The 65,000-nt window shown below is 38.9% G+C and overlaps 1 protein-coding gene and 1 long non-coding RNA gene across 2 annotated transcripts; both read right to left on the bottom strand.

Annotated features, from left to right (window-relative positions):
• Nucleotides 1–14,063: 14,063 nt before the first annotated feature.
• Nucleotides 14,064–51,826, bottom strand: LOC135209221 (uncharacterized). Its single transcript, XM_064241919.1, has 3 exons — nt 51,818–51,826; nt 50,994–51,182; nt 14,064–14,846 (listed from the first exon to the last, which is right to left on the bottom strand). The coding sequence occupies exons 1-3, from the start codon at nt 51,824–51,826 to the stop codon at nt 14,064–14,066; spliced, it is 981 nt and encodes a 326-aa protein (XP_064097989.1).
• A 1,671-nt stretch (nt 51,827–53,497) lies between these two features.
• On the bottom strand, nt 53,498–54,271 carry LOC135207260 (uncharacterized). The gene is made up of 3 exons (XR_010312946.1): nt 53,865–54,271; nt 53,634–53,695; nt 53,498–53,525 (listed from the first exon to the last, which is right to left on the bottom strand). It is a non-coding gene; the product is annotated as an uncharacterized LOC135207260 (long non-coding RNA).
• Between the last annotated feature and the right edge of the window lie 10,729 nt (nt 54,272–65,000).

Raw genomic sequence — 65,000 nt, 5'->3', positions numbered from 1 at the left:
TTTGTGACAACTTTGCCAGAGATAGGAAACTTGGCTAAGTTTTCTAGTGGCCTATGTCGTAGTACATATAGAGAAGTCTTTGCTTAGACACTGTGAATTTGGAGTTCTGTTATAATGAGTTGTGGCACATTAGTGATTTTTTCTAGAATTTTCTAGACAATTTTATTTGCCGAGTTTTTGACCTTTTTCAGCAAGTATGCTAAGGAGAGAGTTTTATAGTTTTTGACTATAATACTGAGTTATTCTCTGGAGAATCGGAGATACATTATTTTGGAGATATAATTGGAGGTATATTATTTTGGAGTTATAATTTGAGATATAATATATTGGAGATATATTTTGGCCATTTGATATTTGCCAATGGTGGTGAGAACTATGTTTAGTTCAATTAATTTGCAGCCATCTTTGTTGCAAATGGAGACACATTTTTGGAGATATATGGGGCAATATTTGTGAGTGTGTGAGCTAAATTCTTTGAGCGCACATTTTTTTGGAGATGGGATTTCCTTTTTTTGATATTCCTTTTTGGAGATATATTTTTTTTGGAGCCTTGTTTTATTCCACATGGAGTTATTGGCGAAATAGAGGTAAATATTTTTTATTTGCCGAAATAGAGGTGACTATTTTTTATTCCTGGAGTGGTGGTTTTTTTTATTAACATGTGGCTATCGGAGAAATAAGAGTGAATATGGTGGGTGTGGTTACTAATTACATGGAGGAATATTTTTATAACCGGAGAGGTGTTATTATTAATATGGTGTCACATATTTATGTATGGAGGTGGAATTAATCTTTGGCAGGTGACCTTTTTTGTGGTTATGGAGTTTTTCTCGAGCCAAGAGAAGATTTCTGTGGTTCTTTCTTTTTGGTTTCGTGACTATTTGGAGGCGAGTGGCATTACTGCATTGTGGTCCTATGGAGATGTGTGCATTTTTTATGTTCACAGGTGTATTATTTTTGGAGGCATATAATTGGGCAGTGTCACGTGAGAGAATACGTCTTTAAGACAAATTTTTGAACACATTAGTCATATCCATGAGTTAATTTTGTGAAATGTGCTTACTTCGTGTCAGTTAGACGTTTTTTTTGAGAATCATGAGTTTCCAAACTTGTGTGTCTGACTAGACATTTTTTTATGCCGCAGTTTGAGCACACGTCCGCAGGTGGATCTTTTTGCTGACAAGCGCTGTGCTGGTTCATTTTCCTCTGGTGGTGATTGCTCAGAGTTTTTGCAATATCTGGAAATGTTGACAATTGCATTTCACGAAAGCGCATGGGTAAGAGTTTGCTTTCTGTCCGTGTCGGTCGATGAAAGTTGCGATGGCGAATTCCGTAGCTATTCATGGGGCATTTCTTTGGAAAAATGCGGGGGTTATGCATATTATGCATATATTATGCGTTTTGTGATGGGGGAAATTTACTTGTGATTATCCTTTTTTTTTTTTTCTTCCTTTTCCTACGAGAGATGTAATTGGGGATTGAGCTTAAATAGCATTTCTTTTTGGACGGGTGATGTAATTTATCAGGAGATGTTATTTATCGGGGTTGAGATTTATATAAATGGGAGTTTGACATTAAGTCTCATTGTAATTAATTATATGAGCAGTAAGGGGTTTTTGCTGTTAACATTGGAGATTTTTACTGATTTTGTGAATTGCTGTAATATCAGAGCTTGAGAGAACATTTTTGGGTCTGGGCGTGTTACGTGATTTTTTTTTTTTTCCTTGGGTTCATTGTTTTTTTTTTCTTTTTTTTTACTTGTGATAACATTCGAGTTTGAAATGTGAGTGCAGAAGTCCGTGGAGTTGCTGTGAGTTCTGGATTGTGTGTGCTGATGTGTGATTTTGGAGAATTGAGTTAGAGAACTTGAGGTTTTTTTTTCCTTTGCGAGTTGTGATGATGACTTGTGATTTAGTAGTCATATTAAGTGGAGTTAGTCGGGAGACGTTCAGTTAGTATTTCTGACTTTTTGAGGTCATTGTTTGATAGAAGTAGTATGTCTGGGGTTAATTCTCTTGGATTGACTGATGACTTGACTGACATACTAACACACCATAAAAGTCGTTCCCCAGAGAGATTGCTGTCGTTTGTCCATGGTGATTACGAGAGTTCTACAGAGTTCAACAGCACTTTTGGGGATCTGCAGAAGCCGTTAGAAGCCTTCTACAATGAGGGAGGCATTCCGTCTTCCTACAGCATGTTTCAGTCTGTTCAGGAAGTTGCAGACAAAGAGGGATATTCAAGAATCCAAGACGAGAGAAAATTCTAGTGTTATTTGGAAATAAAGCATGATAGACTTTAATTTGTGCTGCCAGAGACGTGCAGTTATTATTTATATTTTATTTTAAGCCTGCCAATGTTTTTTATGTTATGTAAGCTGTTTTGTTCGACCATTTGCTAGGCAGGAGCTAGCAAGTGTGCGTGGCCGAGCTATGTAAGTCCTAGGGTTATAATTAATGATATATTTAATAGCATAATGTGATGTGCTGTGACCTTTTTGGAATGCAGAGAACAGAGCCGAAGCAACGACCCGAGAAAAGCTGATAAATGATTTCTGTGGTGGCGTGATATGAAACTGCATAGTTAGGCGAGTCAATGTTCGTCAGTTCATGAGTCTTTGTTCAAAGTGCCTTTGGGAAACTGGTTGTAGCCAGTAATATGAGGCGTTGTCGAAGTGTGCATTCGTATGTGCGTGTGCGCCTCTTCTATTCTTAATGTATCAGCAGCCAAGTCTATGGGGAGACTTGCATAGAGAATCTATGCAAGTCTCCCCATAGACTTGGCTGCTGATACATTAAGAATAGAAGAGGCGCCACACGCACATACGAATGCACACTTCGACAACGCCTCATATTACTGGCTACAACCAGTTTCCCAAAGGCACTTTGAACAAAGACTCATGAACTGACGAACATTGACTCGCCTAACTATGCAGTTTCATATCACGCCACCACAGAAATCATTTATCAGCTTTTCTCGGGTCGTTGCTTCGGCTCTGTTCTCTGCATTCCAAAAAGCGTCACAGCACATCACATTATGCTAAGTAGTTTATTATTAGTGATGAAAATATTCCGGCTGCATGGGTGAGTTGAATTACTTTAGCCAAAGGAATGGCTTGTCTGATATCTTGTAAAATGTTCCATTTTATTAACTTTGTCTTTAAACTTATGTGTACTTACGAGTGTGTTTCTCGTGTCTTTGAAACAGACAATTCTGGCGAGGAACTATGTGTTCTGGCAAAGGGGGGACCTAGAGTCTTAGGGGGACTGAGGGTCCCGATGGGAGAATAGACAATTGGTGTGACAATTACTGTTTTAGACATTTTAATGTTGGGGGTTTAACTGAGTTAAGTTAGTCAGTAAGACTTGGATCATTATCTTTCCGTTGTTAAATAAATGTATTTTTGTAATGCAACTCTCTCATTTGATTACCTGTTAGAATAGAGAGAAAGAGGTGGAGAGAGAGAGAGAGAGAGGGATCGCTTAGAGAGAGAGAGAGAGAGGGAGAGAGAGAGAGAGAGAGAGAGAGAGAGAGAGAGAGAGAGATTGTGTGTCGGTATGCCTGATGCTCGAGTTACACGTTTACCAAATAAATAACGAGATTAATATCCCGTTAACACACACACACACACACATATATATATATATTATATATATATATATATATATATATATATATATATATATATATATATATATATATATATATATATATAATATATATATATATATAAATTCCTTGGCTAAAACAGGATACGTCTCGAGTAAAATGGCCCATTAAAACACCCTGTTTTAAAGCTAAGAACTATATTTCGGTGGTCTGACAACCACCCTTATTAAGCAGTGAATGATAGAAAGAGGTTGTTGTTGTTTTTGATTAAGCTGACCTCGTGTCAGCACGGGCTCTTGCTCACAGAGCAGCCCGTAAGAGAAAGAGGATACATTGGCGAAATATATAGTGGGAGAAATACCCTTAGGTGATGCCTGGGGCCGTCACTGAGCCGCCATAGGTTCTGTTAATTGTTCTGTTAATCCCAGCCTCCATGGGAAAGGTTGATCCTAACATTTTGTTGTTTTATCAGTGAGGATTCCACCATTTGAGATTTGTATCGACAGCTGGTCTTGTATAAAATTCGGGATGAGTTCCAATCCATGTATGATGGAAAATTTTCGAACTATTTTCTCCATTCTAACTGACTGTTTATGATGAGTTAATCTCTCCGAGAGAGATTTATGTGTGTATCCATAATATGACTTATCACATTCTTTACAGGGAATTTCATGAACTACGTTTTTACAAACTGGTTACTGCTGGACATTAATGATTTTTCTAGTGTATTTGGATGAGTGAAGATGAAAGGGTTAGAGCGGCCTAAGGTTTTGTGATCTCTCGTAAATTGTCCCTTTCTGAGGGTTTGTAAAAAAAATGCCCTTTACTTTACGTATGTCTTTTCCCCAAAAAACTCACAAAGATAACATTCCCTTCTGTCCCGCAATCTCATGTGCTAGAGCTTTTAACTACAGAATCTCTGAATAGTTAGCCGAGTTACTATCCCCCTTTTTAGGAACCTTTTCCCGTAGTCTTATAAAGCATACAAAAGACATTTGCAGCATACTTAGGTCGGCAAATATCCCCGTACAAACGTAAAACTTCTCAGCCTAGACGTAGACTCCCTTTTTATGAAAGTACCCATAAAAGATGTATTAACGTTTCCCAAAGCCATTCGCTGACCATTTCCCCATAGAAGTCAATAAAAAATGCAACTTATAGAGCTCTGCGTCACTAATAACGTCTTTTCCTTTGATAATAAATTTTACCGTAAAAATTCGCTTAGTCCTGTTATCGAACTTCTATATGGAGTATTTTGAAACAGTAATTATAAACCCTATCAAACCTGCAGATATTATTTGGTTTCGTTGTGTAGACGACATCTTAACATATTGGAAAAGCGAGTGGGGCGATTTTGATGTCTTTCTACAAAAATTAAATTCCTTGGTCCCGAGCATGAAATATAAAGTAGAATGGGAAAACAATAACCAAATCTCCTTTATAGATGTCTTAATCATCAGAACTTGAAATTCACTGTCTATAGGAAAGCGACATTCTCACTTTCATACATACATTTTTACAGCTGGTTAAACTTGGCATAGCAAGTAACCGATTTCCTAGAGCCCTGAGAAATTGCTCCCCAGAATGTCTTAACAAAGAACTTGAAACAATCAGAAATCAACTTATCTGGTTAAAATACCCCACGCACATAATAGAAAAAGCTATACATAAAGCAAAGAACATTTTTTTTTACAAAATCACAGAAAAAACAGTAATCGTAATCCCTCACGTGGACAATTAACGAAAGATCACAAAAAACGTTAGGCCACTCCAACCCATTCATCTTCACTTATCCGAATACACTAGGGAAATCATTAATTAACGTCCACCAGAGACTAGTTTGTAAAAACGTAGAAGTTTATGATATTTCCTGTAGGGACTGTGATAAGTCATATTATGAATACACATGTAAATATCTCTCGGAAAGATTAACTCAACATAAAGATATGGACAACATAGTTCGAAAATTTTCCATACATGGATTGGAACTCATCCCGAATCTTATAAAAGAACAGCTGTAGATACAAATGTCAAATGGTAGAATCTTCACTGATAAAACAACAAAATAATAGGATCAACCTTTCCAACGGAGGCTGGGATTCTGACCACATAGACAAGGTCTTCCTTAAGGCAATGATGAAGGGGATTAAGGCAATTAACAGAACCTATGGCGGCTCAGAGATGGTCCCAGGCATCACCTAAGGGTATTTCCCCCCACTATATATTTCGCCAATGTAACTTCTTCTGTTTGTATTAATCGCCAAAAGCACTGTTTTTGTTTCTTTACAGATAATCCAGTTGCGATCCGCTCTAGGAGCAAAAGCCCGTGCCAGCACAAGGCTGGCTTAATCTTCAACAACAACAACAACTTCTTCTGTCATTCACTGCTTGATAAGGGTGGTAGTCAGACCACTGAAATATAGTCCTTAGCTTTAAAACAGGGTGTTTTAATGGGCTTTTTATACTTGATATATATATATATATATATATATATATATATATATATATACTATATATATATATATATATATATAGATATATATATATATATAATATATATATAATATATATATAATATATATATAATATATATATATATATGTATATATATATATATATATATATATATATATATATATATATATATATATATATATACATATATACAAACGCATACATATATACGAATTTACCTGGGGAATCTTCGTTGATAAATATGATATACTGAAGACCCACATAACTTACCTGGACACCACGAGATTATCAGCCTCTGGCCTTGAGATTAAGCAAAAACATATTAAATTAAATATGGCTGAAAGCCTGCTTCAAAAGGGGGTTGATTAGGTAAACTCTGAGATTTTGACTTAACTATAGTGCGTTTACTTTTCTAAGATCGCTGTGGTGTGGCTTGTACAGATATCATACGTTGCCAATTTTCATGTTATGGTAATCATATTAGCTTCATGGAGTCTATTGAAATAGTTTTCATTTCTTGAAATGTGGTTCTTTGTTTGCATCAGATATTTTGAATATATATTATTTCGTATATTCTTCGTTAAAACCTCAGTTTCATTAATGAAAATGAAGATTTGGCTATTTTTTCCCGGGCGATGCCAGATCTGAGTTTAGGGGACCTATGATTTTTAAGAGGATTTAAAAGGTCATGGTCAATATCATTAAAGGATACTCGCACTCGATCACCCACTGTGTAAAGTATGGACAGCCCAGCCCAAGGGATCCCCGTAAACTTCTTCACCCACCACCTGATGCCAAGGAAATAGTCTATAATTTCCTGAAATACTTCATTTTATAAAAACATCATGAAGGTCCTGTAACTGATGTTTCGAAGGCTATCCAGAGAACATCTGAAGCAACAAAAGTGTCAGAAATGACTATTCATAAACTCAAGAAGCAAGAGAGGCGGGAAATATGGTGGAATCTCCAGTGTTTCAAAAAAGAAAAGAGATAGTGAGTCCTGTGACTGACTGGATGATTTTGATAAAAATGTTATGCAAAGAAGGAATCAGTGGTTGTCTTTTCTAAGGGCATAATAGATCGATTGACTTATGAATTTATGTTTCAAGTCCAAACACCGGACCCAACAGGCCATTCAGCGCATCTATAATTATAGAAAGAGAAAGAAGGCATAGCTAATTAGAATCGGGAACGTAAATAGAAAAAGATAAAAAAGTTAACAGGGAAGAAGCAAACCCTTTCCCTCGACTCCCAAGGTCTAAAGCAAATCCTCCTAAAAAGGATTATATCTGCGGGAAGCATTGAATAGGACTTACATACCCGTAGATATGACCATTCTGCCTTTTCTACCTGGCCCCACCAGAGCGATCTTAGAAAAGTAAACGCACTATAATTATATTTACAATAGAAACTATTATAAGGCTATTTTGTGTAACTGGGACAAAAATACAGTAGTCCCACACTACACATGAAGAAGCAATGTGGTATATGCTTCAAAGAAAACACAATAGAAGCCCGCTTCAGAGGGTGCCGCAAGGTAGTGGAGAAAGCCAATATTAAACTCAAGTTGATGCACAGAAAGCCCAGCTGACTAACTCCTAATCTGTAATCGAAAACATACATGATTACTTCTCTTTAATGAGGCGTCTGATTAAGGAATCAAGGAGTTGCACAGAAGGTGCCTAGATTCCGGTAATTCACAATTGAACAATTTACGTTACACTTCATTTAAATGCTTGCAATTTGAGGCAGTACAAATAAAAAGGGCATTACAGGTCTCACTGCAGATATATCTTATAAACAAAGGAAACCGAAAATCCTTAAGACTTTGGCACTTTGCGTGTCAGGAGGGTTACTCTTGGTAATTCCGGGGCGGGGTGTGGGTTGGGTGGCAGAGATGGGGTGGGGGCCAAGAGAAAGCACTTCCAAGAATACTGGGCCCACAGCCATGTGCTCAAGGTGAGGCAGCTCAAGAGAGCAGAGTGGAAGGACAGGTGTCCTGGACGGGCGTCCGACGATTTCTCAAAGAAAGCCTGTTGTTGTCTGAGATTAAGCTGGCCTTATGCCAGCACGGGCTTTTGCTCCTAGAGCAGCCCGTAGGGCAAGCCTGCTGATTCAAGGCCTTTTATAAACTCCCCAAATAACCAGGATTCTTGCATCCAGATGGCGGCAGTGGGCATCTCGCCCAGGCCTGGGTACCTCGTGGCATAAATTCAAGATGGCGGCGCCCACTTGATCGATCCTGTGTCGCCCTTCCAGATGACTTGACTTGGGCAGTTCACTCAAACAAGGAAAGAGGATTAAAGTAGTCTCCCTAGAGAAGAGAGAGAGAGAGAGAGGGTTGGTGGAAGGGGTGAAACATGCCCGCCATACTTAATTAACATGAGAGGAATGAATTTCTAGTAAATTGGTTACTAAAGGCTGGAGGGCTTGCTTGGGAAAAGGGTTTACTCTTAGCAATATATATATATATATATATATATATATATATATATATATATATATAAATATATATATGTGTGTGTGTGTGTGTGTGTGTGTATAATATCGTGTCTAAAATATCTGGTTGAAAATCAACAGTTATATAATAAATGCATAAATTATGCTACTCTTGACAAGAGGTCTTCTTCATCTGAACATCTTGAGCTGAAGAGGTTCTTTGTAAAATGCGAAAAAAGTTGTCGTTGAGATTTAATGAACATATTCTGCATTATATAAATAAGAATTCTAAACTGTATATATATATATATATATATATATATATATATATATATATATATATATATATATATATATATATATTGTGGTCGGCCCAATGTGGGTTTGAGTGATACGCGACTGTCTTACTTTCCTTTATTACAATCAGTCACTGAAAAAATGAACAAACATAAATATTCACAGTGGTGACAATTTTGCCATTTTAGTTAAATGATAACTCCTTAACACTAGGACAGGTAAATCCCTTAACTCACATTAGAATCAATTTCTCAGTGATCACAATGGTTAAAATAACAATAATTGCATATAGAATCTTTAAGAAATATACCTAGGCATTACCATGCACTTCGAGGAACAAAAATTTCATGAGCGATCTATTAACAAAATAATACTCTTTTACTTACCAAATTGTTTGCTTTCCCACCGTAAGGACCGTCCGTCTTAATCCCCTCGTGGTCCACTGCCTACATTCCTGAAGGGGAACGGCATCGTAATTTGTGCACATGACCCCTAACGACACTTGTTAAACGAGCCTATATTTAGTGCCCACAAAAAGGGAACTTGTTCACTCGTAAATAAAATTTTTTTTTTTTTTTTTTTATGGGACAAGAGTATACGCTTATGTCTTATATTGAGTGGCCCGAAATTCAATTACCAAACTTTTCTTTACCACAAAAACGGCTGTTTTTCATCGCGCAGCGGACATATTGTTAACAGTCGCGCAGAGAAGATGCCCAAACTTTCCCGCGTCGACACCCGCCCCCTTTGAAACCTCTTGACCGCAAGAGGGTTCAACACCTATTGCCTAGCATTGTCCACTAGGTCCTGCTCTTCCTCCAGAATTAAAACAAGTTTCGACAGTGGTCTATCATAATCCTTGCCCTCCCTTCTGACAGTCACCGTCCTAACCAGTCCATCTTTCCCTGCTTTAGTCTGTACTACTCGAGCCAGTGGCCAATGGCAGCGTGCTACACTTTCATTGACCATAAGGACTATGTCTCCCACCCTGACGTTTCGTCGTTCCTTAAACCTCTTCTGTCGCTGTTGTAACCCCGACAGGTATTCGCGTTTCCAACGTGCCCAGAACTGCTCGGCCATGTGCTGCACTTGCTTCCATCTCTGCTTAGAGTAGCTACCTGTTGCAACATGGCACCCTGCGGGTGACTCTCCCATGTTTAAAAGCTTGTTTGGTGTGAGTGGAGCTGGGTCTCTACTGTCTGAGGTGACAATGGTAAGGGGCCTACTATTAACTGTTGCTTCCACCTCACAAAAGAGTGTACACAATCCCTCATAATCCAATTGCTGTGTCCCCAAGACTACATACAGGACCCTCCTCCACAAATACCTATCAATCGTTCCCATGCTTCTCCAAAATGTGAGGCTCCCGGGGGATTGAAAACAAATTCCACCCCACACTGGAGCAACTCATTTCGCACCTTGTTTTCTCCCAAGAACTCATAACTGGAGTCTAGAACCTTCCGTGATCCCACAAAATTAGTGCCGCAGTCGCATCTAATCGTCCTAACCTGTCCACGACGAGCCAAAAACCTTCTGAAGGCACTAATGAATGAGTCTGATGTGAGATTTGACGCTACTTCCAAGTGTATGGCCCTCATGTTCAAGCAGGTGAATATAACTCCCCAGTGCTTTATCTGCGCTCTGCCCCTTTTCACGAAGAATGGTCCAAAAAGGTCCACCCCGGTGCGATAGAAGGGTGGTTTCCCTGACTCCACGCGATCAGGTGGTAGATCGGCCATTTGCTGTTCAATTACCCTTCCATGTACCCTGCGACACTTGATGCATTTCCCTAGCACGCGCCTCACCGCTGCATTGCCCTTAACCACCCAAAATTTCTCCCTCATTAGACCCAGAACATACATTATGCCCATATGGTTGGAACGCTCATGATAATACTGGATAACTATGTCAGTCAAGTGGCCCTTATATGGCAGAATAATTGGATTCCTTTCGCTCGGGGCAATATTCGCCAGTGATAACCTCCCTCCAACGCACAATAGCCCATTTCTCAGGATTGGTTTCAATTTTCTTAAGGAGCTGGAAACCTGATGGTGATGCCCTTCTCAAGACTTGCTATTTCTACCTCATAAGTCATTCGCTGTGCTACCTGCACAACCACAGTCTCTTGCCAAGCTCAAACTTGTGTAGACAAATGCATGTTTAGTTCACTAAGCTGCTGCCTATGTTTGCACATTAAATACCTGGTAAACAATATGACCCAACCTACGGCTCTGAGTAGCCGGATCCACTTTGAGTAGTGGTGGATGATTTTATGCCACCCTGTCTGCCTACAATCCAAACCCAACCCTGAAGCTAATTGTTTGGCAGACTTGCGCCCTTTTGGGACCTATCTCACGCCTAACTTCTAGCCTTCCACACTGTTGGACATGTGGGCTGGCTCTGCTGGCCAAAAACACTCCTCCTTCAGCAAAAAAACCCGGCCCTGTTCTCCACCTTTCAGACTGCTTGGAGCGTGATGCATCGTCTGCCGGGTTCCATTCAGAGTTAACGTACCTCCACCCATTCTGATCACTTCCTTCCCTTATCATAGAGAGACTGTTTGCTATGAATGTTTGGTACCGAGCTTGATCATTCCGAATATAACGCAAGACCGTTGTTGAATCTGTCCAATAATAGACCTCGTCACCTGAAATCTATCATGGCAAGAATTGTGGTTCCAAGTCTTACGGCTAGTACAGCTGCACTAAGCTCTAGGCGGGGTACTGAAACGTCCTTCAAGGGCGCTACCCTTGCCTTTCCCATAATGAATCTACAGGATACATTTCCCCACCGATCTGTGACCCGCAAGTATGCCATTACTCCTAAAGCCATGATGCTCGCATCCGAGAGATTGCAGCTGTATTAGGGTAGCTGACTCCCACATCCAATAACCTTTAGGCATCTTGGCACACTTATCCCTCTGGTCTGATTCAACTTGTTCACCCACACCCTGATGCGGTCAGTGGTGTTGGAGTCCAATCCCCTGTCCCAGCCTATCTTCAATCTACACAAGTCCTGCACAATTATCCGTCCCTCAATTAAAACTGGTGCCAATATGCCAAGGGGGTCGTAAATCGAGGCTATGGCTGACAACAAGCTGCGTTTAGTCCTTGGAACTGAAACCAGATCTGCCTGGACACCCAATTCATCAGTGGCCAAGTCCCACTGTACTCCCAATGCCTTTGTCTTATTTGGCCCTGATCCATCTATGAACCTGAAATGCCCTTACCGTAACCACTCCTTGGGATGGATGACAAAACCTCCTTGCATGAGCTACTGAACTTCGTCAATGTAAATCCCCCTTTTTCGCAAAGCTCCTTAACCTCTAACAAATTACTTAACAAGGCATCTTGACGATCCTCGGCTCTCAAACAGTCGTCTACATAGAAATTGTTAGCAACGGTGTCCCGTGCTCCCTTGAAAGACCCATTCCCAAAGTCGCTTGCTGTCTGTTTCAGCACAAAATTCGCAATGCTGAGTGACGAAACAGGCCCAACAGATGTACAGCCATTCTAAACTCAGTTGGCTCCTCATTAAAACTATTTTCCCACCAAAAGAACCTGAGGTAGTCCCGCTGATGTTCTGGTACCCGTACCTGGTAAAACATTGTATTTATATCCCCTGAATAGGCAAACAGACCTCCCCTAAACTTAACCAACACACCCAGCAAAGAATTCATCATATCGGGTCCCTGCAATATTAGGTCATTCAATGACGTGCCCTCCACCCTGCTCGCACAGTCAAATACAACACGGACCTTGTCTGGCTTGTCTGGATGTTGCACACCAAAATGAGGGATATACCATACATTTTCCTGGCTGGCCGAGGTCACTAGCTCAGCATATCCTTTCTGTAGCATCTCGGTCATGAAGGCACTGTATTGCTTAGCGTAGGTACCATCCTTCATTAGCTTCTTACGAAGACTGTGCATACGGAGTAATGCAATGTCTCTTGTTTCTGGCAAGGGTCCAAGATTGTTGCGCAGAGGCAGTGGCACCTCATAACCCCCCTCTACAGTTCTAACCCCCCTTTGAATTAGATCTAGCCATTTCTTATCTTCTGCAGACATTTCCCTTTTGGGAGATGCCATGTCCTGGAAATCTCTATTATAATCTTCCACCAGCATGCGGTCCAACTCCAAACACCTGCTAGTTACTTGGATCCTATTGATGTGCTCTTGACACCTCTTGTCCTTTGCCCCACAGACTGCCCAGCCCAATAATGTTCGTATGGCATGTGGCTCATGGAGGTGGGTGAGTAATGACTTCCCTCGGCTCAAGTAAGTGAGGAACATTGTTCCCAATTAACAAACCCACTTCGGCATCCACATCTGGGATATCTATTTCTCGCAGATGTGGCCAGCGTTCCAGATCTCCGGCCCTGATCACATCACACTCATCGAGAGGTATGCGGGAGGTGCTCAACACTGGGGGGGAGTGTAATGCAATTCTTACCCTCATAGTCTAATACTGACAATCCTGAGACTAGGCTACATGCAATTTCCCCTGTTCCATTGATGGTTTCAACATTCACCTTTACGTCTTGCATCTCAGTGCAACCTAATGTCTTCATTAATGCCTCTGAACAAAAGCATGTAGAACTCCCATTGTCCAAAAATGCCCTCGTCACAACCTCCCTTCCTTCCCTTGACCTAACCCTTATGGGCACAACTGACATCCCTGTGCCAGCACTACCCCCCTTAACTGCTCTGAACATAGCAATTTTGTCATGCGTACCTTCCCCCTGAACCACTAAGGCCCTATTTGCGCTCTCTGGTTCCACCACTTCTGCTTCCTGGTGTCGGTGCAACAGAGTTGGATGGTTTTGTTACACACATTGCACCTTTTCCTGTACCTGCAATACTGGGACATATGACCATTTCTCAAACAACTAAAACAAAGCCTCAATTCCTTCATGGTGTTTAGTTTGTCCTCATGTCCCATTTTAGCTATTTGGTCGCATTCATCTATTGTATGTGGTCCTTTACAGTGCCAACATGAAAGTGGAGCCTCCCCAATTTTGTTACATGAAACTTTCCTTGCACTCGTTAAACCCTGTGATTTGCTTGGTGCTGAACCCTCTCCTAACCCAAGGGTGGCCCCCTTTTTACCACTCTCGAACAGGTGGCGTCCAAACAAGGGATTTTTTAAGACCCTAGCCTCCCCTTCAATGAAACTAACTAAATCATCAAACTGTATGGTCTGCTTCTTCTCACTAATTATCTTGTCGGCAACTCTACACCATCAGTCCCGCACACTAGATGGGAATTTGCTCAGGATCAACCTCATCGTTTTTGGGTTCTGCAATTCGGCGACACCATAAGGGACGCACGAAATTGCATTTCTGCAGGTTTTTAGCATCACCGCATACTCATCAAAGTCCTCTGCATTATTCTCCCCCATGTCCTTCCATTTGATTACCTTATCCACGTATGCGGTGGCTATTTGCTCAAGGTTGCCGTATCGCTCCTCCAGCAATTTTCTTGCCTGCCTATAGCCCTCTGAAGCATCTAAGTGGAGGCAAACTGCCACTATCTCATTAGGCCTACCTGTTGTGTATAAATCCAGATACCTCAGCCTTTCCTTATCATTTGTCAGCTGGCTGCTAAATATGTCGTCGAATGAGCGGATGAACCTAAAGTACTTTGTATAATCTCCATCAAACTTAGCCATATCCTGCTTGGGCATCAAGCCTTTGAGGCTGCAAGAGATTAATGTCTGCAAGATTTCCTTATTACTTAAGTCACCTTGGTTATTCCCACCTGAGCTAACTTCAGGCGCTACTGCACCTAAGCCCATGGGTTGTTCACTCCTGTCTATGTCAGGGTCTATGTGTTCCCTTATCCTAGTGACGGGAGCTATTTCTCTATTATTTTCGTCAAATTGTTGTAAAACCTTCTCCTCTGCCACCACCTCAGCTATCTCTGCCTCCAACCTAAGCTTCTCCCTCCTCTGTCTTAAGGCTTCTTCCTCTCGCTCTATGGCTTGCAGCTCTTCCAACTTCTGTAATTTGCTTCCAACCTGGCTCTAGAAGCAGCTGCCAACACACGCCTACTACTCCCCAGCAGAACTCACGCTTGACTGTTTAGAGCCCCCTGAAGCAACAGATTGCCTACCCATAACTGATGCGCTATCCCCCACATTTAAATGTTCCTCCTCCTCTGGGATTGGCCCAATGTCCTCTCCTGCCTCTTGGTCCTGATTGATCTCACTGTTCTGCCTGACCTCGAGTTCCTTCAAAAATTCCTGAACACTCCTGCCCTCCTTCTCTAGTGACTCGCTCAGACGCTGATACAATGCAGATTTGTTCCCCCCATTGGGAGGCTTCTAGCTCTCAAACCCTCCCTCAATTGCACAAATTTAAGGGTCTCCATTTTCCTGGATTCAGCTCTGGCCACTCCCTATGAACTAACGAAATTCCCTAGTCGAACTGTAGCTGACTAAACCAATGAGTTGCCAAAACCCACACCAACTCCGTGAAGACAAACTACCAGTACCTTACTCAGTTGCGACGTCACAAAGATCCTTCAAGTCTAGGGAGCAACCCTGAATGCAACAATGTATCGTGTCCCAGCCTTATTTACTTAAGCCTTATGCAAGCGGCAAAGAGACTGTGGGGAAATCATCCTACGAACCTGAATTAATACACCATGAGGCTTAAACATGTTGCACTGCTCTCCCGACTCGAGCACGCCTGCCCCTCTAATTGCTATTAACCCTCTACCGTGGTTCATCAGGGTCCCTAGCTAGGACACCACGATCCTACCAAATTTCGTTACCAACCCACGAACACGATCTTGAGCCCCTCAAATTTGCCAATCAGCCCTTGCCCTGGAAACTCACCCAGATGTAGTTTGCATGCCCCACAAAATTACGCCCCTCCCTGAAGAAATGGCACAAATCCGGGCACCATCACAACCTATAGCTATATATATATATATATATATATATATATATATATATATATATATATATATATATATTTTTTTTTTCTTTTACAAAAGGTAAGATTGTAAGAACCTTAGTTAACCCTTTAACGCCGAATGGACGTATTAAACGTCGAGTCAAAATCTCCCCCGATTGCCGAATGGACGTACCATACGTCGTCTCAAAAAAGTTTTTTTAAAAATTTCGCGGAAAAATACTTATAGGCCTACCAGCCGAAAACTTTTGAATCACCCGCCTTGGGGGATGCTGGGAGTTCACGGATCAAGGTGTTGTTTTGTTTTGATGCGTGACCCAAGTGCGCAGGCGCGAAATGCCTTCTTCTCACCCCAGCCAGCATCAGCGACGCACCGTTCGAGAGCGATCTTTTATCGGAACCGCGTTTTTCTGAGCTTGTGCGAGACTTTGAACATTTGTGTTGATACAGGACGTTCATAGAGATGTCTGGACGTCGTACGAAATGCGAAAGGCACGTTAATACCCGTCGGAAGGGAAACGTGTTAGGAGAGTTTTGGACCTGGATGCTGGGGAAGGAACAAGCACCCAACCTGACCTTGCTCCTCAACGCCGTTCTGTGCGACCACGTGTCGATGAAAGTGCTTCTCAAGTGTCTCATTTGCCGTTAGTAACCCCAAGGAAGCATCAGGCCGTCCTTAGGGGCATTCGTAAGAATTTGGGAGGGCTCCAACAAAGGGACATTGATGAATATTTATCAGAGCTCGATCGAGAGTATGTGGCAAGTCCTCATTTTGATGGCGGATGGTCGTCAAGTGATGAGGACATAACTCTCGATGAAAGTGATGACGACGAATATTTGCCCCCAATGTCCGTTCGAGGGTCACATCCCGAAAGTGAATTAGAGTTCAGTAGTTTCAGTGCGTATGAGGGGGAATCTGAGGAGGGGGATGATGAAGAGTTTAGTTCAAGTTTTCGCGCTGATGAGGATGATACAGAAAGCGAAGGCTTGAGTGAGGGAGATGGGCCAGTGAGGGGGTCTCGTGTTCGTAGTCGTACCCGCGCTCGTGCGCGTGCGCGTGCACGGGCACGCAGAAGGTCGGATAGTCGAGTGAGCAGCCAAGGTGAATCTCGGTCGTCCGAAAGCGAGGATGGGTGGACAGAGGACCCCACACCACCTACCATGCATCCATTCGCGGCAAATCCTGGCCTCACCGTACCTGTTCCCCTGACTCCTCTGGGTTTCGTTCAGCTTTTCCTTACGCGGGAATTGCTGGAGTACCTGGTAGCAGAGACGGCGGACTACACCAGGTACTGCCGTGATGAATTGCGCACGACATTGTCGTATTATTGGCGGGGTTGCAACCTCCCTGACATGGCGCATTTTTTGGGGCTCCACGTTTTTTTTGGATTGTTGCCTGCTTCCGACGTCAGGATATATTGGAGGCGTAATTTTTTCTTGGGTACGCCCAATGTGCCCAGCGTTATGCCCCGTGATACTTTCCTGGCGTTGGACAGATATTTCAACGCCTTCAACCGAAGGGCCATACCCCGGAATAAACTCTGATCGCCTCATTTTAGTGCGCCAGTGTTGGATTATATCCGTGAACGCTGTGTAACTCTCGTGATTCCTGGAAAGAACCTTTCATTGGATGAGGGGATGATGCCTTACAAAGGACGTCTAAGCATCAAAGTGTATAACCCCAAGAAGCCGAAGAAATATGGTGTGAAATTTTTTTTTATTACCGAGGCCAACACTGGCTATGTCGTGGACTTTTCGGTGTATTCCGGGGTCTTCTCCACGTTGCGTGACACTGTTTTCGGGCTTGTGGATCGTTTCCGTAACCAGGGATACCACCTGTTTATGGATAATTATTATAACTCGGTATCCCTGGCCCAGGAACTGTATGAAGCAGGTATTCACGTCAGTGGTACCCTTCGGTTGGTGCATGGGGCCCCGAATTCCCTCAAGCGGTTCGCTAGCCATCCACAACATCTGGCAAGAGGAGAGACACAGTGGCGGCGGAAGGGAGCTGTCTTTGTCATCTGTTGGAAGGGTGTCCGACTCGTCCCCATGATTTCGACGAGCCATGAACCTCGTCCAAGAGGAGATCGTTGGCAGCGGAAGGACAAGGGACACGTCGACAGGGCCGAGTTGTGTATGAGGAGTTTCGTTTAGACCGCCCTACCGTCATTGGGCACTACAACAGGCACATGGGAGGAGTTGATCTCTTTGATCAGCTCATCCAATATTATCCCTTCGCCAGGAGAACCAGGAGGTGGACACAAAAGCTCCTCAAATACATCCTTCAGTTGGCCCTCCAAAAATGCCTACATACTGTACTGTGGGTACCGTGGTAACAATCTTCCGAGGTTGTCCCACATACAGTTCCTAGAGGTAGCCGGGAATGCCCTCATCAACTTTAATCCCGAGGAGTGGCCTTCCATCACTGCCCCCCCGAGCTGTAGATCTCCCCGTACAGGAAAGGGCAGACCTAAGGGGTGCCTACTTCGGTCATAGAGGTGCCAACGCCCCTGCTGCCGCCGCCACTGCTGCCGACGCCCCTGCTGCCGACGCCCCTGCTGCCGACGCCCCTGCTGCCGACGCCCCTGCTGCCGCCGCCCCTGCTGCCCCGCCCCCGCCCGCACCACCCCTTCTCGTCGGGTAGTGGACCCTCCGTGTCGGCTGATGCCAGGGGATCACACAAACTGGATCTCTTGAAGGGCGCAGGTAGAAACGGTGCCGGGTGTGCCATAGAATGGCGGGAAAGGAGAGACACCCGGTTCTTCTGTCGCACCTGCAAGATAGCTCTATGCAGGGTTCGGGGTGGGGGAGTGTGACCGCAAATACCACAGTGCGGTCTTCTATTGGAGTGCGACTCAGCGGCAGTCAGGGGAGGGCTCACGGGACCGCGCCCTATCCCAGCAGCCGTAAGGGCGCGCGTCTCCTCCTCCACCTGTACCTCGTCATGTCGAGAGGAAAAAAATGCAAGACTCTTCAATGGAGGAGGGAGGAAAAAACAAGAATAGAACGAAGAGTCAGGATTAGGAGTGAGTATTCTGCATTTGTTTTATATTTATTTTTTCATTTATTATTTCAAAGTTTTTATATCTCCATATCTATGCATGAATACGATATTTCATTGTATACAAAAAGAAAAGTGCACCTGCATTCCTTTTTATTTATGTATTCGTACCAGAATCGGAAAATGTAATAAATAAAGAAACACGCACATTATATATTTATATATATATATATATATATATATATATATATATATATCTATATCTATATCATATCTATATCTATATCTATATCATATCTATATCTATCTATATATATCTATCACATCTATATAGATATAGATATAGAGCTAGATATAGATAGATATAGATAAGATATAGATATATATATATATATATAGATATATTATAGATATATAGATAGATATAGATATATATAGATAGATATAGATAGAGATATATATATATATATATAGATATAATATATATATAGATATATAGATATAGATAAATATAGATATATATAGATATATATATAGAGATATATATAAATATATATAGTATATATTAGATATATATATATATATATATATATAGATATATATGATATATATATATATATATATATATGATATATATATATCTATATATCTATATATATATATAATATATATATCTATATATATATATATATATATATATTATATATATATATATCTATATATATATATATATATATATATAGATATATATATATAGATATATATATATATATATATATATATATATATATATATATATATATATATATATATATATATATATATTCTTTTTTTTTATGTTGGTATTTTTGGGTAAGCAAAATACATAATAGTCTAGTAATCTTCAGTCATTTATCTTCATTTTGGAAACAAATCCGAAGGCTCTAGAAACAATATTGTGATTTATGTGAAATTTTGAAAAAAACATATTTTTCTTCCCTCCGCGCGCCCGCTTCGCGGTCCGAAAAACTCCGAAATGTATCGCGTTATCCTAATATTTTTGCTCGTTTCCATATTTAGCCGTTTTAGTACACGCGTATCCTATATGTCCTTTCATATTACGTATAGAGTCATATATTAAAATGTGCGCAAATTCATGAAGAATAAAATAAAAATAATTGAATGTTGTAGCTTTTTTCATTTCTGAAATATGGGCATATAAATCACGATGATTGGGAAAAAACTACGTACGTGGTCAACTTTGACCGCAACCGAAATGATCAAAAAAAACGTAATGGAAGCTAAAAATCTTACAACCTCGTAATATCCAGTCATTTATCTTCATTTGAAACAAATTCGAAGTCTCTAGAATAATATTGTGATTTATGGTGAATTTTTGAAAAAAATATTTTCTTCCCTCCGCGCGCCGCTTCGCGGCCGAAAATCTCCGAAATTTGTACATCGCGTTATCCTAATATTTGCTCCTTACCATATTTAGCCGTTTTATAGAGTTTCATATCAAACAAAATGTGCGCAAATTCATGAAAAATACAATAAAATTAATTGAATGTTGTAGCTTTTCTCATTTCGGAAATATGGGCATATAAATCACGATGATTGGGAAAAAAACACGGATGTCAACTTTTGACGCAAACCGAAATGGTCAAAAAACGTAATTGTAAACTAAAACTCTTACGACCTCGTAATATCCAGTCATTTATCTTTCATTTTGAAACAAATTTGAAGTCTCTAGAATAATATTGTGATTTATGGTGAATATTTGAAAAAAATATCTTCCCTCCGCGCGCCGCTTCGCGTTCCGAAAAAACTCCGAAATGTGTACATCGCGTTATCCTAATATTTGCTCCTTTCCATATTAGCCGTTTTATAAAGTTTTATATATCAAAATGTGCGCAAATTTATGAAAATACAATAAAAAATAATTGAATGTTGTAGCTTTTCTCATCTCTAAAATACGTGCATATAAAAAAATATATATATAAAAATTTCGACATTTGGTCAACTTTAACTCGTCCGAAATGGTCAAAATTTGCAATTATAATCTAAAACTCTTACAGTATCGTAATATTCAATCATTTTTATTCATTTTGAAACAAATTGGAAGTCTCTAGAACAATATTTAAATTTACGGTGAATTTTTGAAAAAAATATTTTTTACATCCGCGCGTTACGAATTCGTTCATCATTTTGTGATAATATTTTTTCCGGTGTTGCTTTTATTGTTTTACAATGTATTATATATTAAAATGATTGCAATTTAGTGTACAATACAACGAAAAAAAAAATAAACTCGTTAGCTTTCACCGTTTTTTGCACAGCGGGATTTTAATACAATTATGTATGAACACTTTTTTTTTTTTTTTTTTTTTTTTTTTGCTACCATATATCGCATTATTTACATATGATAATGATATTATTTTCATTTCTGATGATTGCATACTAAACTTCAGGGCAATGACAAAAAAAGGAGCCAAAAATGAACTCTTAATCTTTAAAAATAAGCGTGCTGTGATTTTTTGAAAAAAGTATTTTTTCCGCTTTCCGCGCTCATTCAAAACCGGCTCCTCTGGCATTCGGGGAGTTTTTTATTTTAACCATACCTTTCGGCGTTAAGGGTTAAATACACCCTACATACACAAACCACTGCCCAGCAATCAACAATTCCCATATTAAATGACCCAAATGTTTTTACGCATGGTTACCAATGTGCAAGATTATCTGCTGAATAATTCTCCAAACCAAAATTAATTGCCCAACCCTGAATAATTCTCCAAACAAATTATTTACCCAACTTGAATATTATCCAAAACAAACATAGTTGCTCTACTTAACCAGTCCCTCTTACGACGCCAGTAGAATAAACTTTGAGCGGCCATCAGAATCTTAAACTTAAGGTCTCCCCTCCTCCATAACTGTTAAATATTAGTGACGTACGCCAAATTTGTTAAGATTCGCTCATGAACACTTTAATCCCTTCGTTGCAGAACCACCATATGCCTGATAAAACTTGACTCATGTGACACCTTTAACAATCGCGCCCAAACTTTCGGCGGTACACAACAACGTTAAACACGAACTCTTAGCATTCGTTGCGGAACCACCATGGCCCCCTGACAAATAATTGCATTGGTGACGGCACTACCACTAAATACGCCTAACAATGCCTTAAAGAAATGGATCCAACAATGGCTTCTTATTTGTGTAGACTTAGCTTTCCCTCGACCCATCCTGGTCTTCTTCTTTGGGCGCAGCGTGGTAGCGGACGTCCTTTGAAAACCAGCCTCATTTCCTCGTCTTCTCCGCACAGCTTCGCCAGAGGGGTGGTAGCCGATTTGTGACTGTGGGCGGCCCAACGTGGGTTTGAGTGATACGCGACTGTCTTAGTTTCCTTTATTACAATCAGTCACTGAAAAAATGAACAAACATAAATATTCACAGTGGTGACAATTTTGCCATTTTAGTTAAATGATAACTCCTTAACACTAGGACAGGTAAATCCCTTAACTCACATTAGAATCAATTTCTCAGTGATCACAATGGTTAAAATAACAATAATTGCACATAGAATCTTTAAGAAATATACCTAGGCATTACCATGCACTTCGAGGAACCAAAAATGTCATGAGCGATCTCTTAACAAACTAATACTCTTTTACTTACCAAATCGTTTGCTTTCCCACCGTAAGGACCGTCCGTCTTAATCCCCTCGTGGTCCACTGCCTACATTCCTGAAGGGGAACGGCATCGTAATTTGTGCACATGACCCCTAACGACACTTGTTAAACGAGCCTATATTTCCATCATATTCACTTCTCTATTTAGCTATCAACTGTTATTCATCAGCAACAACCCTCTCTTAGCTCTTAGTTATAGAATCTCAGTACACTGCAATGCTTACCTCCTAAATCGCTTAATTTCCTCAAGGCCATGCACATCCGTCTGCTTCTAGGTCTAAAACACAAAGCCGAGCTTCCCTCCCACGCACTTGACCAGGCGGCGGGAAACCGAGCCGATGGTTCCTTTTTCTTGCTCGTCATGAAGGGAGAGAGGAAGTAGGGAAAGCGTCCAAAATCACCCTTAGTGCCCACAAAAAGGGAACTTGTTCACTCGTAAATAAATTTTTTTTTTTTTAATTTTTTTTATGGGACAAGAGTATACGCTTATGTCTTATATCGAGTGGCCCGAAATTCAATTACCAAACTTTTCTTTACCACAAAAACAGCTGTTTTTTTCATCGCGCAGCGGACATATTGTTAACAGTCGCGCAGAGAAGATGCCCAAACTTTCCCGGGTCGGCACAAATAATAATATACATATATATATATATAAATATATATATATATATATAGTTAATAATATATATATATTATATTATTATATATATATATATGAGTTTAGAATTCTTATTTATATAGTGCAGAATATGTTCATTAAATCTCAATGACAACTTTTTCGCATTTTACAAAGAACCTCTTCAGCTCAAGATGTTCAGATGAAGAGGACCTCTTGTCAAGAGTAGCATAATTTATGCATTTATTATATAATTTGATTTTCAACCAGATATTTTAGACACGATATTATACACACACACACGCACACACACACACACAGTTATTAACAATGAAAGTTATTAACAATAAATGAAACACTCATTCGTGGATGCCACAGGAAATTGTTTGGACTTTCCTGGCCAATCACTTTTCTCATCTCATTAGATTAGAGCTCTGATGTTCATTACATCCTGTTTCCCTCCTTGCAAACTGTTAAGCTTTATTTATTTGCGTGCGTGAATATATTTGTAGTTGTGTATGTGATATAAATATATATATGCATACATATATATATATATATATATATATATATATATATATATATATATATATATATATATTATATTATATATATACATATATATATATATATATATATATATATATATATATATATATATATATATATATATATAATTTATATCACATACACAACTACAAATATATTCACGCGCGCAATTAAAGCTTAACAGTTTGCAAGGAGGGAAACAGGATGTAATGAACATCAAAGCTCTAATCTAATGAGAAAAGTGATTGGCCAGGAAAGTCCAAACAATTTCCTGTGGCATCCACGAATGAGTGTTTCATTTATTGTTAATAACTTTCATTGTTGTTCTTTATTTTCGCTTAAGAACAAAGGCACACATGGCCTCCTCCCAAGGGATACGACCATCATTGAATTCTTTCTGTATCATTTTTGCTGGTACATTTCATTTGCACGACTTTTTCGGGCGTGGGCTAGAAAAGGGCATCAGACTGTTCATCTCAGTGGGCACTGCTCTTTAAAACTAAGAAAAAAAAAGGTGTCGTGCTGAAGAACAAGGTTTTAATGTGTATACTTTGCTTACATATGGCCATAGGTCATGGGTATATATGTTTTGATATCGTACGCCTGTTGACCTTCCAAGACAAGACAATAAAGCGTTCAAAACTGTAGACAATGACTTGTCACTGTAGTTTTACTTTCAAGCCAGTCTTACTCCCAGATAAAAGACGGGGCTGCCTTCTGAAAAAAAAAAATCTTTGGAAACAGGAATTATACGAATACATCGATCCAAAACTGGGATGGGGTGGCGATCCACAAATGAAAATGCTCCTCCACAATCGCACACCATCAGCATCTATATGAAGCCATAATTTCTTCAGCGGTGATGGTAAAGGAGTCTGGGAGAAGTGAGTTGATAAGAAAATTGGGAGATGAATGGACGTCAACTCTATAACATGAAAATCAAATAGGCCTCTTAAAAGGTGGTCATAATGAAGATTTTGCAGAAACAATCCCAAGTTATCTTCTCGACAAGAAGAGATTACAGATAGGTAATATACGTCTCAAAATCCTTAAACTTTGCGCCATTATACTCCTTATATAATTTATAAAGCCAGATGACTGTAAACGAAAAATGGACAGAAGTATGTAAAAACAAAAAAGTTTCTTGGTCCTAGAATTAGCCTTTAATACATTTTGCTTTGAACAGAGTCTGTGAAATCATAATGTGCATCTGTAAATTCCGAGCCAATGTATCATTTGACATTTAAATGCCAAGAAAAATCACTGAAAAATGCCTTTAATTAGAATAATTACATCCACGGAACCAATATCAATCAAGCATATTGCACTGAGGTCCCGCTAATATAGATTTTCACTGTATCTTTCTTTTTTTTTTATTGGAGAATCTGATTAATTTTTTTTGTTCCATCTCTGCAAGTGTGATGGTATAGTAGGAATCAGATCTCTCTCTGTCTCTGTCTCTGTCTCTCTCTCTATAATATATATACATATAAATCTATGTTTAAAACTTGCACTACTTTGCCGATTATTTTCATGATCCCCCAGCAGAAATGAATGACATATCGGGAGCATATTAAAGAGACAAAGAGGAAACAATAGTGAAACACTATCACTCTGCTTCACTGTGCATATCACAGGTAAAGATATTCCCATATTACCACTGTCTACTCTAGACCAAGATTATACGAGTCCCACAGGGAAGATTTTCGCGTGGTGCTAAATCCGCGTCGCTAACATTAACCACAGACGGAATTTCGTCCCGTCGAGAGGACGAGTGCTGTTGAGGCAGCTTGTTATGGCAATTACGACGCGACACTTAATATTTACTTTACCAAGGAGCATTTTTCTCTTTTTATTGCTGCAATTTCGCCGGAGTTAGCAAACTGGGTCTTTGACCGCGTAGCTGAAAGAGGCTCGTTAACTCGCATACGGATGAATCTGTAGAGAAGGAAACCGACTTAAAAGACTTTGATCTCTCTTTGATAAAAACAGGAAAATGAGGTAGGGTAGGTTGGCAAAGAGCTTCGTGTTTTTATGACAAATACAGCAATGCGATTACGCATCTATTCACCACCTGTCTCTCTGCCTTTACTTGCGTATTTATTCATAACCATTCTTTTTTATAATATTTCTAACATCACATCACTTCTATTATTACAAATTTAAAATAATGTGAAGTGAAGTTCAACATTACTTTTGAAAAAAAATTGGAACCACTACAAACAGACTTAACAACGAATTAATATTAACCGAAATTTTCCCATTTACAAATGTCTGTACGTTAGATAGGTACTCAAGATAAAATTGAAATGAGATGAAAGAATTTCATTTCTATTGTTCCAGTGGGACTGGGCTATTTCAATGTACGCTTTCATGGAAGTTATAATCTGGCGTACGATGATAAAAACAAAAAGTTACCTACAAGCACACACGCAAATATATATACATGCAAATGCAAATAAATTCTTCTGTTAAAACAGGACGTCTCAAGTATAAAAGGCCCATTCAAACACTGGTTTAAAACTAAGGACTACATTTTGGTGGACTAACTTCCACCCTTATCAAGTAGTGAATGACAAAAGAAGTTACATTTGCAAAATATATAGTGGGATATGCCCTTAGGTGATGCCTGGGGTCACCGCTAAGCCGACGTTGGTTCCGTTAATTGTCTTAATCCGCTACGTCGTTGCCTTAAGGAAGCTATTGTCTATATGGTCAGAGTCCCAGGCTCCATTGGAAAAGTTGATCCTATTATCTTGTTGTTTTATTAGTGAAGATTTACCATCTGAGATTCGTATCGAAAGCTGCTTTTGTATAAAATTTGTTATGAGTTTCAATCCATGGTATGGTTCGTGTTATTCATATGATGGAATATTGCTGAACTATGTTGTCCATATCTATCTGAGTGTTTACGCTGAGTTAATCTTTCCGAAAGAAATTTTCTGGTGAAACCATAGTATGACTTGTTACAATCCGCACATGGGATTTCGTAAACCCCTATGTCTTTAGAAACTGGTTTCTGCCGAACGTTAATAAAGGATTTCCCCAGTGTATTCAGATAAGTGAGTATGAAAGCGTTGAAGGGGCCTAAGGTTTGTGTGATCTCTTGTAAATTATCCACGTTATGGATTATGATTTTGTTTGTGTATTTTCCTTTTCTTTGTTCTCTGTGGGTTTGTATAAAATGCCCTTTCCTTATGTATGGCTTTTTTTTTTTATTATTTATGTGCTTGGGGTATTTTAACAAGATAAGTTGATTTCAATTTGTTTTAAGTTCTTTGTTAAGAAAATCTGAGGAGCAAATTCTCTGGGCTCTAAGAAATAAGTTACTTGCTATACTGAGTTTAACTGAAATGTCATGATAGCTGTAAAAATGTATGTATGAAAGTGAGAATGTCGCTTTCCTGAAGACAGTGAATTTGTAGTTGTTATTAGTTCTGATTATTAAGACATCTAAAAAGGGGATTTGGTTATTGTTTTCCCATTCTACTTTAAATTTTATGCTCGGGACCACGGAATTTAATTTTTGTAGAAAGACATCAAAATCGCCCCTCTCGCTTTTCCAGTATGTAAGATGTCGTCTACATAATGAAGCCGAATATATCTGCAGGTTCGATAGGGTTTATAATTACTGTTTCGAAATACTCCATAAAGAAGTTCGCTAACACAGGACTAAGCGGGGTCCTCATACTACAACCGAATTTTTCACGGTAAAATTCATTACCAAAGGAAAAGACGTTACTAGTGCCAAGAGCTCTAGAAGTTGCATTATTCTACTTAATTCTATATGGAAGTGGTCAGCAAATGGCTCAAGTTTATTTTTGTGGAATGTTAATACATCTTTAATGGGTACTTTTGTGAAAAGGAAGTCAACGTCTAGGCTGAGAAGTTTTACGTTATGTACAGGGATATTAGCCGAGTTACTATCTCCCCTTTTAGAGACTTTTCCCCTTAGTCATATCATATATAACATACAGAGGACTTTTGCAACAAGTTTAGGTTGGCAAATATCCCCGTACAAACATAAAACTTCTCAGCCAAGACATAGACTCCCTTTTCACAAAAGTACCCATAAAAGGTGTATTAACGTCCCTAAAAAAAAAAAAAATAAACTTGAGTCATTTGCTGACCACTTCCTCATTGAATTGAATAAAATACTGCAACTTCTAGAGCTTTGCGTCACTAATAACATCTTTTCCTTTGGGGATAATTTTTAGCGTCAGAAATTCGGTTGCAGTATGGGAATCCTCTTAGTCCTGTATTACCGAACTTATATATGGAGTATTTCGAAACAGTAATTATACACCCTGTCAAACCTGTAGATATGATCTGGCTTCGTTATGTAGACATCTTACCTTACTGGAAAAGCGAGTGGGGCGATTTTGATGTCTTTCTACAAAAATTATATTCCTTAGCCCCGAGCATAAAGTTTAAAAGTAGAATGGGAAAACAATAACCAAATCTTTTTAGATGCCTTAATCATCAGAACTAATAACAACTACAAATTCACTGTCTTCAGGAAAGGGACATTCTCACTTTCATACATACATTTTTACAGCTATCATGACATTTCAGTTAAACTCAGTATAGTAACTTATTTCTTAGAGCCCAGAGAATTTGCTCCCAGATTTTCTTAACAAAGAACTTGAAACAATCAGAAATCAACTCATCTTCGTAAAATACCCCAAACACATAATAGCCATACATAAAGACAAAGAGCATTTTTTACAAACCCACAGAAAACAAAGAAAAGGAAAAATACTCTAACAAAATCATAATCCCTAACGTGGATAATTTACGATAGATCACACATACCTTAGGGCCCTCCAACACTTTCATCTTCACTTATCTGAATACTCTGGGGAAATCCTTAATTAACGTTCAGCAAAAACCAGTTTCTAACAACATAAGGGTTTACGAAATCCTGTGCACGGATTGTGATAAGTCATACTATGGTTTCACAAGTCATACTATGGTTTCACAAGAAAATATCAGTTAGATGGAGACCATAGTTCAGCAGTTTTTCATCATATAAATAACACGAACCTTTATATGGATTGGAACTCATCCTGAATTTTATTCAAGAACAGCTGTTGATACAAATCTTAGATGATAGAATGTACACTGATAAAACAAGATAATAGCATCAACCTCTCCAATGGAGCCTGGGACTCTGACCATATAGACAACAGCTTCCTTAAGGCAACGATAAAGCGGATTAAGACAATTAAAAGAACCAACGTCGGCTTAGCGGTGACCCCAGGCATCACATAAGGGCATATCCCACTATACATTTCGCAAATGTAACTTCTTTTGTCATTCACTACTTGATAAGGGTGGAAGTTAGTCCACCAAAATATAGTCCTTGGTTTTAAACCAGAGTTTGAATGGGCCTTGTATACTTCGAATACATACATCATATTTAAATATACATATACATTGTTATATATTATTACTAGTTTATTATAATGAAATAATATATATAATATTATATAGATATTAATATATATATTCATATAAAGTATCGATATTATATATATAATTATAATATATAGATAATATCTATATATTATATTCTATATATATATCTATTATAATATTATTATAAACTATATATATATTCAGTATTATTATATATATATATATATATATATACAATGTATATGTATATTTAAATATATGTATGTATTCAAGTATAAAAGGCCCATTCAAACTCTGGTTTAAAACCAAGGACTATATTTTGGTGGACTAACTTCCACCCTTATCAAGTAGTGAATGACAAAAGAAGTTACATTTGCGAAATGTATAGTGGGATATGCCCTTATGTGATGCCTGGGGTCACCGCTAAGCCGACGTTGGTTCTTTTAATTGTCTTAATCCGCTTTATCGTTGCCTTAAGGAAGCTGTTGTCTATATGGTCAGAGTCCCAGGCTCCATTGGAGAGGTTGATGCTATTATCTTTTTTTTATATATAGTATATATATATATATATATATTCTATAATATATATAATATATATATATTATATATATATATCTATATATATATATTATAGATATATATATATATAGATATATATATATAGATATATATATATATAGATATATATATATATAGATATATATAGATATATATTAGATTATATATAGATATATATATAGATATATATAGATATATATATAGATATATAGATATATATATATATATATTATCTATATCTATATATATATATTATATATATATATATATAAGATATATAAGATATCTATATTATATACATCTATATAATAGTACATCTATATCTATATCTATATATATATATATATTATATATATATATATCTATATATATATATATATATTATATATATATACTATATCGATATCTATAATAGATATATATATATCTATATATATATATCTATATATATACATCTATATATATACATCTATATATATATTATATAGATATATAGATATTATATAGATATATATATATATATATATATATATAGATATATATATATATATATATATATATATATATATATATATATATATATATATGGATTATTTTCATGATTACTGACGTTGTGATCATCAGAATATATATATTCTTAATAAAGTATAACTCACAGAAAATAACGATAGGAAGTCACCATCTCAGGCTTTACCACCAAGTCGTTGCGGTAACAGTGGGTCCGTTTTTTTTTCTGAGAATGATCAGCTCAAAATACTTTGAAGTTGCTTCTTCACCTTGGGAGACCGAATAGGTCATTTGTAACCGAGGCTAGAAGGCTGAAGATTGGTATGTTTGATGATTGGAAGGTGGATGATCAACATCCTAATTTGCAGCTCTCTAGCCTCGGTAGTTTTTAAGATCTGAGAGAGGACAGAATAAGTGGGGACCGACAGTCAAAGCCAGCGCAATAGTTTCTTTTCACAGAAAACTAAAAAAAAAAAAAATAAGAGAATAGACAAGTGAAAGGCTCTATAACTGAGGAATCTCAGGAGGAAGAAGAGAGAGAGAGACCTAGGAAGTGATAGGTTCGAGTGGCAGAAATGGCTGAACAAGAATGGCAAAATATGCAGTGCGCGCGAGAGTGCTTGCAGGATAGAGGTAAATGGCCTGCGTATGCTGTTGGGGTTTGGGGGGGGGGGATGGGTGCTGGCGATGTTTTCATTTCTTTACGTTGAGAATTCTTCGTTCATTTAGCAGTTACAGGTAACTGAAGTAAAGGAGAAGGCTGCCTTATGTGACTGTGTGGGTACATAACGAAAGAATTATTTTTTTACGCTGAGAATTCTTCGTTCAATTAGCAGTCATAGATAACAAAAAAAGAGAAGCTGCGTGGGTATATGAAAGAATTGTTATACTACCTATTTTTATTTCTTTACGCTGAGAATTCTTCGTTCATTTAGTTATCTTAGCTAGATAACGGGTGCCCAAAGATTTGAAAATCAAGCACCATCCAAAAAGGAAGAAGAATGCCTGGTAGGGGGCTGCTGACACTGCAGGGAAGGAAGTCTTCCATAAATAGCGGATGGATTTCTTCACTTGAATTCAAAAGCAATGATTCCATTGCCCCCTTAGGATGGCGTGATTTGCTGATGCTCAACAATACTAATTTTGCTTCCAACTGGAACGTTCGTAAATAGGAACTCAATGTCGGAATTGGCCATAAAAATATCTGAAAAAAGATTCAGACCTTTTTACCAGTTTCGACGTTGTGTCCTTATTCACCAGTGTTCCAGTAGGAGAGACAATCAACATAATTTCAAAAAATTCATTCCTTACGGAGAAAATATTTTTGACGATTCTAACAAACCTGTTTTAAACAGCTTTTGAACTGGTCGTGTGGGAACTGGCCTTTATTTTTAATGATTGTCCTTACGGACAGCTGGAATGGGTGTCGATGGAGTCTTCACTCGGCACTATTTTCGCTAAGTTTTTTCCCGGTTTTCTCCATAAATTCCCCCCCCCCCCCCTCCTTATTTTACAAACGATACGTTGATAATATGTCTGTGAATCTTAAGCATGATTTTAATTCGGGTATGTTTTTTGAGTTTATCAATGCCAAGCACCCTAGTATCAGGTTTACTGTCGAGACGGAAACATAAAAATCTCCTTTTGAGATTTACGAGCGACTAGAAATATCCATGACTTTCATACACGTGTATATAAAAAAACAGATTTAGAGGTCTGGGCACGAATTGTTCTAGTTCCTGTCATTTTTGCTTTAAATTAAACTCAGTATCTACTCTCCTCCGCAGGGCAGTTACTCTGACATCCTCCAAGAGGAAATGAAGTTCTTAGTGGAATTTTTTAAAAACAACTTTTTCCTACAGAATATTTTTATAGATCATTCAGGAAGCAACTTTAGTAAAAAATGAAAGAGTCGCAATTAGTATCTAATGTTCCAAACTGTGTAATTGTACAAAACTCCCTTCTCTCCTTAACAACAGTTTTTGTAAGAAGGTGATTGATTTATTTAGTAAAGAACTACCTGCTGTTAATTTAAAATTAATTCCAAAAAATCCTCTAACTCAGGGGTCTCTTCAGATTCAAGGATAAACTTGGCCTGTCTTTGACTTCCAACATTGTTTATAAATATACTCGTTCTTACTTGTTCTTGTCCCAAGTGCGAACTGGGAACTTACGATGGATGCACAAAGCGGTTGCTGAAACCTCGGACCTGTCGTCATCAAGGAGTAGCTTTGGAACGGGTTGCAGACTGCCCAGCCCTAAAGTATCGAACCTTCGTTATCATTCTCTCCAATGTGGGTCACATATAGACCTTAAAGACTTGAAGGCCATCGCCTCCACTCACAACAGCGAAAAATGAACCACCTTAGAGTCCATTGTAATAAAAACGGTTTCCTCGCTAGATACCCAGACTGCTTCTAAGCAGCTTTTTATTGCTTAACTGTTTTTTTTTTATTATTATGTTTTATTCTTCTGTAGTACACTTCTCTCTCTTTCCTGCGTTTAATCTTCAACCACATATTTTATAGCTTAGTTCAGATAGCCCACATATATTGTATCTGTCACTGAATTTTTTGTTATTAAAATATTTTATATTAGTTACAAAAATATTTTATAGTACGTATGACATTCCTTTTTCAACATTCTTATTTGTGTCATTTCCAGCCTTGAAAATTGAAATTGCAATCTGGCACTGAGGAACGTCGGCTCTAATAAACTTATTAAATCTTCATAGTGCCTTTCCACAAATGTCCTGCTAGGGTTTATCTATATAGTATATATATATATATATATATATATACATACATATATATATATATATATATATATATATATATATATATATATAATATAGATATATACTAAAACTCAGCTTTAGCCTGGAAAACAAAGAACGCCATCACTCCTGAAAGTAGTAGCTTGCATTGGCTTAAGGAGTATTAAGGACATCTTAGGAAAAGCGAAGCTCTTCCAGGAGACGTAAATAATCCCCTCAAAGTTTCCTTTCAAACAGCGAACGCGATGTCATGGGTGGAGGAAAGGGGGAGTGGGGAGAGGGAGGAGGAGGAGGAGCCGTGCTCATGGGGAAAGGGCATTAGAGGCATTACTAGAATAAAAGCAAAGGGATGACATCAAAAGGACGAAAGCAGGAAGCAAGATAAGCGGAAGGAGAGATAAGTAGATTGACGCAGATGATATCCTATGTGTTGGAGGGGGGGTGGGGTAGGCTTACTTATCATCCAGTTTCATGGCGGCGGTAACGATGTGGTCTTGTGGGTTGCGCGATTTTGTTGTCACTTTTGTTTTACATTACACTAACTGTCAAATGAGTTACTCATTGGACGAGTGGTTTACGCGCTCGCCTACCGATTCGGTAATCCCGGGTTAGATTCCCGGCTCTGCTAACGTGGAATCGGAGGAATTTGATCTGAAAAAGGTGTTTTGCATCGAGTTAAAGACACACGACTTTTAGGATAGGATATTTATGACTTATTTATTAGAATGAAATTGTAAAATATAAATAAATTGCATCAGGGTTAAACAGTAGAGAAAAATTATTCCTAATAAAATATAGCGTATTTATTTTAATTTTTGTTGGTGAAACAACGCTTTATTTGACAGTAGATTTTAGCATTTTTTAATTTTTTTGGTGTTCCGAATTTAGAGGCTATGTTACTGCTCAATTGTTTTGTGCTCCCCCTTATAGCAAAGAATATATGAATGTTTAATTAATGTTTTTTGTTTTGTTTCTTGTTAGTATCAGTAGTACCATGTATGAGTATTAAATACCGAAACAAATTCACGTTAAGAAGGAAAATAATGTTTACAACTTAAGCGTGAGGGGAAAATCTTGCATGCGTCCCGAGTAAGTTGTAGGACGGATCACGCCTTGTTTGTGACCAGTTTCTACTTATTTTTTAAAATGAAGTTCAAGTTCCCCTTCCCTGGATAATGTCTTTCTTGTATCAATAACTGCCTCCTTCATTGAATGAAAGAATACTTTCATTTAATGAAATACTGGCTATTTGTATTTAGTAATAACGAACAATCTTGGGTTATCGAAGCAATAAGGAATGAGTGAATAAGAAATGTATGTCAGAAGCTTAAATAGGTAGCACTTGATTATTATATGTCTGAGAGAGAGAGAGAGAGAGAGAGAGAGAGAGAGAGAGAATTAAACCTATTAGTAAGCTGGTTGCCACGCGAGCTTACTTAATCCAGTGCGCCAACGATCGACGAATAAGCTGACGTAAGATAATTTATTTCCTCTTGATTAATGAGGGGAATAATTGAACTATATAAGCAGACTTGATTAGTTACTTCTCAATGTAACTAATTAACGGCCATCATACTGTTATCAAGTTGTCTTTATGGAGGACATTCTAATTGTAAATTAACTGGCAAACAATTTCCTCCAAGAATTTTGCTCTACCTCTTTAATGTACATTACCTCAGTCAGCAGACTTTGGGCCAGATTAGGGGGAAATATGTAGGGAAGGAGAAATGTATGTTGGCAATACATTTTTTCAATAACCAAAATAAAGAATTTCCACATCTAGAAAGGACTTCATGGCTTGGCTCAACTACCCAATAATGATAAAGTTAAAAAAGGAGAAGACACAAAGCCTACAGTTATATGAAAGTTTGATTTACCCTTGGTGGTGGAACAATAACAATAACAATAACAATAACAATAACAATAACAATAACAATAAACAATAATAATAATATGTTTTGTTAAAGATGATGGCAGCATCAGTGATTGATTTTATATATGGTCTTTTCAATATTCTTCCTTATTATTCTTTCTCATCAGGGCTGATATTTGCTAATAGCTGGCCGATGTTCATATCTTGGTTAAAGAAATGTTTCTAAAAATACTAATTTATTGTTTAGATAACAAAAGTGATAACAAATCTTAGTAATGGAATTCCAACGTTTCCAACGTATCATCGGTTCATTTTCAAGGAAAGGTGAGCGTGAACTGATTGGAATGGGGTCGTTCGGCGGTATTTATTGTGTCCCAGGTGCTCTGTCTGATGGGCACTGCGTTTTCATTGGCTGAACAGAGGATTAAGTCCCTGAGTCAAGCCGTCTTGCAGAGGTGGAAGCTCGCACTGCTCTTCGCGTGCGGACGCTGGAGACTGGGAGCATAGTATTGGGCAGGGCACCTGATTGGTCCGTTCGATCGGCTCTATGGTGCCGGCGGGCAGCGCCCTACGTGCCACCGTCGGGAGGAGTTGAAGTCTCTTGAGTGGTGTTAAGGCTGGCTCTCTCCTTCCCGATGTGTAGGGCCTCTAAGAGGCGGAGGCGACGGTGGTCTGCTGCCTTATCGATAATACCAATATTAGGAATAATGTCCTTCCGAGTTATTCTGGTATTGTGGACGTTTTTTGCATGATTATGGATGGCGCCTTCCTGAGCGTGGCAGGATATCCTCTTGGAAAATCGCATCGTTGTCATACCAATGTAGGCGCCGGGGCATTCCCGGACAGGGCATTTGTATTGGTAGACAAACGTTAGTTTTCTTGAGAGGGTCCTGCATCACAGGGGCTGGGTTGTTTTTCATAATCAGGCCACTGGTCTTCATGCTTTTATAGTAAATGATCAATTTTACTTTTTTCGCAGGGTCCGTGGGGGAGACATTCCTTTCGATGATGTTACGAAGGGCTCGTTCATCCTCTTTGTATTTCTTGTGAAATGCTCCCTTGTAAAAGAGAGGGACGTCTTCAAGGGCGACGGGGCGAGGCTCCTGCTGGTACCACTTATCGATGTTTCTGCGAATGGCTTTTTCGATGTCCACCCGGTTGGAATACCCGTTGTTAATTAGAACTTGGGCAACACGTTCTAATTCAGTGTGCGTGTCCTTCCACGAAGAGCAGTGTGAGAGAGCTCTCTTGATGAAGGCGCTGATTGCAGTGCGTTGTATCTCTCTGGACACTCGCTCTCGCCGTTCAGGCACATGCCCAGGTTCGTGGGTTTCGTATACACTTGTGTTACGAAGCGTTCTTCTTGTTGCCCGACGAGAACGTCAAGGAAGGACGGGGAGGCGACTGGTCACGGCCAATGCTCGATGGTGGGGAAGTTGAGTCTGCTGTGGTCGTGGGAAGGCTTGTCGCAGGCGCTCTATTTCTCCACCGTGTTGGCACTGATGAAGGTGTCGTCAATATATCGGACGTACATAGACGGTTTCTCGATGGTGGCGAATACCCGACGTTCCACAAGTACCCATGTAGAAGTTCGCGAAAAGTACTCCGAGGGGAGAACCCATCGCTACGCCGTCTTTTTGCGTGTACATATGGCCTCTGTGTTGGAGAAGGGGCCCTTTTCGTATTTTCATATTTCAAGGAGTTTTTGGAGGGCATGCTCAGGGATTGGTTTAATGGGGGCGTGGAGTCGTCTCTGTATACACGATCCAGAATTATCTGGATTGTTTCATCCACGGACGTTGTGAACAGGGACTCCACGTCCATCGATGCAATAACTCCTCCGGACGGTGTCGTTTTCAGGGCTTCTATAAACTCGGCAGAGGACTTCAAACTGTGGTCATCTGGAACGTAAGGAGTCAAAATAGCATTCAATTTCTTCGCAAGCTGGTATGTAGGAGCGGAATTTTGGCTAATGATGGGGCGTAACGGGTTCCCTGGTTTATGGGTTTTAACATTCCCGTATATATAGCCAAGGTCATAGTCCCCTACGATCGGCAGCAAGTGAAGGGCATTGGAAGCTGCATTGACAGTCTCAATAATCCTATTGGCCTCACGTTTAATGTCATCTACCGGGTTCTTAGTAATTCTCTGGAATTTGCTGCTGTCTGACAGTATCTCATCAACTTGTGGTGGTATTCCTCAGTGCGGATGAGTACAAATGCAGCGGTTTTATCGGCCCGACGGACGGTGACATCCTCTTTCGCTCGGAGTTCTCTTGGCTGCTTCCCTCAGGCGCCTGTCGATCACATCACTCTTGTAATCACCGCGTTCCGTGAGGGCCTCGGCCAAGAGGAGGGGGCTGCAGGGCGTCCGTGGTTCGTATGGTGTCTTGATCTTCATGCTTGTGTATGGTGTCCAGCAGGTACTCGATCTCAAGGCGTTCTCCATGGGCCTCGGTCGGGTAGAGAAATGGCAGTTGAGTCCCATACGCAGAATTCTGTCTTGTTCGGCGGTAGGTACATAGTCGGTCAAATTAATATATTCTTCTCTCTTCTGCGGGAGCCGTAGTTTTCCTCCGTTGAGGGCGACCAGCTTCTTCGTTATCGTCCTCATTCTCTTTTCGGCATCCTTCTCATCCAGGCGGTGCAGACATTCCATGATGGCGGTGGGGTGAGCCCGTGCCTGGGGGGAATCGTCGTCTCTGTTGGCCGTTCCATAATTAGCATCGCCTTCCCGGACACTCGGATGGGCTGCTACAGGGCGGGTTCCTGCTGTTACTGCGACGGAGGTTGTCCCACTCGGTGTGCAAGTTCTTCATCTCATCCTGGAGTGCGACTCTGTCTCGTTCCTTCGCCGAAAGTGACGTTGAAGCAGGGCCTCCTGAAGCTCCTAGTGCCCGGGTCTTCCTGTGCAGATGGGTCATGTAGCCGTAGAGTAGTATATGAAGGTAGGAGGACCCTCCCTCTCTTAAACATGTTTTGTTAAAGATGATGGCAGCATCAGTGGAAATTGATTTTATATATGGGTCTTTTCAATTCTTCTTATTATTCTCTTCTCATCAGGGATGATATTTGCTAATAGCTGGCCGATGTTCATATCTTGGTTAAAGAAATGTTTTCTAAAATGCAGCTTCCAATGCCCTTCACTTGCTGCCGATCGTAGGGGACTATGACCTTGGCTATATATACGGGAAAGTTAAAACCCATACCCAAACCAGGGAACCCGTTACGCCCCATCATTAGCCAAATTCCCGCTCCTACATACCAGCTTGCGAAGAAATTGAATGCTATTTTGACTCCTTACGTTCCAGATGACCACAGTTTGAAGTCCTCTGCCGAGTTTATAGAAGCCCTGAAAACGACACCGTCCGGAGGAGTTATTGCATCGATGGACGTGGAGTCCCTGTTCACGAACGTTCCCGTGGATGAAAAACAATCCAGATAATTCTGGATCGTGTATACAGAGACGACTCCACGCCCCCATTAAACATCCCTGAGCATTGCCCTCCAAAAACTCCTTGAAATATGTACGAAAAAGGGCCCCTTTCTCCACCCACAGAGGCCATATGTACACGCAAAAAGACGGCGTAGCGATGGGTTCTCCCACCCTCGGAGTACTTTTCGCGAATTCTACATGGGTACTGTGGAACGTCGGGTATTCGCCACCATCGAGAAACCGTCTATGTACGTCCGATATATTGACGACACCTTCATCAGTGCCAACACGGTGGAAGAAATAGAGCGCCTGCGACAAGCCTTCCACGACCACAGCAGACTCAACTTCACCATCGAGCATTGCCGTGACCGTCGCCTCCCCTTCCTTGACGTTCTCGTCGGGCAACAAGAAGAACGCTTCGTACACAATTGTATACGAAAACCCACGAACCTGGGCATGTGCCTGAACGGCGAGAGCGAGTGTCCAGAGAGATACAAACGCACTGCAATCAGCGCCTTCATCAAGAGAGCTCTCTCACACTGCTCTTCGTGGAAGGACACGCACACTGAATTAGAACGCGTTTTGCCCAAGTTCTAATTAACAACGGGTATTCCAACCGGGACATCGAAAAAGCCATTCGCAGACATCGATAAGTGGTACCAGCAGGAGCCTCGCCCCGTCGCCCTTGAAGACGTCCCTCTCTTTTACAAGGGAGCATTTCACAAGAAATACAAAGAGGATGAACGAGCCCTTCGTAACATCATCGAAAGGAATCTCCCCCACGGGGACCCTGCGAAAAAAGTAAAATTGATCATTTACTATAAAAAGCATGAAGACCAGTGGCCTGATTATAAGAAAAACAACCCAGCCCCTGTGATGCAGGACCCTCTCAAGAAAATAAAAACTAACGTTGTCTACCAATACAAATGGCCCTGTCCGGGAATGCCCCGGCGCCTACATTGGTATGACAACGATGCGATTTTCCAGAGGATATCCTGCCACGCTCCAGGAAGGCGCCATCCATAATCATGCAAAAAACGTCCACAATACCAGAATAACTCGGAAAGGACATTATTCCAATATTGGTATTATCGATAAGGCAGCAGCCGACCACCGTCGCCTCCGCCTCTTAGAGGCCCTACACATCGGGAAGGAGAGACCCAGCCTTAACAACCACTCAAGAGACTTCACTCCTCCCGACGGTGGCACGTAGGGCCGCTGCCCGCCGGCACCATAGAGCCGATCGAACGGACCAATCAGGTGCCCTGCCCAATACTATGCTCCCAGTCTCCAGCGTCCGCACGCGAAGAGCAGTGCGAGCTTCCACCTCTGCAAGACGGCTTGACTCAGGGACTTAATCCTCCCTGTTCAGCCAATGAAAAACGCAGTGCCCATCAGACAGCACACCGGGGACACAATTAAATACCGCCGAACGACCCCATTCCAATCATGGGGGTTACGTAATTTCGTTGCACAGGCGCGGTGACGTAACTCTCGTCATTTCAACCTTTAATTTGACAAGTATGGCCTCTAAGAGACCACCCCTTTCGCCCGGCAATCCCAGGGAAAGACCCGCCCTTGGAGGACGAGCAAGGCGTTCGCCGTAGTAAGGAAGAAGAAGAAGAAGAAACAAAAGAAGATTGTACCACGATTTCGACTAGATAACAACCAGCTCCCTACGACATCGGCACGAATACCGGCGGGAGGTTCTACAGAACCTTTCCGGCACTTCCCAAGTTCAAAGATGTTGTTATCGAGGGCCTGACTTCATATGCTGCAGTCAGGGCCCTTGAGAAAAAATATCCTGCTGCAAACCTCACAGCTAGACCAAATTTAAGGGGGGAGTTCATAATTACTCCCAAGGACCAGAAAGCTGTTCGAACTACTCAAGAAGGACAACCTATGCCTGCTACTTGATAATGCTACAAAAATTAACAAGGGGATGATTTGTAAAGTCCCCAAATACATCACGATCGATAGAGTTCTCGAGGTTCCCAACATCATGGAAGCCAAGAGATGTACTGCCAAAGATGGACAGAAACTCTCAAGAGCGAAGCTACTTTCAAGGGCCAAATTCCGGCCAGGGTCAGCCTTGGAATTCTAGGCACTATGAGACGGAAAGCCTTCGTACCAGAGCCTCTGAGATGCTTCAAGTGTCAGAGGTTTGGACATCACAAGAACGAGTGTAAAAGCAGAACACATCTGTGGAGTGTGCAGTGCGAAACACGAGACAGAAGTGTGCTTGAAAAAGTACAAGGAAAAGGGCCACACAGTTGCCCGATGCCCTAACTGCAGCCAGCAACATCATGCTTGGTTATTTAAGGGATGGCCCAGTCAGACTGCAGAGGATTTGGAAGGCGAAGGGCATCCCTCCTCCACCTGCAAGACCTCGGCAACCATCACCGACCAGGAAAACTCCCAGCAACCCCAGGTTCGATCCTAGAACGAAACCTACCTCCTGTACCACCAAACCACCCAACCTTCCTCCCAACCTCCTCGATCCCGGCATTACATCCCCACCCCCTCATCCTCTCCATATTCGCCAAACTCCCGCCCATCTACCTATCCTCCCCCCCCCACCCCTCAGGTTACCCCTAACCCCTGCATCGCCGAAGACGTCGATTCCGGCTCGTGCCGAAGCAGGAACCCAGACAGAAGACGCAGTTGAAGAAGAAATGCAGACGAGACACCGACTGTAGTCCTGTGTTTTGTTTTAAAGAAGCAGGAACACAAAACAGAGGAGTTTGTAGCTAAGCAAAACAGCGAAACTCAGACCTGCAAACAAGAAAATAGAACTGCAAACGTCGGCAACGAATACTTCCTCGTAGGAGAATATCAGATCAGGAAGTTCCTGCTGGACCTAACGAGGAGGTTTGAGGCATTTTTAAATAGAGCCATCTCCAATAACGACAGTGACAGTGGTCATTCAGCTGTTCTCTGAGCTCGTCCACGCTCTGTGGACCTAGAGATCAGTCTCCCAGATGACCTCCTGTTAGAAGATTTCAGATACAGATCTCAAACATAAAGATCGCAGCTACATGAAAAGTGCTGTTTATAGCATTAACTGCTTTTTCTTTACTAAACAATCCTCCTTTCCCCTCCGTTTTTCGGCCGCCTCACGTCTAACGACCGAATATTTCAACTGTCACTATAACTACCGCTTAAGCTGTCGCTTATTTTTGTGTTATCCTGTTTCTAAAACTGATAATATTTCGTTTTCCTTCGTCGTTCCCTATTGCTAAACGATCGACGCTCTCTGCTTTTTTTTTCTCGTAAAGTGAAATATGGTACTTGAACTCCATTAGAGTTGCGCTTTTTTTTTCCGTTTTCGTTTTTCTACGACTATAAAATTTTTCGATTTCATTACTGGCTATCTCTGACTCGCCAGGACTCGCTACTATCGATCTTTATATTCTACTAATGGGTACCTTAGGGTTTGGGTTTTAAAGGGGTTTGTAACCTTGCCTATTCACTTTTCCTTTCACCTTTGAAATCCATACCATTCCACCTGCACATTCCATAGAAATCATAAATAAAAAGATCGCCTCATATCCTTAAATCACCAATGCATCTAAAAAATAAAAAAATAATTCAAATGACCTACGGGCTGCTACATTAGCCAAAGCCCGTGCTGGCATAAAGCCAGCTTAATACTCCAACAACAACAACAACCCATTCCCAATCAGTTCACGCTCACCTTTGTTTTCCTTGAAAATGAACCGATGATACGGTTGGAAACGTTGGAATTCCATTACTAAGATTTGTTAATCAACTTTGTTATCATAACAATAAATTAGTATTTTTAGAAAACATTTCTTTAACCAAGATATGAACATCGGCCAGCTATTAGCAAATATCAGCCCTGATGAGAAGAGAATACTAAAAGAAGAATTGAAAAGACCATATATAAAATAAACAATTCCACTGATGCTGCATCATCTTTAACAAAACATGTTTAAGAGAGGGTTCTCCTACCTTCATATAATAATAATCAAAATAATAATAATGAAATGTATGTTGGCAATACTTTTTTGAATACCCAAAATAAAGAAAGGACTTCCATGGCTTGGTTAAAACTACCCAATAATGATAAAAAAAAAGAAGACACAAAGCCAACGGTTATATGAAAGTGTGGTTTACCCTTGGTGGAAGAATAATAATAATAATAATAATAATAATAATAATAATAATAATAATAATGGAGGAGTGGGTTAGGTCGTCAATAGACTTAAGTCAAGTTAAGCAACATTGGCTCTGGTCAGTCGTTGGATGGGTGGGGACCGCTCTCCTCGGCGTTGATTCCTTGGGAAAGGATCTTTACCATAATTTCCTCAGTCTACTCAGCTGTGAAATGAGTACCTATCCCTGATGGGGTAGGGTCCACTACGGGTTAAATAGCAAAAACTCAGCAATGATGGAAAGAAATGAAGGATTAAACGACAACGACGTAAATGGAACCTCTGGCAAACAGAGGAGCATCGTCCGGCAACCAGGTATTCAACCCAATTGAAGAAGGGGAAGACGGTCAGGTACTTGGAGGTCGTCATCCAGCAACTGATCACCACAACGACAGTAATCAACAGCCTGAGATTGGAGCTACAGAGGCAAAAAGGAAGAAATGGACAAGAGAAGAAAATAGGAAATATGGAGATGCTACATCAGAAGCAACCCGACGGAGAGAGGATATAGAAGAAGATTGGTAACATCTGGAATGAGAGGAATAACACCCCCCAAAACAGAGCAGAGGCTGGCAGACCAAGTAAGGAACATAAAGAAAAAGAACTGGCTCTCCCCAACAGAAAGAGAAGAACTGGAAAGGGAAATGTCACACGACAACGAATTACACGAAGACGAACTGAGACATGATGCCACAGAAGACGACAGGGAGGATGAGGGTATCAAACAACGACACACGAAGAAACACCGACGAAGTAACAGAGAGGACGGAATGGGCAGAAAAGATTAGACAATGGATGGAGCCAGATACAGAGAGAACACAGATCCCCTCCATGAAAGCCTACAACACCAAGAAATTAAGGGAGGAAAACAAGTGAGGTCAATGAAATAATGGGCATAATACACACCACCAGTATCACAGAAACAAATAACTTGACATATGCAGGAGCAAGATTAGTAGCAGAACTGATGGGAATTCGCAACAACCACACCACCAGTACAACCAACCCAACAGAAACCAAAACAGCAACCTCCTTGGAAAAGGCGCCTGGAAAAGCAAATCATGGTGATGAGATCTGACTTGAGTAAACTGAAAGAGATGGCAGAAAAAAGGCTAAGAAGCAAAAGAAAACAAGGGAGGAACTCAACGAGAAATACAAAGTACAAGAGAGGGGATTAAAACAACACAATAGAAGATGTAAAACAGAGGCTTAAGGCCAAAGCACATAAGATCCAACAGTACATGAACAGGAATAAGGGATACGAACAGAACAAACTATTCGGAAACCAATCAGAAAAGACTATACAGCCAACTAAGAGGGGAAGACAACCACCTAGAAATTCCTGAAGCGAACAAGTAAGAGACTCTGGGGAAAACATATGGAGCAATCCGGTATATCACACAAACATGCAACATGGCTCAGGAAGTAAACAAGGAAGAAGAAACAGGGAGAATAAAACAAAGATTCACAGAGATCACGACAGACACAGTCAGACACCAACTAAAGAAAATGCCAAACTGGAAAGCCCCAGGTCCCGATGAAGTCCATGGATACTGGCTCAAAAAAAACTTCAAGGCCCTACACCCACGAATAGCAGAACAACTCCAGCATTGTATCTCAAATCACCAAGCAACCAAATGGATGACCACAGGAAGAACATCCTTAGTACAAAAAGACAAGAGTAAGGGAAATATAGCCAGTAACTACAGGCCTATCACCTGCCTATCAATAAGTGGAAGTTACTAACAGGTATCATCAGTGAAAGGCTATACAACTACCTAGAGGAGACAAACACCATCCCCCACCACAGAAAGGCTGCAGAAGGAAGTGTAGGGGCACAAAAGACCAGCTCCTGATAGACAAAATGGTAATGAAGAACAGTAGGAGAAGGAAAACCAACCTAAGCATGGCATGGATAGACTATAAGAAAGCCTTCGACATGATACCCCACACATGGCTAATAGAATGCCTGAAAATATATGGGGCAGAGGAAAATACCATCAGCTTCCTCAAAAATACAATGCGCAACTGGAATACAATACTTACAAGCTCTGGAATAAGACTAGCAGAGGTTAATATCAGGAGAGGGATCTTCTTCGTAGTAGCCATGATTCCCATGACAAAAGTACTACAGAAGATGGATGCCGGGTACCAACTCAAGAAAAGAGGCAACAGAATCAACCATCTGATGTCATGGACGACATCAAGCTGTATGGTAAGAGCATCAAGGAAATAGATACCCTAATCCAGACTGTGAAGGATGTATCTGGGGACATCAGGATGAGTTTGGAATAGAAAATTGCGCCTTAGTCAACATACAAAAAGGCAAAGTAACGAGAACTGAAGGGATAAAGCTACCATATGGGAGCAACATCAAACACATAGATGAGACAGGATACAAATACCTGGGAATAATAGAAGGAGGAGATATAAAACACCAAGAGATGAAGGACACGATCAGGAAAGAATATATGCAGAGACTCAAGGCGATACTCAAGTCAAAACTCAACGCCGGAAATATGATAAAAGCCATAAACACATGGGCAGTGCCAGTAATCAGATACAGCGCAGGAATAGTGGAATGGACGAAGGCAGAACTCCGCAGCATAGATCAGAAACCAGGAAACATATGACAATACACAAAGCACTACACCCAAGAGCAAATACGGACAGACTATACATAACACGAAAGAAAGGAGGAGGAGAGGACTACTAAGTATAGAGGACTGCGTCAACATCGCAAAACAGAGCACTGGGGCAATATCTGAAAACCAGTGAAGACGAGTGGCTAAAGAGTGCATGGGAAGAAGGACTAATAAAAGCAGACGAAGACCCAGAAATATACAGAGACAGGAGAAAGACAAAAAGAACAGAGGACTGGCACAAACAAACCGATGCACGGACAATACATGAGACAGACTAAACAACTAGCCAGCGATGACAATTGGCAATGGCTACAGAGGGAGAGCTAAAGAAGGAAATGAAGAATGATAACAGCGGCACAAGATCAGGCCCTAAGAACCAGATATGTTCAAAGTACGATAGACGGAAATAACATCTCTCCCATATGTAGGAAGTGCAATACGAAAAGTGAAACCATAAACCACATAGCAAGTGAATGCCCGGCACTTGCACAGAACCAGTACAAAAAGAGGCATGGCTTCAGTAGCAAAAGCCCTCCACTGGAGCCTGTGCAAGAACATCAGCTACCTTGCAGTAATAAGTGGTATGAGCACAACCAATGAGGGAGTGATAGAAAACGATCAGGCAAAGATCCTCTGGGACTATGGTATCAGAACGGATAGGGTGATACGTTGCAAACAGACCAGACGTGACGTGATTGACACGGTCAAGAAGAAAGTATCACTCATTGATGTCGCAATACCATGGGACACCAGAGTTGAAGAGAAAGAGAGGGAAAAATTGGATAAGTATCAAGACCTGAAAATAGAAATAAGAAGGATATGGGATATGCCAGTGGAAATCGTACCCATAATCATAGAGCACTAGGCACGATCCCAAGATCCTGAAAAGGATCTAGAAAAACTAGAGGCTGAAATTAGCTCCAGGACTCATGCAGAAGAGTGATCCTAGAAACGGCACACATAGTAAGAAGAGTGATGGACTCCTAAGGAGGCAGGATGCAACCTGGAACCCCACACTCTAAATACCACCCAGTCGAATTGGAGGACTGTGATAGAGCAAAAAAAAAAAAAAAAAAAAAAAAAAAAAAAAAAAAAAAATAATAATAATAATATTGTTTCATACAAAATTATACCCAAATATTGAGTGAAACAAGTTAAGCAGAACACCATAAAAATCTGTGTTTTGCAATAAAGGTTAGAAGGAAAAATGTAATTGAATATGATATTTATTACATAAATAAGCCTTTAAAATGACGTAGTACCGTAGTTATAAACAACTGGTAAGAGAACAAGGCAATTCACGTAGATCGTAGGGCGTTTCCTTCGTTCTGCTTCGCTCGCTGTCTGTAAAGAAATATTCAGGAAGATTAGTATCTAAAAGTCATGGTCATTTATGTAGAAAAATATACCCATAGGAATAATAACCCACTTAAATTACCTTACAATTGAGCAACTGAGGTTTACATTAGTATCAGGAGGAAATTAAAAGGGCCGATACACCGAAACCAAACACCATCCTGAAATGAACGGTAAACCTAATATAAATTTGCTCGGTCGTAATATGGGAGACAATCCGTCATAAATATAACCACTCAAAACATTATGTATTAGACGATTCTCTTACCCAAGCGTTAACAAGGTGAAATTTATGAATAAGCTAGAGTTTACTAGTCAGAGAGCTAAATCACCTGTGACAAGAGAATACGATGTATAAAACATATTGACCACAAACAACTATAACGAATCTTCATAAGAAAAATGACAGACAGGAAAACTGAATAGGCAACACAACGGCAATGAGAGTTCGCAATGATAACCTTCAAAAAATAAGCCCTATAATATTCTTGGTACTCACCATTGTCGAACCATGCACAAAGGCGTTACAGATGGATTTTGGCAGATGTTCACAAGAGGGTGACGTAGACCAGGGATCCCAATAAAAGCCTTTAGCCTAAGACAGGCATGTCGGACGAATCAAAATTGTAGGAACCTTCCCAGGTGAGTGAGGTCTCTGCTCTCTTCTCTGCTGGTCTCTCTCTACGAGTCTCTCTCTGAGTCTGCCTGACAGCCGGGCTGCCTGGCTCCTCGTCGCCGTTTTCGCTCGAGTAAAGCATATGGAAGGAGGAGGAGTTAGCAAACTACCCATCTTTAAAGACTGGACGGCAGGAAAGACAGTTTGATGGTACCAAGAGTAGGGCAATTGAAATACCAAGTTCTTAATAATTACTAGTCTTTCCTGTCGCCATGTGAGAATATGAAATGTCTTGTACAGTCCAGGGGCGAAGATGGAATTTTTTCAGAAATGAAAAATTCCATCCTGAAACATATGTAACTGGACAATTGTAATAAAAAATACATTTAAGGAATGTAAAAATAATTAAATTAAATACAAGAAAATACAAATACTGAATAAAGATTAAAGCATTTGTCTTGTCATTTCTTGGCTTAATATAGCAGCCTTTCTTTTGGGCCTTAAGGACGAAGTAACAGAATTACAAATATCAGGAGTAGCTGAATTAGTACTTCCTGTGTTTTCTAGTATTGGAATAATATTATTTACATGCAACCTTGATGTCTGGCCTGTTTTTCCCTTCTTAATAACAGCATGGGTAACTTCACCCAAATCATTCTTAAAAACTTCTAGAATTATGCCCAGAGGATAATTATTCTTTTGGTATGTTCCTCCTTAATTAATACAACATCTCCAACCTTTAGTAATTTATGAGTAACGGGACGATACCGCCCCTTTCTGTCAACTGCTTGTTGAATCAGAGTACCTAGAAATTCATTATGATAGGTCTCTATTAATGTCTGCCTAATTTTACACAACTTTAGGTAATCTGAGAAATAGCTGGATTATCAGGGTCAAATTCTGGATCTTCAACTGAAAGAGGTTGAAGATTAGGGATAAGGTTTAGAGAAGTCAATTCATAGCCTCGCACGAGCTGTTCCGGCGTAATTGGTTCGGGCACGTGGTCAGTCTCAGCACGAACAGCTTCTTTGAAGGCTATAGGTCGTCGATTAATGAGATGCACAATATTACAGACAAGAATTCAAAGTCTACATACGTCAATACAAAATTCTTAATTGCTCCAAACATTAATCTTTTTACCATTTTTTACACAGACTTCTACTAATGATCCCAATTGACTGCGCCTTTGAAATATTGCTGAAAGGAGAGAGGTTTTACATTATTTCCTCAAAATATAATTTGCGTCTGAGGGTCACTAATGAAGGAAGTTATGGTATTAGCTCCTGCCACCAACTGAGTTCCAAGATCACTAATACAAAGTTGAGGAATCCCGTACTCAAGCATGTAGCTGAAATGCTCTTAAAAATTCTGCAACATGCAAACTCCTACAAATTTTGAGGTTAACTGCCCTAGACCAAGTACAGGTGATACATAGTAAACCAAACCTTATGGGTCTCTTTTCCATCCTTCGTATTGAAGGGTCCTAAATAATCCATAAATATGTTAGAACAAAAAGGAATCCGTAGGAGGATCTGCTCTGAAGTCTCTGTAAAAGTTCTGATTTAACCTTATATAACGATTATTAACCTACGACAATGAACACACTGTTTAAGAGCCCTTTTCACAACTGAGAAATGTTTAGGGATGTAATAATGCTTTTCTGAGCTCTGTTAATACAGAATAACATCCTGAATGTAATAATTTGAGGTGTGCATCCCAAATAATTAGTTTGGTCAAATGACTGTCTGGGTAATTTACACTTAAGCCATAATTCCATTTTTTGAATTTACTCTTAACTCTCAGAAGACCCTGTGAATCTAAAAATAAATTAAGTTGCGTTTATAATAGGAGGAATGTCTTTTCTGGAATTAAGACCATGCTGTAGGTAAGAATATACCTCAGGATAATGCTTCCTTTGTTCAGTGTTTAACAAGTAATTTATAGCCTGGGCAAAGTAATTAGCGACTGGTGAGCAAGCAATTTTTCGCTTTCAGCTTCACTTGTGCACCACTAAGAAAATTCTGCGAAAAATCAATACAAGTTTCCTGAAATTGGAATAATTATTAATATCAATCGGATTGTTAGCAACTTCAATAACCCGAGCTGTGGAAGGAGTTGCTTGAACCTCAGTGGGCATCTCAAATGCTGGTATAGTAGTTGACAATTCCTGGAACTTCATTTATACTTAAATCTGGTCCTGAAAAAAAAAAACACGAATTTGCAACTGGTTGTATGACACACATCTGGCGATTATGTCCGCAGGATTGTTTTTTCCTGAAATAAAGCAAAATTTTATAGGAACAGTTTCACACATTCTTTGTATATTATGAAGTCTGTTTACGACAATGGAGAATGTTTATTTAATTTGTCCAATTTCAAAGCAGCAGAGTTCAGCCAATGTAAGGCACACAGAGAATCAGTATATACGTAAATATTATTAACCTGCAAGGTTTTAAGCAAGCAGATCACAAATCTTTGTAAATATCAAGAGCACACTCAACACTTAAATGTATTGCGTTAAGTTCCAGAGAGGGCATGGATTTACTCTTGAGTTGCTTATTTACAAGTCGGTTTTTGGCATATAAAGCATAAGCGATTGGATTCAATATGCTGTAAATAGAGTACACAACCAAATATGTCCTTACTTGCATCTGAAAAAATATAAATACATAACTGCCATCTCGTGGACCAACACATCTAGCAATTTTTAAAGGAGGAGCTCTGTTGGTTTGCCCTGCAAATATTAATCCATTTCTCTCTGCAATTCTTGCGTTAATGGTTGATCCCAATGTAAATTCTTTTGACGCTGTAATTGATGCATGAACAATCTACAGCGGTTAAACAATGGCATATTAAAACCAAAAAGGTCAAACTGTGAAGCAATTGTTTTGTAAAAGAGACCTTTTAGTATTAGCATTGGGATCAAGAAAAATGGTTTAGTGAAAATTTCGTCGGAACATCGGTCCCAGTTTAAACCAAACAACTTGGTACGTAAAGGCGTAGCTGCACTCGGCTTCGCGGTCCACTTCATCCTGTAAAATCGAGTCATTAGTTACAACCTGCTGAACGTCCAAATTTTATAGGGATTGAATATGATTCGAAGCTGTTTATACGACCACTCTAACTCCTCTGAAGTATTGGCAGTAATAGCCCCATTGTCCATATAAATCATGGAATAGATAGATTTCTTTAAATCTGCTATTCGAGAATCCTCTGAAGGTTGTAACACAAGTATGTAATATAATGAAATCATTAATAAAAAGGGACTACATCTAAGGCCAAAAGGTAATCTTACATTCTTAAAAGCCAATAAGGAAAAATCACCTTGACTCACATTTTTGTACCAAAAAAATAACAACTTAGACTGATCAGTTTCTGTTTAAGGATAACATAATTAAAGGCTTTCTTAAGGTCAAATATGAGTAACTTTGGTCAAATCTAAGCTGTAAAAAGGAAGAGGACAAATTTAATTTTGGTTTAACGTAGGCCCTGAATACATGCACTGGTTATGTGACAATGATATACTATTAGAAGAATCCCTAAGGTTGGACAAAAATACAATCCTACATTTGGTACTATCCTTATCCAGTTTAAAGATAGGCATGTGTGGTACAAAAAAAGAACGTTGAGGGTTCTCACTTTTGAACACCTCTAAATCATAAATGGGTTCAATTATGCCTGCCTTCAATTGCTCCTTAATTGTTTGGTCAACGAGCTGCAAACGTTTCTGGATGTCGTTTAAGTCTCTTGAGATTAGACCTTAATATCAACTTAGATAGATTTTCATCTTTGAAAGTAATGAGAAACTTTCCCATTCCACAACAAGGGAAACGATAATACGTCCATCAGACTCCCTACAACGGAGGGTTTTGATGGTAATTCGACCAACTGGTTGTTAAGTTCAATACTTTCATCATTGTAGAAATTCTGATCGTAATTTAAGTAATAATTACATTCAGACTCTAGAAGTTGATCAGTGCCTGTTTGCAGTGGTTTCTCCATAAGCATACCTCTTTCATTTATTACAGAAAATGAACAGTTTACTTCAAAGTTAGTATTAATGTCATCATCGGCAAAAATATCAACTTTAGAGTTCAGCAAAAAGGAACTACTCTGGATATGAATAGCAGAACTACACTCAAATGGGTTACTAACAGCCGAGGTTTGCACTCGCGTATCAGCTAAATTATCAATATTCTTAATCATTAAATCAATGCTACCACAGCAAAATACCTGCATGACATTCAGTATACATCGATGAATTTATTCCTCAAAAACTGTATCTGTACCTGCAATACAATAAGCGAAGTCTGTACCTACAAAATGAGCTGAACATTATCAATTTCATGAGAAAATTTATGAAGGAATTGATCAGCTAGTTTAACACCTTGTGCCTGAAATTTATCAACTAATCTACCAAGCAGAGGTAATTTCAATGCTACATTAATGTTTGGTACAACCAAGCAATAAATTATAAAGGATTTATCTCCGATCGTAACAGGAACTTCAACAATTTCAGTAAAATACTCCTTGTTGCCATTAAACCCATTAACTGTTAGCTTTACTTTAGAGTTAATGATTTTAAGATTATTCTCCTCCGCCAGTTTCTTAGTGACAAACGTGCTCTGCGAACCACTGTCCTTCAGTCCCCCCAACTTTAAATGAAAAGGTGGGTAAAATGGAATCACCATGACAAGTAGGAAGGACGGCAACACCGCTGCTTATTTGAGGAGAAGTTTCCACCTTGGATTTGCCGTTATTAATATTGTTAGAGTTTCTGCCTGGTGACGGACTCCTATCACACAGGTAAGTCATATGCCAGCTGTTACAATTTGAACAGCGTCTCTTGAATTTAAAACGGCACTTACCGGAAACATGGTTAAACTGGCCGCATTTTACACATCCATTTCTAGATTTTAAAATATGCACTTTATCTGTAGGAGAAAGAAAATTAGGGCACTTATGAATAAAGTGAAATTTATCAGTATTTCCAACCGCAGAACACAAGGAACATTGAGGCGAAGACCTGTCTTTATCATATGTTACTGCTTCCGCAGCCATGCTGGTAGTTCTCTCTTTACGAAGAGGGAGTGTTAATGTCTTGACAGGTGAAGCTTTACATTTCAAGCTTTCAACACCTTTCCCGTCTTTTTCGTACCTTTCGCAAGCTGCAAAGAAATGTGAAATAATGTCATTTAAGGAAGGATGAGTCTTTCCTGCAATATTAATAAGATGACGCTGAAAGCGACCATTTAAGCCGTGCCAAGCAAAATATCTGACAAATTCATCCGCTTCAATGTTAAAAGTCTTGACTGCTTCGCATACTGATCGGAGGATGGAAGTAAATATGAAGGGATCATCACTCTCTAGACTTAACTCCGTTAATTTTCTTAATTGCATTGTTTTTTACAAACCTCCTTAGAAGCAAAGGCGGAAATCAATAGTTCTTTGGCATCTACATAACGCTGTTTTATCAGCTTCCAGAGAACTTAATAAAGTCTTTGCTCGACCGTCTACCTGTTGCTTCAGCAATAAAAGTAATCTCTGTCTGGATACTGAAATGCATTAGTTGTAGCCTCAAACTCTGCTATAAATTTCAAGAAAATCTTCTCCTTCTTTGCTTGTAAACTTAGGAAGAGGAGCTGTTGGCTGTTTCAGTAAACTGCGGGCCACGTCGGGAATATTATTAGAATCATTCTTACTCCTTGAAATCTCAAGTAATGGTAGACAATGCTCAATTTTGTCTAGATAATCCTGGCAACTTGTTAATTCTGGCTCTAACTCTGCTTCATCAGATATGTCAGGAAATTTCTTCAAGAGGATTTTATCATCTAGCTCTGACAACTTGTTTCTATAATTAACAAGAAGACCTTTAATAGCTAACTTTTCTTCTTGTGTAAGGGCAGAATAGGTGTCAAGACCTATTGAATTGTTCGGTGACTTTTCTCCGAATGACTTTTCGTTGTCCGATCAGTACCTGTAAGTTAGCCATTATACAAAAGTATAACAAATGCAAACCAATAAAATGTTAATTTTCTGAAAAGGAAAATTATATTTATTTCAATAAAATGTTAATATCCTGGAAAGGAAAATATCAATGTCCTACAAATAGAAATATGAGAGACTATTGGGAGCCCCAGTCGTGGTCAATTCTCTACTGGATCATCTGCACCATCATTAAGCACCTTTCTTCGTGTTGCCCCACGTTGGGCGCCATAAGCAGAACACCATAAAAATCTGTGTTTTGAAATAAAGGTTAGAAGGAAAAATGTAATTGAATATGATATATTACATAATAAGCCTTTAAAATGACGTAGTACCGTAGTTATAAACAACTGGTAAGAGAACAAGGCAATTCACGTAGATCGTAGGGCGTTTCCTTCGTTCTGCTTCGCTCGCTGTCTGTAAAGAAATATTCAGGAAGATTAGTATCTAAAAGTCATGGTCATTTATGTAGAAAAATATACCCATAGGAATAATAACCCACTTAAAATTACCTTTACAATTGAGCAACTGAGGTTTACATTAGTATCGGAAGGAAATAAAAGGGCCGATACACCGAAACCAAACACCATCCTGAAATGAACGGTAAACCTAATATAAATTTGCTCGGTCGTAATATGGGAGACAATCCGTCATAAATATAACCACTCAAAACATTAATGTATTAGACGATTCTCTTACCCAAGCGTTAACAAGGTGAATTTATGAATAAGCTAGAGTTACTAGTCCGAAAGCTAAATCACCTGAAAGGACAAGAGAATACGATGTATAAAACATATTGACCACAAACAACTATAACGAATCTTCATAAGAAAAAAATGACAGACAGGAAAACTTGAATAGGCAACACAAGGCAATGAGAGTTCGCAATGATAACCTTAAAAATAAGCCCTATATATTCTTGGTACTCACCATTGTCGAACCATGCACAAAGGCGTTACAGATGGATTTTGGCAGATGTTCACAAGAGGGTGACGTAGACCAGGGATCCCAATAAAAGCCTTTAGCCTAAGACAGGCATGTCGGACGAATCAAAATTGTAGGAACCTTCCCAGGTGAGTGAGGTCTCTGCTCTCTTCTCTCTGTGTCTCTCTCTACGAGTCTCTCTCTGAGTCTGCCTGACAGCCGGGCTGCCTGGCTCCTCGTCGCCGTTTTCGCTCGAGTAAAGCATATGGAAGGAGGAGGAGTTAGCAAACTACCCATCTTTAAAGACTGGACGGCAGGAAAGACAGTTTGATGGTACCAAGAGTAGGGCAATTGAAATACCAAGTTCTTAATAATTACTAGTCTTTCCTGTCGCCATGTGAGAATATGAAATGTCTTGTACACAAGTGGCACCAACATGAAGCGCTCGGTTTCAGCTTTGAAATTCTCTTTTACTGACTCTAATACCTTCTCTTCCTTTGAAAGGCAGATTCATAGCGATTCTTGGTGGTTAAGCCTCACTTTTATTTCTTTATCGGGTCTGGGATAGACAAGGGCATGATGCTGTTCGCTCCATTGACTTTTGCACTTACAAAAAGGCTACTTATTTTTGTTATTTGTTGGACCTCCGGTATGTTGCCACTGTTAACAAAAAATGAATAATTTTGAACGTTTCATCCGGGAGGCCACTTCTAATTCGTATTAAATATAGCATTTGTTTTCAAATACAGCACTGAAGAAACTTGATTAAAAATTACATTCATCTAATACTCATTCTTTCAAAATAATCCTTTTCGATTACATTAAAGTGGGCCGTTGGTTTCCCTATCCTTCGGATTCCCATTGAGGAGACCCAACAAAACAACGACTCCAGCTGAGATTAAGATGAGAAGAAGAAGATGCTCATTATTACAGGCAGTCCTTCAGGAATTCTGCAGGGAGCATTTAGTTCCTACTCCTGGAGAGGAACCTCCCTCCATTGTCTCTCCCGGGAGCCCAAAAGCCCACTATTCTACAGTATCGGTCTCTTATTGGGCTTAGCTATGAAACTCAGGGACCCAAGTTTGAATCAGCTCTCATCCTGAACTTTACGTAAACGTTGCGTGTTGTGGAGGTGAGAGGGTACGGGTAGGGGTGATGGTGGTGGTGGGAAGACAAGTTGGAATAGCGATGACGCAGCTTATGAATACAAAATGGTTACTGGAATAGTTAACCTTTGGGCAGGATCTTTATCTGGAAAGCTGGATTTGTATAAGCCCATAGAGAAATATCACTCTAAAAAAGGCTTCATTTATCACCCTCTCGTGGTGAGCCACTGTCTATTCATTTATCTGAGTATCCACGTTTCTTTCTCTCAGTGGCAGTCATTTCCTCTCTCTCTCTCTCTCTCTCTCTCTCTCTCTCTCTCTCTCTCTCTCTCTCTCTTCTGTGGTAATAATCGGACCTATGCTTCCTGCTCAGTACCCATTTGCGTAGAATTTGAAAATGAAATTGCTTGTGGCTTTAGACTCGATATTAAACGTTCTGAGAGATAGACAGATAGGAGGAGATTCAAACGTGGCTTATATGTTATTGGATTAATATGTTGGCGTCATCTTCAACGGGGAATTCCAAGCCTAATATTCGTGCAGCTCCCGGCCCTTTGAGGACGCAGGGTCGGATAATCACATATATTTTTGCTTTCGAGAGACGACTTTGATCTGCTGAAATCTGCCGGTAGTTGTTGGGTTAATTACTTGTTTCATAAACAAAATATCGGGAAATTCTGCAAAAACGCCGCGGGCCCATCCTCATCGCTCCTGATTTGGAATTCGCACACACGCCCAAGGAACTGGTAATCAGAACTGGTTTGCTGTGGGCATACGGAGTTTCGTCGAGCTAGAAATATGGAATGCGATTTTTATCTCGCTTAATGATATGTATAAAATGGGACTTCAAAGACGTACAAACTTAAGGAACTCTAACTTTTCAAGATAAGAAGGATGAGTAGTCATTAAACTCAAATGGGAGGGAAGATTTAAATAATCTTCATATTTTATCAATATACGCAAAATTATAACTTTAAAGCTGTACAAATTTCGAGAATGATTATAACTTAATTAATAATAATAATAATAATAATAATAATAATAATAATAATAATAATATAATAATATAATAATAATAATAATAATAATAAATAGGGAATCGGTACTTACTAACTCCAGTGGAATAAAATTGCGGAATGTATTAGCTCTTCCTTAATGTGAAAAATGAGTCTTCAAAGTTCAGATATCTAATTAAGCTACATCATAATTTAATATTAAGATTCTCGTAAGGAGAAACTAGATAATAATTTGCGTCTGAATAATGGTTTTTGAGGATAATAGGAAGAAGAAGAAGAAGAATAAAAAGAGAAGATTCACCGTATTAGCAGAAGTGCGTGTTCATGGGCACCATAAATTCTTCTTCTGTATACATAATAGTTTCACATCTTTCTATAGTTCTAGCCTCTCGATAGCTTTTAGACCCAATTCGCTGCACTCGAGACAAAGCATGTACTGTGTGTGTGTGTGTGTTTGGTGTGGCCTTGAACGGAATACAGGACAGACCAACTCACCTACTGTGTTTAGGTCATATCGGGTACTTTCATGGCCTAAAACAGAAAGATAATACGAATTGAACATCAATGACCACATAGAATGCGTAATAGATTACTTTCACGAGGGCAGAGTAGTAAAAAGATAACTGTTTATCCGTACAGAACACTTAAGAACATATAAAATTCCAACAGTTTATATAAATTCCATCACCGGTTCCATACTGACTAGAGAACATGTAACAAGAAGTGAAAATATGAAAATACGTATGTGATACGTAAAGTTTTGAACAAATCAGATTGCAATGGATATAGAACGCCTATAGCTGATCACACTCGTTATCAGCAAACACTTAACAGACACATGTACGTTACGAAAAGAAAAAATAACGTACGAGTCGGATACGCAAAACATGTTACTGGTGTTATGGATCAGAAAATAATTAGAATAAAATATCTCGTTCTACAAACCCATCTGACACGGACTCGGACGAACAATTAACTTATAACTGATAAACAGGAAGTGCTTATACTCCGAAGTTTGTAAGATAATAGATATTATGATACAAAACCTAACAGTATTATCCACGAGAGCTTTCAAATAAAGTAGCACATATGATTTAAAACTTCTTTCGATATATTATAGTGAATATTGTTCCACATGTTTGTTCTGTGTTAGTAGACATGATGCCTCATCTCTTTGTAAATTAGAAATACAAGAACAGCGAAGAAGTTTTTGTCGTTCGTCATTAACATGAAGTAATACATTCTGCTTTTCATAACAGCGGAATTCTGAGAACCAGTAAATAGGAATTTGAAGCATTATTTATTCATTTTTATACATTAAGTATGTGATTGCTTCCGTACTTTGAAATGTTTAATATTCATGAGTGTTTAGACAGTGCTACCTCTCTCTCTCTCTCTCTCTCTCTCTCTCTCTCTCTCTATCTCCTGAAGGTTATGAGTCCTTTCTAAATTTGTGCAGTCAGTCCAGCCTCATTCCCTTACTTTTCTTATCTCTCTCTCTCTCTCTCTCTCTCTCTCTCCTAAAGTTCTGAAGCTCTTATCAAATTTTTGCAATCATCAACCTCACAGACTCTTGGAATCCCAAATCTGAGCTCCATTCCCTTACTTTATTCTCTCTGTCTGTCTGTCTGTCAAAGTCTCTCTCTCTCTCACTTTCTGAAGCTTCCTTTCAAATTTATGCAAAGTCTTCCAGCTCAGGAGATCTTACTTTCTGGAATCTCTCCTCTCTCTCTCTCTCTCTCTCTCTCTCTCATATAAACGGTCCGCACCGTTTATATGTAGAAGCAATGTGAAAAGAATGATGACGCCTCGGAATATATAACTACTGTTTTTGAATTTAAAAACAAATGAAAGTGATGAAAGCCGCTGACAATTTAAGGACTATCGTTTTAAAGCAAATACGAGTTGGTTTTGGGGTTTATGCAGATGTATATTTGAGACTGACCCGATGAGGAGACTGAGCAGTTTTCGCATGACGGGCGCCTAGTGAGATCGACTGATTGTTTTAGAGGAAGACTGTTAAATACCTTACAGCGTCGTTCTTTATACCTTTTCCTTACAATCCCTATCCTCAGGGATATCTGGATGTCATCTGTCAATTAAACGAGGTTCCTTGTAACCTTACTTTTATATTTTTTAACAGTCTGCCAGTAAAGGACCGTGTGTGTCGAAAGGCCTTTCAACCACTCCGTTTTTGCACTTTTCATTCATGGTATTTGTTTTTACTTATACGTTCATCACGTTCCATATCTTCGTGATTCAGATCACACACACACACACACACACACACACACATATATATATATATATATACACACTGTTAGTAATATATGAATAATATAAATATATAATATATAGATATATATATATATATATTATATATATATATATTCCTAAAATGTTGTTTAATATCCAATTAACTATACCTCGGCAATAACTTAAACTTAAGCAGAATTCTAAATAACTCCTTCTCCACCAATAGGATTCGAACTTTGAATCCCACTGGTGGAAAAGCGGCCGCCAATCAGTTATTACAATCTATTATTATGATATAATGAACCGGATATTTACTTACATATGTGGCTAGATAATAATTTAATATCTCTGCTGAACGAATAACTGAATAATATCTCAATGGACAAATCAGCTACGCTATGCTATTTACTTTATTTAGAGATCCATTGCATTTAAATACACTTGTAAATATCTTTATGATTAATAGGGACAAAAATATATTTATGTTATGGAATTCTGATACGATTAGACTAATGAAGTACTGGAATTAGTACAAGAAATACATTTATACAGTATATAATACGAAGTGACATTCTCAGAAGAAACTAGTCGATATTTGATTTGAAGCATGCTGCGTTAAATGGGCTTTAAAAACACAAAAAAACTAACCCTGTCATCAAAATCACAGCTATTAGATACATCCAAAATCACCCCAAATACAATGAAATAAGCGTATTCAGACTATCATACTGAAGGCTTCTGGAATAAGTTCAAAACGCTGGAATCTGCAGAGCACTCAATTCCTTTCTGCGTTCCCGTGGGGTAACCAGGGGATGATAATCCTTAATAACCTGTTGCTTGGAGGCAGCAATATTGACGCTAGCAAATAGGTAAACAGCGCTGATAAGCTGAGGCACCAGACTGACTCTCAGAGATGTCGCTGTTATTAGCGTCTTCTGCTTACTTGTTCTGAGTAAACCATCGGTAGTCATATTGGTGATGGACCAGTGCCCAATGTTTACTTCCGGAAGTATCTATATAAAGAAGCAGGTACGCAAGGCATGCGCACACACACACAAGCCAAATGAAAATTTCCGAAAATTGTGCTGATGGCGGAGCAACGCCAGAGGCCTTTTTCAGTATGTTGTCTGCAGTAGAAGCCTTTGGAACATGACTACTCACCAATTGCTATATTGATTTGTTATTTGTAATTTCTTCATTGTTTTTCTTTTGTTATAATGATGACAAAACGTTTTGTTGAGCGAAGGTAAGCACACACACACACATATATATATATATATATATATATATATATATATTATATATATATATATATATATATATATATATATATATATATATATATATATATAATATATAGATATATATATATATAAATAATATATATATATATATATGGCTGGTAAAAATGTTCTGGATCTCTTGGTATAAATACCACCTTTCTGTAACTTTTCTCATTCATCTACCAGAAGAGAAAGACAGCCGTCTCTGAAATATAGCATTTTCTCTCGATATTTTGGCGTTTTAAGGACTCCTTTTATATATATATATATATATATAATATATATATATATATATATATACGTAAATATATATATATATATATATATATAAATATATTCATATATATATATATATATATATATATATATATATATATATATATATGTATGTATGTATTACACAAACAAGCAAATTTTTCAAGTATTTTAAATCAATCACTCGACAAATGGCTATTAATAAGATGGAGAAGGATTACCGAAAACCATAATAGAATAGAATAAAACATGGTCAGCCCTGAAACCGAGGGATAAAGAGATCCCTTTTCCACAGAGTCCAAGAACAAAAGGAACAAGCGGAAGAAAAAAACTTTACCTCCAATTTTGCGGGCAACAATAAGCTGCGGCCATTTTTATTGTTCTTTTGAACAAATAACAAAGAACGGAAACGCTGAAAGAGGGGGGTGGGAATAAAAAAAAAAAAGCGCTAACAGCGTTCTATGGCAGATGTATGTGAATGTTGCAGCCACAACAACCCATTCAACCTTTGACCATAATCCCTTAATACTCTTCTCCTCCCCTTTTTTTTTTTTTTTTTTTTTTTTAAATTCGCGGTGGTTGCGAATAAATCTCTCTCAGTCGCTTCTGCTTTCAAAAACAGTTTTGTTCTTCAGTATTTTTTATTAACGTTTCGCTTGAGCGCCATCAGCTGGTGCTACAAAAATGAACATTTAAATTTTGTTTTAATTTTGTTTCTGAACAATTCATACCTCAAGTCCTACAGATAAGCGGATACGGTAATAAACGGTTTCATTCGTTTTGATTTTTCTGCCTTTCCCTACCTATCTATCTCCCCCTTACGCCATTTCCCCTACCAATCCGGTGGTCCGAAGTTCGATTCTCTGTTCGGCCAACGTGGAATCAGAGGAATTCATTTCTGGTGATAGAAATTCATTCCTCGATGTAATGTGTCCGGATCCCACAATAAACTGTAGGGTCCCGGTTGCTAGGTGACCAAGTTGGTTCCCTAGCCACGTAAAAATACCTAATCCTTCGGGCCGCCCTAGGAGGAGCTGTTAATCGGCTTCAGTGGTCTGGTAAAACTAAATATACTAAAAACGCCATTTTCCACCTTCTTTCTTTCCCCTTGTCTCCTGTCTGCAACAAAGCTACAATTTGAAATTGGGGATGGTTAAGCGTTTGCTTGTCTGGAAGGCAATCAAATAGGCAATAAAATAGGCAATCTATATCAATCATACTTATGCCCTTATGTACATTTGACTTTCAGAGTTTCAATATAATCATTATGATGATCAATATTGAGGGAAAGCATTACACAACATTTTATCATTTTTAGCTAATAATAAATTCGCTATAACCTGAAAACATGAATGAACATAACTCATCTCTGTCAAATGTCCATTCGGTAAATTGCACAATGTTATTCAACGAGTTTTTTCCGGGGGGGGTTTATGAACAGAAAGCTCATACTAATCATGGAATCCAGATTTCTCAGTTTGGAAAAAAATTTTGATGATAAAAGAAAAGAACCAAAAGAAAAGAAAGAAAGAAAGAAAGAAAGAAAAAAATGGGCCGAAGTTTCTTCAGCGCAATCGAGTTTTCCTGTACATCGTATAACCAAGGCCACCGAATATATCTACTTTCGATGGTCTCGGTGTAATGCTGTATGAGCCGCGGCTCTTAAAACTTTAAACCATGGTCCGGTGGTGGCCATGCCTATATCGTTGTCAGACGCACGATTATGGCTAATTTTAAGGGCAGCAATTCTGAGGTGTTTTATGATTGGAGATGGATGATCAACATATCAAATTTGCAGCTCTCTAGCCTCAGTAGTTTTGAAGATCTGAGGGTGGACAGAAATAGCGCGGACGACGTAGTCCACCACAATAGTTTTCCTTTCAGAAAACTCAAAGATTCGCGAAATCGCCATTTCCTATAGAGTTAGAAAATAAAGGTGAGAGGGTGAGGAGAGAAGGACGACGAGGAGGAGGAGGAGGGGGAGGGATAGGTAATGGGAAAAGGGGTTGGGTGGGGGGAAAGTCTGGGGGGGGGTTGGGGGGGGGGGGGGGGGGGGGTTGGAGGTTAAATCCGATAGGTTAATAACTGACGTATTGTTTTACTACTGTCTGACACATCCGATACATCAGTCGTAGCAGACTGCCCTCCAATACATCCGATAAAAGCCGATGAATATATCGAAACACTGCTTTATTGGAAAGGCTCATGTCGTTTACAACAGTTGTAGCCTGTCTGCATGAGCGAGTTTTATGCATATCCCTGTGATGGCAGTTTGTCTGCTTTTTGCAGTTTATCACGATCAAAGATATTATTTTCCCAAATGGCCTGACTACAGGACTGATCTATTCATTTTGCATGTGTCTATGTACTGAACTGAAACTATAAATGGGTATCTGTTAATCCTTTTGTAGCTATGTCAGTTTGCTATCGATGAAGCCAAAGACTTGGACCAGCAATCATAATGATACCGATCATAGTAAATACAAAGCTAAAGTATTTGTTAACAGGAAAACGTATTTATCAAAGAGTTCAACAAAGGATCAATGCGTTTTCTTAAAAATAATAAATACTGAGCATCTGAAAAGAAATTTGTGTAATGATAATATAATAATAACAACCATAGAACGCAATGCTTTATGAACATCATCAATTGTTTTCCAAATTACATATCCTTAGATATTTTGTATCATTGAAAAATATATCACGTTTTAAGAGATGTCTTCTTGTTATCCAAAGTCTAATGATTAACACTCATAATTATCAAATATGTTGTTGTTATTGTGTTATTGCTCACGTATATTAATGTGTGGCGTGAGAGTTCATGCTCGTGCGGTTTGTATGTGTAAGGCACCCCTTTAGCAATTTTTAATTTCGCCGTCAAAGTGGACACAAATCCTTATAAATTGCTGAATGTCAGCTGCATTCAGAAACCGGGGGGGTTTCGATGTTTTTCATTGCCATTAGCGTCAGAAAAAAAAACCTTTAAATTAAGCACAGTCTCTGTGCTTTAGAAACCCAAAATTCCTTCATGCGGGTCTCTTTAAAATTCTGATTTCGAAACTTATTTGCCCATTAGGAGAGGTTACTGTGCTTGCGCATGACGTCACAACATGGAGGAGTAGGGCCATTATCGAATAACAATGCCAAGAGTGATATTATTTTTTTAATCTGAAAAAGCAGATATTTTCTTCGTGAATGTGGAATAATTTTTAAAAGCTGGTTGACCCTTATGGCTCGAAGGGAAAGTACATTGTTGAGTTTGTTACTGTAAATTTTTTTTAATGAAAATTATGATTAGAAAGACTGATTATTTTCCAAACAAAAGTGGTCTAAGACGAGAGGCTGAAATGGGATTACTGCAAAATTCCTTTCAGCATTTTTGATCGGATAACCTAAGGTTGCTATTGTAAAGACCTTCAAGTTGCATCATTAAACGAGTGGCACTATTGAATTTAATAATCGCGCAAAATCCTCTCAATAGAGACAATGTAACAGTGATTCACTTATATATATATATATATATATATATATATATATATATATATAGTAATATATCACCACAATATCAATCTAACTACTAACCACAGAATACTATAAAATATATATATATATATATATATATATATATATATATAGATATATATAATATATATATATATATATATTAATATATTCACCACAAACATCAATCCAACTACCAACCACAGAATACTATAAATATAAATATATATTTTATATATGATATATATATATGTATATATATATATATATATTATATATATTATATAATTATATATATATATCTATAATGTATATATATATGTGTATATATATATATATATATATATATATATATATATACATACATATATATACATATATATATATACTATACATAATCATATATTATATATATATAATATATATATATGACTGTGAAATATATTCTGTTTAAAACAGAATTCCATCTAATGAAAGGAACCCTTGAAAATGCCAACATGTAGAAAGCAAAAACTATATTTTAGAGACCAAACTGTCTCTCTCATCAGGCAGATGATGAATGAGTAAAGTTACAGAAAAAGAAGTATTTATACAAAGAGGTCACAGGTCAGCCATTTTAAGTCATCACTGTTGACAATTTCTCTTTAATCTTCTTAATCGCCGTTTAGAGGAAGATTTTATCTATAATATCTGCATCCTATGCACCTTTCACGATATTCATTGTTTTTCTTTCTGTAATCAAAGCTGATTTTACCATCTGGCTTTTAAAATGACAATTGCTGCTATAAATTATATTTGTCACAGAATAAACTGGAATTTGTCACGTATAATTTATAGCTTTGAGTAAAGAAAGAAAACCAATGAATATTGCGAAGGGTGCGTGGGATGTAGATATTATAGATAAAATCTTCCTCCAACCAGCGATTAAGAAGATTAAAGAGAAATTGTCAACTGTGGTGACTTAAAATGGCTGACCTATGACCTTTTGATATAAATACTGCTTTTTCTGTAACTTTTCTAATTCATCCCCTGCCTGATGGAGGGACAATTTGGTCTCCGAAATATAGAATTTACTTTCTAATTTTGGAGTTCTTATGGGCTCCTTTCACTACACATAAACGCACACACACACACACCTATATATATATATATATATATATTATAATATATATATATATATATATGTGTGTGTGTGTGTGTGTGTGTGTGTGTGTGTGTGTGTGTCCGCACGAATTTAAGACAGGATGCTATGTTGAACCATTTCTATATGAAAGGCAGTTGCAGTTGTTAAGTGTGGAAGAAATAAATGTAAGATGTACTATTTGCGTAGTATATGAAATGAAAAAAGAATTGAAAGTGTAAGCAATGCAAAGATAAGTCGAAGCAAGAGGTAAATGGAGATGATATATAAACTACATAATCACAAATCTATGACTGTGTACATGTGCGTGCACACACTCTCACAAATATATATATATATATATATATATATATATATATATATATATATATATATATATATATCACACATAAAACTCACACACACACACACACATATATATATATATATATATTATAATTTTACAGTCTATTAACAATGATTTAATTTCCTTCATTTCACACCTAAAATTGATTCAATGGAAGTAAAAAAAAGCTTTTGATAATTCCAGTAAGCATCACAAGGTGTCCTTACTAAATGAAGAAATGCAAAGTTGTTGTACATCA

This window comes from Macrobrachium nipponense, chromosome 11 (genome assembly GCF_015104395.2).
Source record: "Macrobrachium nipponense isolate FS-2020 chromosome 11, ASM1510439v2, whole genome shotgun sequence".
In the NCBI taxonomy this organism is placed as follows: domain Eukaryota; kingdom Metazoa; phylum Arthropoda; class Malacostraca; order Decapoda; family Palaemonidae; genus Macrobrachium; species Macrobrachium nipponense.
Note: the sequence above shows the minus strand (reverse complement) of the source record. Positions and strands in the feature narration are given on the sequence as shown.

Bases quoted from the DNA above. Each gene is read 5' to 3' on its own strand.
- LOC135209221 (XM_064241919.1), bottom strand. The intron at 14,847-50,993 runs GTAAACTGTTCA...AGCTGCTTCTAG, and splicing joins ACATTAATACTAACTTTGAA to AGCCAGGTTGGAAGCAAATT.